The sequence below is a fragment of the Typopeltis vanoorti genome, chromosome 7 (assembly GCF_054136105.1).
Source record: "Typopeltis vanoorti isolate ZY-2024b chromosome 7, IOZ_Tvanoo_1.0, whole genome shotgun sequence".
Classification (NCBI taxonomy): domain Eukaryota; kingdom Metazoa; phylum Arthropoda; class Arachnida; order Uropygi; family Thelyphonidae; genus Typopeltis; species Typopeltis vanoorti.
In genome coordinates, this window is record NC_143555.1 from 74743223 (window position 1) to 74804613 (window position 61391).

The 61391-nt window shown below is 36.6% G+C and overlaps 1 protein-coding gene across 2 annotated transcripts; it reads left to right on the forward strand.

The window, feature by feature from the left end:
- Positions 1 to 23312: 23312 nt before the first annotated feature.
- Positions 23313 to 52214, forward strand: LOC150104786 (uncharacterized). Of its 2 annotated transcripts, none has more exons than XM_090395964.1 (2): positions 23313 to 23534; positions 47194 to 52214. In XM_090395964.1, the coding sequence occupies exon 2, from the start codon at positions 47204 to 47206 to the stop codon at positions 52010 to 52012; it is 4809 nt and encodes a 1602-aa protein (XP_090252090.1). In that variant the 5' UTR covers positions 23313 to 23534; positions 47194 to 47203; the 3' UTR covers positions 52013 to 52214. The 2 variants fall into 2 exon arrangements, with proteins under 2 accessions (XP_090252090.1, XP_090252091.1); XM_090395965.1 differs by having other exon boundaries at positions 23315 to 23448.
- The last annotated feature ends 9177 nt before the right edge of the window (positions 52215 to 61391 follow it).

The following is a 61391-nucleotide window of genomic DNA, read 5'->3' on the forward strand; positions in this document are numbered from 1 at the left end:
TAAAATTTTAATTTCAACATTCTAAAATGTTATTTTTCTTGCTTTTCTGTTAGCAAAATCGTCGATGTCATTGGTAAAGTATATATCATAATAATGTAGGTAATTCTTAGTCAATTTTATTAGAAAAACTTCTCTCACAACTAGCAACACTTACAGCAATTTTGAGGAAAATTTACGGTTGTAATACAATATTTGGAACTGGGTTCTCGAGATTGTATTTTAGAATTAACTGCAGAAGTTCAAAAAGGTTCAAAGTGCCGCCTAGGGCGGACCTCCCCCTCCGCACCCCCCTAGCTACGCCACTGCTTTACTAACTGGTTTATTACATAACCTGCTTCTTTGGTTATAAGCATTACGTGTGGTTGAGTGAGGCGAGTTAATCCCACCTACTTCGAAGCTTGGTTCAGCTTTTGTGAAGAGAGTGGGATTTAGGCTTCACTATTTATGTTGTTGCTACTGTTTATGTATGGGATGTAGGCATTGGATGCTGGTGATTTGTGATGTGTATATTATTATAATATGTTAATGGTATATTAACTTTGTTGGTATATTTTCCAGAGTTCGTGTTTTAATGTTCTGTAGTTATCTATATGTTTTAAATTTCTTGGTAGGTTTTTGAGTTGCAGGTATCTGATATGATCTCACAAAAGAACAGTATGCATCGTTGAAAGGTGTAGGGATGTAGAGAGTTGTTGTGGGTCGTGTTATGCGATATGTGTCTCTATTGTTTCGATAGGTGATGTTGAAGTAATTCCTTGTTAATGTCATTTAGTGTTTCAGGTTTTTAATGCTCAGAATTCTATGTATCGCCATGTGCTTGTCAGTTACTTTTAATGGCTCACCAAAAAGTTAAGCAGGTTTGAGCGCGGTTAGAAGGAATTCGTTCGATGGTGTTGGCACATTCTCCCTGGATGAGTGTTTGGACTCCCTGGAGGTGTCACATAATAATAATAATAATAATAATTTTTTGTATTTAAAAAAAAAATTTTTAACATTTTATTATTTCTCAGATAAATTATGTACATTATATGAAGACAAATATGCATAAGAAATACTTTGTCGTACATGAAGTTTTTTTAAAACAATAATAATAACAATAAATATTATTATAATATTCATAACGATGATTATTATAGATGTTTCTTTGCCATTTCACACTCTATATATGCACTATGAATGGATATAATCACTCTATATTGCATACTTTTGTTACAGTTATTACATACATTACATACATTTGATTACATATGATACATTACTTACATTTGTTTACATATGATACTTACATTACATACATTTGTTTACATATAATACATACATTACACATGTTTAATATGTAATATGTGTATTATATGTAAACAAATGTATACTTTGGTTTACATGTGATATGTACATTACATGCACTTGATTACATATGATACATCTTGGATGAGAACTAATGTCTCTCTGCTTTCATCCTCGAAGCTTATATGTAAGTTTATCTGAGGATGACACCAGTTGGTTATTATTTATTGTTTTTTTTTTGCTGTGTTGGGAAGCTACGAAATCTATGATTGAGAAATTCGCGCACACGCACGCACGCACGCACGCACACACACACGCACGCACACGCACACGCGCACACACACACACACACACACACACACACACACACACACACACACACACACACACACACACACACACACACACACACACACACACACACACACACACACACACACACACACACACACACACACACACACACACACACACACACACACACACACACACACACACACACACACAGTAACTTGGAATGTATTGATGCATCGCTGAACTGGAAGCCTGAACGAGTATATAAATAACCGGCGGAAGTCTGTGACGGCAAAAAATAGAATGTACGTAAACGTCAATAAAATGAAGGAGCGAGTGCTGTATGGGGATTCGCTATTAAGAGGCGTAATAATTGAGAGTTTAACGAAGTCGTACCAGCCGGGTGCGAACATAAAGGACGTCAGCGAATCTATTCGACTGCAAAAACAGAGGGTGAAAGAGATGATAATAGTGGCAGGAACGAATGATTTGAAAGAGGACAAAATGGAAATGATAGAGGATGTGAGGGAGTTGTTTGAGGTAGCAAAAGAGAAGAGTGAGAGAGTTAGGATGGTGAGTATCTTACCGCGGTATGACAGCGAAGTGTTTAGAAGGAGGGCCATAATTGCCAATGACTTTATGCGTGGGTTATGCATGGAGAGTGGTGTGGAATTTGTGGATGTGTGGAATGAGTTCGATGGGCGAAAGGACTCATATAAGATGGATGGGTTACATTTGAATGGAGTTGGTGTACGGAGACTTGAAAGAGTGTTGATGAATGATGTGGAAGTGGATGTACAGACTCAGGGAAACTAGATTTATTAAGAGGGGGGGAGTAGATATGCAGACTTTAGGGGGGGCAGTTAAGTGTATGAATGAGTATATTACGCCCGGGCGAGTACGACGAACAACAAATCAGAATGGGATAATTAGTATAAGGAATCAAAGTAGGGATGGGACAAATGGGCTTCTGCGATTCATGTACACTAATGCCAGGAGTATTAGGAACAAGAAGGAAGAGTTTTTGGCCATGGTTGGCACTTTCAGGCCACAGGTTGTCGGTATTAGTGAAACATGGCTGACAGAAGATGATAAAGCTAGTGGGATTGAATGCGATGGGTATAGCGTGTTCAGGAGTGACAGGGTGAATAAAAAGGGGGGAGGAGTGTTATTGATGATAGCTGATGAGCTTCAGCCAAGGAGTATAGAAGTTGAACTGCAGGATGGGGAAAAAAGCACATTTGAGGCTGTTTGGTGTGAGATACAATCTAGCAGAACAAAATATACAATTGGGTGCTACTATAGACCAGGTGATAGAGTGGATGGTGGGAATAGTATGCATAAGCAAATAGAAGAAATGAATGGAAGGAGGGTAATTATTATGGGTGATTTCAATTATGGTAACATTGACTGGAAAGAGGAGAGGGCACATGGGAGGAAGGAATTGGATTTTATGCAGTTATTAAGGGACAACTATCTACGGCAACATGTATTGGAAAATACCAGGGGGCAGAGAGTGCTGGACCTAGTAATTGCAACTGAGAATGTAGCTGTAACGAACATGACCATGTTGCCACCAATTGGTGAGAGTGACCATAAGGTCATGACTTGGGAGGTGGCTAAAGGAGTCGAATTTACAATTAAGACAGGGTATATGTGGAATTACCGGGCTGGTAAGTATGACAAGCTTAGGTGTGTGCTTGGCTCAATGCCATGGCATGTAAAACTGCAAGGGCTGGATGTTGATGGTGCATGGGAGGTGGTTAAGAACTGTTTGCAGGAGGCAATGGTTGACTGTATACCAAGAGTCCGAATAATAAATCAGGTAGGGGTTAAATGGATGAATAACACTATTAAGCTTGAGCTGCAAAAAAAGAAACAATTGTGGAGGGAATTTAAGGAGAAGGGTGACCATCAGGTGCATGAACAGTATAAAGCTCAGGCCAGGATGGTAACAAGGGTGGTAAGAAAAGCAAAAGTATATTACGAAAGGAAATTGGCCATGCAGGCTAAAGAGAATCCCAAACAGTTTTTTCAATATGTTGCAAGTAAAAGGAAAAATGCTCATGGTAGAATGATCTTAAAAAATGCTGAGGGTAGGGAGGTAACTGAATCAGTCGATGTTGTGGAATTACTGAGCGAGCACTTTGCAAGAGTATATCATCCAGATGGTGGCTTTTCGGAAATGGAGGAACCAACAGCTTATACTGGAATTGTGATGAATGAGGTAGAGGTAACTAGTCTATTACAGAACCTCAATGTCAATACATCTGTGGGATTGGATGGTATACCAGCTCGTGTCGTACGTGAAGCGGCCAAAGAATTGTCAGTGCCCTTGACCATTATGTTTAATTTGAGCCTCAGGACTGGGTCAGTCCCAAGGGGGTGGAAAGAGGGGAAAATAGTTCCACTGCACAAAGGTGGTTCCAAGGCTGCTGTTGAAAATTACCGGCCAATCAGCATAACAGGAATCATTATCAAGGTCTTAGAGAAAATAGTCAAGAGGAAAATACAAGATTGGATAGAAGAAAATGGGATACTGTATCGGGGACAGCATGGTTTTGTGAAGGGTAGGTCATGCCTCAGTAACTTGCTCACGTATTATAACACAGTGACGGCTGAACTGGATAAGGGTAATGGGTTTACAGTGATTCTGCTGGACCTTGCTAAGGCCTTTGACAGGATACCACATGGAATTCTAATCAGTAAATTGCAGCATATGGGAATGGACATAGGGTTGGTGAGATGGATAGGAGGGTGGTTGACGGAGAGATATCAGAAAGTGGTTTACTCAGGAGTAGAGTCCACTAGACGGCCTGTGACTAGTGGTGTACCACAAGGATCTGTTCTTGGACCACTGCTGTTTAATTTGTTCATAAATGATATAGGAAAGGATCTGAGAGGAACAGTTCATTTGTTTGCGGATGATGCGAAGTTGGGTAGGGCTATAGTGAATGCAGATGACGTCAAAATTTTGCAGGATGATTTGGATAGATTGGAGGTCTGGGCTAGGGAGAATGGATGTCAATTTAATGTGGCAAAATGTAAGGTTATGCATTTTGGGGTGAAAAGATGGGAGGCAGTTTACTGCATTGGTGGAACCGTGCTCCAGGAAATTGATGAGGCACGAGATTTAGGAGTGTTGGTGGATAAGGAATTGAAATTTAGGGGACACATTGCAAAAGTGGCCAAATCAGCTCATCAAATCACTTGGTTGCTGAAGAATACGTTGACAAGCAGAGACAAGCAGGTTATTGTTCCTCTGTATCGAGCCTTGATAAGACCTCATCTCGACTACTGTGCTCAGATTTGGTCACCTAGGTTTCTTCTTGATGGGGAGGAGGTGGAGAGGATCCAGAGGCGAGTGACCAAGATGATAGCAGGTCTGTGGAATGAACCGTATGAGAACAGGTTGAGGATTTGTGGGTTGCAAAAATTGGTTGATAGGCGGAGGAGGGGAGATATGATTGAGACATTCAAATTACTGAAGGGTTTCTATAAAATTAATTCAGAAGATATTTTTGAGAACAGGGCTGGTTGTGGGAGGACTAGGGGACATCCATGGAAACTGGGCAAAAGTGTGGTTAGTAAAGGTGTTAGAGCTGGGTTCTTTACTTTTAGAGTAGTGAATGAGTGGAATGCGCTCCCTGAGTCTGTGGTGGATGCTGTGACAGTGAATGAGTTTAAGGCGAGGTATGATAGATACTGTATGAATGTCGAATAGTTGTGATGAAAATGATTTGGGGCCTCCTTCGATGAGTCTAATGACTCCCTGGAGTTGCCCGTAATAATAATAATAATAATAATAATATTGTGTTTCATTAAGTTTATATGGTATTTTGGGTGCATGTTACTTGTTCATAGTATATCCTTCGAGCTCTTTTCAGGCTACTGTAGTTTGTAAGATTTCTGTATATAAAAGGTAATTTGTTTATCATATCTGGGATGTAGAAGTTTCGCGTGGCCTTTCCGTAGTGATTATTGTATTTATATGTGATATAATTAGCAGTCTGAGGTCTTGTTATACGGTATGTATTTCTGACTGACCTGTAGTTGGCATCGAAATAATGTTTTAGCAAAGCTGCATAGTGACATAAATGTTTTGCTGTCAGTATTTTGTGTTCTGACATTGCAATGTATATAGGATCGTTATTTTCTCTTTCTTCCCAAAAGGTCAGTTTTATCATTTTGTACTGTAGCGACGTTAATATGTTTAATTTGTAGGGTGCACAGAAAGCACACGTTGTTATAGCGTATCTTAGTATTTTAGGCATAGTGCTTTGTATATTAGTGTTTTTAGGCGTATGGGAACTATGCCTTTTAACCTGTAGAGTTTGCCACTTATTATTCGGAGTTTGTTGTGTAGATGGTTTATGTGGCTATTCCAGTTCATATCTGCATCGAAGTAAATTCCAAGGTATCGTATTATTTCAACCTGAGTGATTGTAGTGGTTTTGCTGTTATGTGTGTTTTTTATGTTGGAAAGTGGATGTTGGATATTATATATTTGTTATCAACTAGTCGAGTCAGTGGATTTCTGAATATCATAAATTTTGTCTTTTCTGAGTTTAGGTGTATGGAGTTTTTCGTGAGCCAGTCTATGATCAGATTTATGTCATGTTGCATATTTGTTTGGATTATGCTTGCGTTATTATGGATGGATATTATTGCTGTATCGTCTGCGTATTGGAATATCTTACCTTCGAGTGGTAGCAGATTAATATCGTGCGTGTAAATGTTGAATAGAGTATAGAGTTGGGGAGAGTATAGCTCCCTGTGGTACTCCACAGGTTACTGGTAGCTCTCTGCTTCGGTTTGACCCGATACGTGTGATATGCTTTCTATTTTGAAAGTACTTTGTAAACCACCCGTGAAGAGGCCCGTCTATTCCAACATGCCTCAGCTTTTCTAACAAGGTTTGATGTGTAAGTGTATCGAATGCTTTAGTTAGATCAATAAAGACTACCATGGCAATTTTGTTTTTGTCTAAGGCGATATTAATTACGTCTGTAAAGTCTTCCAAGAGAGGTGTTGTTCCCTTATTTTTCTGAAAACCATATTGTGTTTTGGGGATAATATGAAAGATCTCAGTGTATGCTCTGAGTTTCTTCAGTATGATCCGCTCCATAATTTGATTGATAATTGGTAATGTTCCTATGGGTCTGGAATTGCTGATTAAATTTCTTTTTCCATGTTTGTATATGGGTGTGATTATGGCGGTCTTTAGCATACTTGGTATCTGTCCTGTTTTAAATTTTTGATTTATTAATTTTAGTAGGATACGACTAACAAGTTGCATACTGCTTTATATCTTTAGGTCTTATACCATCAATTCCTGGGCCTTTGTTTGGTTTGATTTGATGTATTGCAGAGAGAAGTTTTGCTTCTTTTATGGCTGGGAACCATAATGTCTGTTTTGATTGTCGTCCAAGTGGAGGGTCTCATTTTGTAATTGGGGGAATATTTCTGTGCAGGTCTTGGATGGAGTCTGCAAAGTATTGGTTAAAGTCATTTGCTAGTTGTTGGATAGGTTTTGCGTCTTTCATGAAGCTGTGTTTTATGGTTTCGGAGGCAGTTTGATTGTCGTCCAAGTGGAGGGTCTCATTTTGTAATTGGGGGAATATTTCTGTGCAGGTCTTGGATGGAGTCTGCAAAGTATTGGTTAAAGTCATTTGCTAGTTGTTGGATAGGTTTTGCGTCTTTCATGAAGCTGTGTTTTATGGTTTCGGAGGCAGTGGTGTTGGGAACAGAATCTAGCATCTCATTAATCAGATGCCAGGTTTGTTTCATGTTGTTTTGTGCGGAGGTTAGTTTGTCTCTATAGTAGCTCCTTTTTGCATTTCTGATTTGTGTTGTAAAGCAATTCCTTGTTATCTTATATTCAGTTTTTAAAGCTGTGTTATTTGGAATCGCTTTAATTATTCCATAAAGCGTCCTTTCTGTGTATTTCTAGGATTAAGTTTTGTGTTATCCAAGGATTTTGTGTTGTTTTTGAACGAATTCTGACTTTCTTTGTAGCTTTCTTATATATTTCCTCCAGTGTGAGTTTAATGTTGTTGTATAAGATATCTGATGCCAGGTGTTCCCAGTCTGTTTTTCTTATTTCGTGTTTGACTATTTCTTCGTCTATTATTGTTTTCTGTCGCTTTTCTTCTGTGGGCATTGCGTGGATATTGTCTTGGTGTGCAGGTTTAGAGTGGTGAAGTAATGGTCTGCTACTTTGCAGTTTATGACTGATGCAGTGTAACTGTTTGGTGGTGAATGGACGTTTACATGATCTAGACAGGAGGCAGTGATAGTATTTCCGAATATTTCTTCTCTAGTATATGATGTTATTGTTGGTATTAGATTATACATGGTTAGCGTGTCTAGGTATTGTACAGTGTTGTTCTGGTTTTCGTTTGCAATATTTATGTTTATGTCACTAATTATCATTAGGTATTCGGTTGAGCATATTTCTTGGCTTGAAAGCCAGCAATTGAGTTCGTGCAAGAATTTTATCATGTTTAGGTTTGGTGGCCTGTAAATAGCATTTAGTATTATGGGATGCTGTCTATTGGTGGTATTTGTGATTTTGAGGCAATGGGTTTCAGCATGCTCAAACTGATAGGCCGTTTCTTTTGCCATTAATTTTGTTTGAAAAATATTAATGTTCCACCCCCCTCTTTTTGTTCGGCGGCATGTTCTATGTTGTTGGAAGCCTGGAATTTTGAAGGCAGTCGCTTCGTCATTAGTTATGGATACTTCTGCAAGAATCAATATATCAATAATATCAGTGTAATTCCTCAGATAAGCCTGTTAAAATAACCAATGTTTTCGGTTGCTTCTGATGTTAATATGCAAGATTGTGAGACCTCTCGAATGTACTGTGTGTTGTTTCCATGCATCAAGCGATTTGAAAGTACAATTACTGATGTATTCTGGTGTAATTACATCTATCTGATGGTTCACATTCATTTTTGTTGTGTTGAGATCTTCTTATTGAACTAAGCTGGAGTCTTTTGTTTCAATAATGCAACCTATCTATATCTTCGGAACTTTTTATTTGTATAGACTTTGAAGTCTGTGACTTTCTCAAGAATATTTTGCCGTCTTTGATCCATAAAAATTAATACTTTTTGATGTTTCTTCTTTTCATGCTTGGTTCAAAAGATTCTGATTGAAAGGTGTTAAATACTCAGATAGAAAGATTGGCGTATTGTCTTGCAATGCATTTAAATCCTTGACTACTGGTTTTTTCAGTCTGCTGGCTTTTATGAGATTGTCACTCGTAGCCTTGCTTATCAGACGAACCATGACTGGTGCGGGTCGTGACGAACCTGGTTTTTTGTTCTTCCTGGGAAATCGATTTATAGTCTGAATATCGTTATGTTCTAGGGGGATGTCAATTGCATGGTCTAACTTTAAGACTAAGTCTCTGAGATTTTCTGTGGATTCAGTTTCTGGAAGATCGTTTATGACAAGGTCTTCTTTATGTTGTTGTTGGTTTAAAACTTCTTATTGTAGTTTCGGGGTATTAAATTCTTGACGGAGTTCCGATGTGTCTTTTATCAATTTGTGCTGCCTCTTAGTTAACGTGTTAATGCTGGTTTTAATGTTTTTTACCGTTTGTAAGACTTCTTCGACTTTTGAATTATTAAATTTAACAAACTCTTCATATTCGCTAATTTTTTTGTTATTTCTTTATTCTGTTTATCAAATAGTTCTTGGACAAGATCTACCAAGCTGGCTTTTATATTTTCTAAACCTTTTTCTAGTAATAAATTTACGGAACTCAAATTATAAGACTCACCCGTATTTTTTTGACTGTTCACTTCATCGTCCGCTTCTGACTCCGGCGTAACCAGTTGCGTCGTGGATGGAGGCGTTTCTTTGTCCTCTCTGCAGTATAGGCATTTCTATTCCTCTCGTTTGGCATTGGATTTGCGTTGCCATGTTGCTTCTGAGAACCGGAACATGTAAAGTAAATATTCCTAAGGCATTTCCTGCAGGTTATATGACTTCCGTCGGACGATAATTCTTTCAGGCACTTGTTGCACTTCATGTCTCACCTTTCTTCCTGTGGACACCTGTAAAGATGGCGACGTCTTTTGTTCTATGCTCGTTAGTGACCACGGTGAACTCTGCTCAATTTTCAGCACTCTCAAAATTTGGGTTTCACTTGGCCGAATAATAATAATAATAATAATAATAATAATAATAATAATAATAATAATAATAATGATTGTTGCCTGTACGGTGTCCAGATCACTGTCGACACGATTTTCCTGTGTAATGCTTCTAATTTTGTTAGGTGGCTGTTTGATGTGTTTGCATAGACTGTTATTCCATATCTGAGTAGGGATTCGCAGATACCGTGATATGGGAGTTTTTTTCTTTATGTTGCATGGAATAATGTCTTTAACTTGGAAGAGTTTTGCTGAGGTGATCCAGAGTTTGGTGTGTAGGTATTCTATATGTTTTGTCCATTTAAAGTGGGAATCTATATAGAGACTGAGGTATTAAGAGAATGTGTTACAAGTTTGATTTCGGAACATTGGCAGGTATTTTTGTTATTAATGCAGGGGTATATGTGACACTGTATCGATAGCGATGCGGGCGTATGATTCTTGGGTTGTATATTATCAACATCCGTGTTTTGGTGCCGTTGATTAGTATTGCGTTTTGGTAGAAGTATGTTGTGATTTCATTTAAGTCCTGATGTGCATTTCAGATAGTCGTGTTGATGTGTGTGGATTGCTAGTGGTGCAGAGTCTTTTACGTACTGAAATATTTGACTTCTTATGGATATGTTATGAACATCGTTAATGTATATATTGAATAGAGTGGATGATAATATGGTACCTTGAAGTACACCGTGTTTTATTTGTATACCCCGACTCTGACATGTACCTATTTTTGTTACTTGTGTACTGTTTGAGAGGTGGTTCTTGAATTTCCATGTATGCAGTGTTCCTCTTATACCTATTGAGTATAGTTTGGTGAGTAGTATGTCATGGTCAAGTGTATCAAATGCTTTGGTTAGGTCCAGCAGCTTTATTACGAGAGCTTTGTTTATTGTGTCGGGATGTCTTCTAATAAAGTGATGGTGTTTTTTGTTTTCTGAAAGCCGTATTGGTTTTGTGAGATGATGTTGTACTTGTTCAAATAGTTCTGTAGTCTGGTGTGTGTTATTTTTTCTAGAATTTTTGAGATGACTGGTAGGATTGCTATTGGTCTGTAGTTCTAGTAGTAAGACTTATATTGTCAAATTGAAGCACCGTTTTACTTCCGAGAAAGTTCTACGCATTTATAACCGCACTAGCTTCGCCCTGTTAAGAGAACAAATTACCGCGACGCGCGTTCTCCTTGCCGACGAAAACAAAACCTTACGGGCGCTAGAGGAAGAGCTTTCTAACATACTCGGCCTTGATCTATGGTCTATACTTCATGACATCTCATGCACATCGGCAAGAAAGGAATTCGAAAAAATACGTAGTCGGCACGTGAAAAAATACGAAAACCTGACAAAGACTTCTACTTCTGTACCCCAGCCACCACTTAACACAGTAGTCAACCTCTCGTCGGCAGTTTTAAAGTCTGAAGCACTCACCGCACTTTCACGTGGTCACAATTTCGCCCTAGCTCCTAAAAGGATACCTGCTGAAGAAATCATGATCCAAATAGAGCGTGGAATTCGCAACCTGCCTAACCATATCGCCAACAACGTGAGACTGGATGTAGTCGGTGTTCTCACTAAAGCCAAACCTCCAAAATCCAACTTATCCAAAAACGAATATACAGCCCTACAAGAATTAAAAAACAACAAAAAAATAGTAATCACCAAAGCTGATAAGGGAAGCGCCACTGTGGTACTAAATCAAAAAGACTACAAAGGTAAGCTAAATTCTTTAATACGAGACCGTACTACTTACCTCCCCATTGAATATAATCCGACCAGCTCTCAGATTAGAACTATCCCCAGACTCCTTAAGAAAGTCACTTCTTGGCCTGTGGAAGTCACCAACAAACTTAAACCTTATAACTCTAGACCCCCCCGATTATATGGACTCCCAAAAATACATAAACAAAATGTGCCATTGCGTCCCATAGTGGATGGCATTGATTCCCCCACATATAAATTAGCCAAACATTTAGCCAAAACGCTCACACACTACACTGGCAACACACCATCACACATAAAAAACTCGGCCCACTTTAAAGCCAGTATAGAAAACCTCACACTCCAACACACTCACATAATGGTCAGTTTTGACGTCTCCTCCCTATTCACTAATGTCCCACTCAAAGAAACCCTTGAGCTCATCCAAGCCAAGTTTCCTCCCGATATCTCAGCCCTATTTCAGTTCACAATGAACTCAGGCTATTTCGTTTGGCAAGGAAAGTTCTACAAACAGATAGAGGGGACAGCCATGGGTTCACCACTTTCCCCACCCTTGGCCAATTTCTTTATGGAGACATTTGAAGAGAAAGCCTTAAACTCCGCCCCACAAAAACCCACTATTTGGCTTCGTTATGTGGATGATGTGTTTGCTATTTGGCTACATGGCTCAGACACACTCCACTCCTTCCTAACACACTTAAACAACCAACATCCCAGAGTCCAGTTCACCTTAGAAAAAGAGGAAAACAACACCCTCCCCTTCCTAGACACTTTAATCACCCGCCAGCTTGATGGATCTTTGGTTTTCTCTGTTTACAGAAAACCCACCCACACTGGCAGATACATTCACTAGCAATCCCACCCCCCCCCTCACAACAATATGGGGTGATAAAAACACTATATAACAGGGCAAAATTAATCTGCTCAGATGACAAGGCCCTGACTATGGAACTAAACCACATCCTCAACACTTTCTTAGCCAATGGCTATAACCCCCCAAAAATCCAAAAAATACTAAAACCTGTAAACTACAACTCCCCTCCCCCCCTCCACAATAAAGACTACACCAAGTCTATCACTATCCCCTACATCCAGGGCACCTCTGAAAAAATAACTAATATCCTCAAAAAATATGACCTTACTTCCTGTTACAGACCATATAAAAAGTTGGCATCCCTTATCCGCTCTACCAAAGACCAACCACTTCCCCTAGACTTACCTGGTGTATACCAGGTCCCTTGCAGCTGCAAATCGTCCTACTTTGGCCAAACAGGCAGAACAACAAATATCAGGATTTCAGAACACCAAGACTACATCCAGTTTCACCAGTACAGCCGCTCTGGGCTGGCAGACCATGCCTTAAATACCTACCATAAAATTCGTTGGAAGAAAACAAAAATAATCCATCGCAGCAAGTTTAAATACGAAAGATTATTCAAAGAATCTTCAGCAGCTCTAAAAAACGTTCCTAACCTCAACAAATTTGGGTGCATGAAACTGCCCCAAATTTGGGAGATTTTCATTATGAGAACTTCAGCCCAACTGCCAAGACTACCAAATTAGCCCGCAAGAGGGCACCATTAGGACGTTAGGAACAAAATTAGTTTCTTACTTTCTTCCTCATTTGCTTTGTTAGTTCCTTAGTGCACATATCATATCTTTATGTTCCTGAAGATGGCAATGTGACATTGCCGAAATATAGAAGTGATTCATTAAGGTTATCTTTAATTAATATATTTTATATGCGTTGTTAATTCCGTAAATTAATTACCTGGTCTGTAGTTCTGAGATCGTTTCTTTTACTATGTTTGTATATTGGCGTAATTAGTGCAGTTTTTAGTTGTTGTGGAATAATGCCTGTGTCGAATATTATGTTCACGAGTTTCAAAAGTAATAATAATAATAATAATAATAATAATAATAATAATAATAATAATAATAATAGAAATGTGAAAATGATGTTGATATTGAATAGGGTAGTCAATTCAGGAAGAAAAGTTGGGTGGGGGACTAAAGGGATGTTGCAGACTCTATATACTAATGCCAAAAAGTATCAAGAACAAGAGAGAGCAGGTTTTAGGGTCACTAATGTCAAAGCATTTGTTGGTTAATGCAACCTCAACAAATGCTTTGGCATTAGCAACCTGGCTAATAGCAGATGACGTAGTTCAGGGATTGAATGTAAAGGGTTCAGTATTTCTTAGGGAAGACAGAGAAGATATGATGAAGGAAGAAGTACTGCTGATGATAGCAGATGAATTGCAGCCAAGAAAAATGGGAGACCGCAGGGAGGGGTGGCTGTTCATTTGACGTATTTTGGCGTGAGATTAAGACCAATAAGACAAAATATACAGTTGGTTGTTGCTATAGGACAGGAAGTTTCACGATGATCTGGCATGCATCGTCAAGTTAGTACAATGAGTACATGTCGCATGATTATTATGGAGGACTTCACCTATGGAGATATGGGCTGAATGCAAGAAAGATCACACAGCAGGAAGGAAAAGTAATTTATGCACCTCCTAAGAGATAATTACTTGAAGCGGCATGTGATGGAAGGGAATTCGTGTGTGAAAGTATTATACTTGGTCATGGGATCAGAACAGCTATCCATAACCAAGGTTACCACATTGCCTCTGATTTGGGAAAGTAACCATGCCGTCTTGATTTGAGAGGTTGTACAACATGAGGAATATTCTCTCAAGAAGGGGTGTATCTGGAACTACAAGGCAGGTGATTTAACAACATTATGAAGAAGCTTACATCTGTGAAATGGCGTAAAACACTGCAGGGATGCGTGTTAGTAGTGCATTGGATATAGTTAAGGGTCATCGTGAGGAAGAAATATTAAATTGTATGCCTAATGCAAGGAGGGTTATTCAGGTAAGTGTTAGATGGATGAGTAATATTAAACACCAGCTGCAGAAGAAGAAAATGCTGTGGAGGGTATGAAAGTTTAGTGGTGACCAGTGTAAAAAATGTGACCAGCATAGTAAGGAAGGCATAATCAGATTATGACAAGAATCTAACCAAACAGGCTAAAGCAAATCCCAAAGAGTTTGTTCCATTATGCAGAAATACCCTTGCAAAGTGGTCACTTTGCAAGGGTATCATCCTAGTGAGGTTACTCCTTTAACCTATGTGACAGACACTAATGTGGGAACAGAAGTGGATGAATTAGAGTTTCTTAGAATAGTGAAGAAACTCAATGCAAATACAGCTGTTGCATTTGACGGGATATCAGCCTTTGAATAGGCTCTTTCATTTAAGTCTCAACTGTAGCAGAGTTCCAAGGGAGTGGAAAGAGGGCAAAATAATTCCCTTGCATAAGAGAAGTTCTAAGACTGCAGTAGCAAATTAGAGACCAATCACTATCTGTGGTGTGGTGGTAAAAGTACCAGAATAATTGGTAAAAAATATAATTCGATAATGGGTAGAAAATATATGATAAGTATGATGGTCAACATGGCTTTGTGAAGGGTTGGTCATGACTTAGTAATTTTCTAACTTTTCATAATAGAGTAACAGCTGAGTTGGGTAAAGGAAATTGATACACGATGATTTTGCTGGATTATGTTTGGTAATTTGACAGAATACCACATTTACCTTTGTTATGCAAATTAGGTGGTATGTGGATAAGAGCTCGGCTGATAGACAGATATCAAAAGGTGGCATATGGTGTGGCAGAATCGAGGCGAAAAAAAAACAACAACAACAACAACAACAGATGACTAGTGGTGTGTTGCAAGGTTCATGCTGGGACTATTGCTGTTTAATTTTTACATAAATGATATAGGAAATAACCTATATTGCAGTTCCCTTGTGCCTTTGAGAAGGCTCTTTGATTTAAGTCTCAGCGGTAGTAGAGTTCCAAGGGACTGGAAAGAGGGCAAAATAATTCTCTTGCTGCAAGGCTCATGAGAGGTTCATATTGCTGTTTAATTTTTACATGAATTATATAGGAAATAAAAATAACCCGAAAGAAAATATTCAGTTGATTGCTGATGATGAGAAATTAGGTGGTGTAGTAATTAATCAAATTGAAGTGGAAAATTTTCAGGAAGATTCAAATAGGCTGTCGGTATGGGCCAAAAATAATGGGTCAAGTTGAAGTCGGGAAATATAGTTATGCATCTTGGGATAAATAGATTACAAGCCATGTATCATATTGATGGCGCTGTACTTCATGAAATAGATGAAGCTAGAGATTTAGGGGTGTGGTAGACACAGAGTTAAGAATAGAAGACATATTTAGAGGAGACGAATCGGTGCTTAGTCCACTGTTATTCATTCTGGACATTAATATTGGGAAGGATTTGACAAGCGACATATAGATATTTGCTTATGATGCAAAGATAGGTAAGGTAATCAGGAATGCTGCTGATATGCAGTATTTGTGATTTGAATAGGCTGCAATAGAAAATGGATGAGAAAATGGATGAGAAAAAAGGAGAAAATCACTTCAATGTCAGTAAATGTAAAGTCATTCACTTCGGCGTGATTAGATGTACAATGTCGTATTATATTGGGATTAAGCAAGAAGGAACTGATGAGGCTAGGGATTTTGGGGTGTTAGTAGACAGGAAGTTGAAGTTCACGGGCAGTATAGCAAAGATTGCCAATACAACTCAAAAGATAATTGCAATGCTGAAACTAACGCTCACATGTAAAGATAAGGAGACTTGGACTATTTTGCGCAGGTCAGGTCTCCTGGTTTCCGTTGTGATTTTTATATAGTGGAGAGTGTGCAAAGGAGAGTGTTACAAATGATCTCAGGATTGTGAAACAATGATTATGTAGACAGTTTGAAGACTTGTAGACAGCAGACACTAACAAACAGGAAAAGAGGGGTGATATGATTGAGACATACAAACTTCTGAAGGGCTCATACAGGATTTCAGTTCATGGAATTTTTCCCATTATGGGGATGGGGCAAGTACAAGAAGAATCTTTGGAAGCTGAGAATGAATCATGCTAAGAGGGAGCGGGTGATGGCTAGATTTTTCTCTCTTAGGTGGTGCGTGATTGGAATGGATTGTCATTGGATGATGTGAGTGCAAGCAGTCTGAATGAATTCAAGAATAAGTATGACAGCTGATGCGTGTATTAAGTGGCTTCCCTCGATGAATACCTAACTCCCTGGAGGTCTCTCTTAATGATGATGATGATGATGATAATAATAATGATAAAAGCCTATGTAGCTCACTCTACCATGCTTGACCGCACAACGAAAGACTTGGGTTCGAATCTAGTCTCTAAACCAATTTCGCCAAAATCTTAATTCCTTATACCATCTTTCTTCTGCTTGTGGATCTCACTAGCCGCAGTGCTTTCATTAAACAACCATGATCAATCAATGACATTGTTAGTTCCTTAGCACTCTTCCATTAAAATGGAGTAAATCATCAGTTCCTAGTATTGCTGATATCTAGAGCATTTAGCATTCTAAATACATTCACTTACAATCCTTTAACCATGCCCATTACCAAGGAATAAAACCGCCTTTGCCAGAATGAAATATGGTACTAAATTATTTATTATATAAGTGTACTATTTTCTGTATTAATTCGGAGACCATCTTCTCCATCAATTTTGCGTCTGATACAGAATCGTTTTCCTCCTGTGGACCACATAAGGAAAACATTTCTTGGGACTGTATGTTACTTTCATATTCTAATCTATCCTTCTTTACTATATATATATTAATCATTAAATTCTAGCTTGATCTTCATATTCCTGCTTGATTTCCTTAGCCATCCGTTTTAATAAATAAAAATAAAATTTCTTTCGTTTATTTACACAGTTTGCTATAACTGCTGACAATATTTCTTAACCAGCTTTCATGCACGACTTTCCTCTTAATTTTCAAATTCCTCCAGCTGTGTTGTTGATACCGTATGGTTTAAACTGTTATAATCAGCTTGTAATTATACATTAGATCCTTTTTGTTTAAGATTTTTCAAGCCTATGTAATTTCCTTTCATTCCAAGTCAACTTTACATCATTATGAAGTACACCAACCAGAAGCAAGAAAGATATGTAAGGGAGAATAAAATTCTTTATGAATATCACTCAAACACTTTGTCCTAGTTCTCTTAGCCTGATGGTATTAGGACATTTATTATCAACCAGAATTATCAACCAGTTCAACTTAAGAAGTAATATGTTAAACATTTCCTGCTCTGCTCGTCACCCTATAGATAAAATGATCCACAGCAGCATCCTACTAAATATTTAGTCCAATTTACCTCCTCTTACACCAAGTGCTCTCAAAGCCATTTCCATTCGCATTCTGAGAGTGAGCTGTCATAATAACTATCGAAAACCATTTTTCTCCTTTCTGTCCTGTGAAAAAAAGTAATATATCCACTACTTCTGTTCCTGTAATCTTATGACAGCCATATTTCACTGTCAATCACCTTTGTATAGTAGGCCAATTAAGGTCACCAGTTTTCCCCAGTCACCAGTTTGCTAGGAATATCAACAAAAATGCTATGGATGAATATACGGTCACCTGAAGTACTGCCACAAGTTTCCATATATATATATATATATACATATATATATATATATATATATATATATATATATATATATATATATATATATATATATATATATATATATATATATATATATATATATATATATATATATATATATATATATATATATATATATATATATATATATATATATATATATATGATGATGATGATAATAATAATGATAAAAGCCTATGTAGCTCACTCTACCATGCTTGACCGCACAACGAAAGACTTGGGTTCGAATCTAGTCTCTAAACCAATTTCGCCAAAATCTTAATTCCTTATACCATCTTTCTTCTGCTTGTGGATCTCACTAGCCGCAGTGCTTTCATATATATATATATATATATATATATAGAGGAAATTTTTCTAAGCCTTTTTTCGACCGGTTCCCGAGTTAGTCGATCTCTGGCACGGGCAAGCAGGTTTTTCCTCCCGGAAACTCGGGTTTTTCGTCCTGTAAACTCAAGAAAATCGACCGTAGAACCCACATTATTTCAGACATTAAATATATTGTGTTAGGGTTAGGGACCACGAGATGGCGGCACATTTGAGCCGTCTCTCTTCACTGCGCACCGCTTAATTAGTGATAGCCTTGGGCCATCTGTCTCTGATTGGGTACCAGTGGAGATTGAACTTCCCACTCAGTCTCCAAAAATCAGCGGGTTCGAATCTCGCCGTGGGCATGGATGTCTGTGAAAATGCTATTAGTGGTGGTGGGCGGTAGATGGCGTTGGTGTAACTGCGGTCAGTTGTAGTTGGCGGGGACAGAGCTGTAGAGCAGGTGCCCTCCCTCAATGAGTCTTTGGACTCCCTAGAGGGTGTCATGTAATAATGATAATAATAATAATAATAATGATCACTCATTTAGCATTCATCAGGGCAATTTAGCGATGTATATCATCTTGCACGGCAATTGATCTGCCTGCCAACACCCCACCACAAAGTTCATTCTGTTTGCCTCCACTCCACACAGTTGGCTTTACTTAAAACTCACTGTTACATGGAAGTTTATTCTCGTTATTCCTTTCATGCGTTTCTACCCTAACCGGACTGAAGTCATTTGATATTATTAGTAGTACTTTCCTATATCTGGTGCTAGTCCAAAATATACTATACCCTTTATACTGGATTCCAGTTACAACATCTGATTGTGAATCAGATGTTGTAACAGGGTACTATAAAATGGACATTGGGAAAAGGTTGCTACCCAGACCGGTTTCGACATTTATTGAAGACCATGTCATGAACATACTTCATTCGCAAACTCTGTATGTTTATAGATAAAAGATTGAACAAGAATGCACACATGTTTTACTAATTCTGCATGCATTTTATTATGCATTTATACCAAGGCAAGTGATGTGAAGTCGTTAGCTTCTATATACGAGTTGCCTCAGTCCTGAAAATACTTCAGGCGCAAACTTTGTTTGTTTACACTAGGATAAAAGATTAAACAAATTATATAATTTCTTGGTATTTTTAATTTGCTGCATGCATTTTAGTTGCAACTTCCTCTAAATTACTGCCCATTCCCGTCTCGTTGTTAATAATAATAATAATGCACGTTTTTTTTTTTTTTTTTTTAATTATACTAATTGTCGAACGCTTCTTGGATAAGTTCGAGAATTTTAATGAGAGTGAGACAAGTTGTTACAAGTAAAACGTCTTTCGTAACGGATAACGCTTTCATGCGCTGTACCTGAAATTTAAATTATTATTATTAAATGTAAAAAATGTGTACTGCATTTGTAGGTTTTGTATGCTGTGGTAAATCAAGAGTAAAAATATCAACGCCTCTGTTGCGTGGTATCTGTGTAAAATCACTCTTAGCGGTTTGAAAACGAAATATATTGAAAAGAATTTACATTGGTATGTTTGTCTTGACTTTGCCTGAATTGAAAGATCTTGATATGAGTTATTCGTTTCGCGTTGAAGTCTTATTTTCAACATAATTTCTTACTTCATTGATTAGAATATGATGAGCAAGTAAAATAGGACACATTAATTGACCGCGAAATTATTTCTCATTAGCACTTTGTTTACTCACTTATGGGTAAACTACATAAATAAAAACGCAATTTCTTTGTCTAGTGTAATTAACGCAAAGGCATGTCGACGCACGACATATGAACATTGTCAGTTAGTCTGTTAATAATGCCCTATTGGTTTGAAAGCATTACTATTATTGTTGTTGTTATTGCTAATGGGGATCGTGGGAGGACCACGAACACCATGGGAGAAAGAAGCAAACTGTTATTAACACTGTAACTGTCATACCTCTCCTAAATTCACCGACAAAGAGCTGAAGTCCACCTCAGTCAACCCATCCCGCTCATTCACACTTGCATGGATAAAATCTAGACCTCACATCTTTGCCAAGTGAAACTTTACTCAGCTTCCGACGATGACTCCTTGTTCTATCACCAACTATCATATACCGAAAAATTTCCCCTACCTCCATTCCATGAAACTTTTTTAGTAACCTGAATGTTTTTGTCATGTCACCTTTATTTCTTCAGTATCTCTGATATAAATCATGGATACCTAATTTTTGCGGTGTAATCCAGAAAATCCTACCTTTTCTTGAATGGATAAAATAAAGTAGACGTAAATATTATAATAAATTATAACATAAAATAAAGATTAGAAGAAATGTAATTATATATTGACTAGTCTGTTTAAGCTTCAGCTCCACCTTTTCTTGAATGGATAAAATAAAGCAGACGTAAATATTATAATAAATTATAATATAAAATAAAGATTAGAAGAAATGTAATTATATATTGACTACTCTGTTTAAGCTTCAGCTCCAGCAGAGTCCTAAGAGAGTGGAAGGAAGGTATGATAGTTCCATTATGTAAAAGTGAATCTGAAGCAGAGATTGAAAGTTATAGATCTGTTAACCATTTCAGGAGTGGCGGTTAAGGTTTTGGGAAAGGTTGTGACAGCCAAAATTCAAGAATGGATGGATAATAATTTGATACTTCTTTGAGGACTCTTACCATAACAATTTACTTCTATTTATTTCTGGTTTCTATAGCAGTGATGCTAGAGTTGGATAAAAGAAATGCCTGTGGTGTGATGTTCTGTGGCTTTACTAAATCATTTGACCGAATACTGCATGGGAATCTGTGAAATATACTAAAGCAAGTAAGGATGAATGTTTGGTTGGTGAATGGATAAGTGGATGGTTATCAGTTAGTCATCAAAGAGTAGTGTATGGAAAGTTCTAGGATGCATAAGAGAAAGAGGAATGGCTCGAGGAAGGTATGGAGAAGTCACATCTAATAAGTGGTATCAGTTATACTTGTTATAGATCCAGAAATGAATTATTATTATATACAAATGCTAGAAGTATCAGAAACAAGTGGTGGCGGGGGGATGAAATTGTTTTATTAATTTTGTTCATCCCAAAATTGTTGGAATAAATGACACATGGTTGGATGAGGATGACATCGGGTATGATTTTTTTGCAAAGATAGAAAACAATAAAAAAGGATGATGGAGTGCTGTGGATGGTAGAAATGGAGTTATTCCCATGGGAGGCATACTATGATACATATATATATATATATATATATATATATATATATATATATTGTTGAAATTAAGATTTACTCGGGATGTATACATTTATGAAAATAAATTTAACTGACTAGAACCCGAGAAAGTATAACAAAAACCTTTAATACATCACAACTAGTTTCATCGGTGATCCGACTTCTTCAGGTGAGAAATAAAAACATAAGACATAAAATAACACGGTAAAAAATGAACTTTACAGCTTAATAAAAAGCAGAATAATAACAGTCATATTTGAATAGGTGACCGCGTGCTACCGTTGGCATGAGTAGAATGTGTGCGACAGCTAATTTTTGAGCGCCAGTACTGGATATAGTTTAGAGGAACTGCAAAACTTCCTAAACCATTTAAATAACCAACATCAAAACATTAAATTCACATCTGAACTAGAGGTTAACGGCGTTCTCCACTTCTTGGATCTAAAGATCAGTAGATTTCCTGACTGTCTTAAATTTTCAATTTTTCGAAAAACCACCCACACTGATAGATATTTACATGGTTCTTCTCATCACTTCCCACCTCAGAAACTGGGCATCATCTCCACCCTCGCCCATCGAGCAAGATGTCTCATTTCCACAGAAGAAGACCTTCAAACAGAGCTTAACTTCCTGAAAAACACCTTCTTAAATAATGGATATTCGTCTCGTAACATCACTAAACGCTTGAAACCACGCCAACATCCTCGACAAGAAGATGACTCCAACCCTATCACTCATATACAGTTGCCTTTTATCAGCACTCTTACCCCAAAACTAGCTAAGATTCTGAAAAAATTCAACATAAAGACCGACTATACTACGCTGCCAAAACTTCGTTCTTTTCTGAGTCGACCAAAACCAAAACACAACCATCTGCATTTTCCTGGTCTTTATAAAGTTTTGTGCAACTGTGGTCGACCTTATTTTGGCCAGACAGACAAATCTGTTTCACTTCGTCTTGAGGAACATAGACGTGACATCTCCTACAGTAGAGCACGAGCGAGCGCCCTTTCCAATCATGTCCTTTTCTCGGCAAACTCTAACCTTGAAGAACAGCCACATCAAGTTGATTGGGAACGCACTACTAATTTATATATTTGCAAGGATGAATTCGAAAGAAGAATCATCGAATCAAAAGACATAGTTCTGGACCCTTCACATTTAAACAATAATCTTAGCTACAATTTACCCGATTCCCATAGCGCAGTAATCCAGTACTGGTGCTCAAAAATTAGCTGTCGCACACATTCTACTCATGCCAACGGTAGCACGCGGTCACCTATTCAAATATGACTGTTATTACTCTGCCTTTTATTAAGCTGTAAAGTTCATTTTTTACCGTGTTATTTTATGTCTTATGTTTTTATTTCTCACCTGAAGAAGTCGGATCACCGATGAAACTAGTTGTGATGTATTAAAGGTTTTTGTTATACTTTCTCGGGTTCTAGTCAGTTAAATTTATTTTTATAAATATATATATATATCACTTGAACTAGATAAAAAAAGAAAAATCTTTATATGGGCTTTTTTCAATTGAAGGTGAGTTAGCTGATCTCATATGGAGGGAGCAGGTTTTTTTTTTTTTTTTTTTGTCAGAAACCTGGGTTTTCATCCCACATACAGATAAATCAGTCTTCAGAACACATGCTATTTATAGAGAAAAATTACTAGAGTGGTGGTGGGCAGTAGATGGCATTGGTAGTGGCAGTTTCGCTGTAGTTGGTTGATTAAGTGGTGGTGACGAAGAGTTGTAGAGTAGGTGCCCTCCTTCGATGAATCTTTAAGACTCCTTGGAGGTGTCACGAAATAATAGATAATAATAATATCATATATGCCATAGTTGTATAGTGATTGCCCTTTTTACAGTTACTTAGCCGTGCGATATCAATGTTTATTCTTCATTTCATTAATTTATATCTGTATTCTAATTTAGCAGAAGAAAAAATTATAAGCATTTATATGGTCAGTGTGTGACTTCTTGTGCATGAAGAAATTTCATAACAAATTCTTTGTTTGCTGTATGCTAATGTGGTTATTTGCTCTTTGTAAAAAGATTTCAGTAATGTGCAAATTAAATAACGCCCATGCTGTTTGTGTACTACAGAACTAAGAACTATCCTGTTTCTTAGCATAAATTTTAATTTCTTGTTAATTTTCTATGTGTGTAAATTGAGCAAATTCTTATTTATGATTAATTTTTTTAGGCTGTATATATTTTTAAAATATTCAAGGTGCACACACACACACACACACACACACACACACACACACATATATATATATATATATATATATATATATATATATATATATTCATTCGTAACTAACATAATTTCTGTGAATGTTAGTTTTTCATGCATTTCACTTTCCTGCCTACACATTATTTGTGTAGGCAGGAAAGTGAAGTTCATGAATTTTTCATTGTAATCAAAAAGTTAGACCTTTTTTTCTTTCACATTTTAGTTTTCTATTATTTTTGGTTATATATACAGTATCCATATGCAGCTTCTGCTCTCTTTTTTTTTTAATTTTGACCAGATGATATGCATCTTCATTTTGTGTTCCCCCCCCCCCACACACACATGCAAATTTTGGCTATATCTTGCTTTCAGAAAAAAGTCAGAAATTGGATAGGTCACAAGTTAAGATGTGTTATGGTATCAGAGTTCCACGATTATTAAGAAGTCTTCTGATTTTGAAGCTTCAGTAAACTTCTTAGAAATCTTTTAAAAACTTGTTCTAGATAAATTATAGCATCTGCTGAACAGATACTGTAATATCTATTCAGCATGATAGGTATCTGTTCCGCTATTTTAAGAGCCATTGTAGTGCCACTAGCTCTTAAAAATGCAAAGTTCTTTTAATTGCAATAACTGTTTTCATTGATTATTTGTAGAAATAGTCACCATCTGTCATTACATATCTTTAAGTGATTTTACATCATTCTCCTGTACATTCTTCAAATCTGACTTCTGACTAATATCTTCATTACAGGATAGAAAGTGCTCCATATAATGTCCCATTTATGATTATTATATTGGTCATCTTTTATTGAGTTAACTCATCATGAGAGACCTACACTAACCATTATTCACACAGTATCATACTTCTCCTTAAACTTATTCGCCCTTGGATAACTCACAACTACTTCTAGAAATCCATTCCACTCATTTACCGCTCTCCAAGCAAAGAATCTAGTCTGTACACCCTTATTAACTATGCTCTTACAAATTGCAGGAGTGGCCTGTTGTTCTCCCTACTCTTGTGTATTGAAAATTTTCTTTTGTGTGAATCTTACAAATCCCTTCAGTAACATAAGTTTCTATCATGTCCTGTCTCCTCCACTTGTCAATTAAACTCTGCAACCCACACACCTCCAGTCTGTCCTCATAGGGAGAATTTCACAGACCTGTCACTAGCTTGTCTCTGAATCCTCTCTCCATAACGTCTTTTCCCCCAAGAAATCTGGGTGATCAAATCTGTTTCACAGTGGTCAAGATGTAGCTGAATCCCTATCTGTCAGTGTGCTCTTCAACATCTAAGTAATCCTTGGTGCTATTTTTGTCAGCATTTGCAGTATGCCCTCTGAACTTCAAATTCTTGTTTTCATCGTACCCTGATCTCTATTTTCATCAATTTCCTGTAATCCAGTACCATCAGTTTGATACGAAGTATGTAATCTTTTCATCTTGAAATACATTACCTTACATTTTGAAGCATTAAAATTATTTTGACAACTGTTGACAACATATATTGACAACTGTTGTCCTTTGACCACACTGCCATTTATTTAAATAATCCTGCAGGATATCTGAAAAAAGAAAACCAGGATGTCTTCTAAAGAGATTCAGTGATGACTTCTAAGGCCAAAACAGGCCACTCTAGGCCTAAATCCTTGACAAGCATAATGATGATATCTACATTACCTTTATCTACTATTGCTCTCCCCAGTTTTGCATCACAAGCAAACTTGTTTAATATGAGTCTTACAAGTCCACTTCCAAAGGAGTTGAAAGAAGGCAGGATTGCATTGCTTCATAAAGGACATGACAGAACTCAAGCTTCAAATTGTAGTCCAGTCTGTATGTCAAGTGTTGGAGAGGTTAGTGAGAACCAGCATCCAGAAATGAGTTGATAGTAGTGGTATTATCTTTGATGGATGGCATGGATTTGCTAACAGAAGATCATGTTTTTGAAATGTACTTCGTACAATAAGGTGACAGCTACAGTGTACAAAGGAGATGAATACACAGTAGTCTATTTAGATTTTGCAAAGGCTTTTTGATAGATTGCCACCAGGACCGGCCTTCTCCATAAAGGGACCCTTTTGGGGCTCTAAAATATTTTTAAAAGGTAAAAATTAAAGGATTCGAAATAAACGTATTGTAAAGTCTCTTACCTGCAAATGATTTTGGCACGGGAAAACAAAAAAAAAAAAAACACATTCGAAATATAATACGTTTCCACAAATGTGTACCGACTGTGCCCACTCGATTGTGGGGCCTGGGTGCATTGCACCCACTGCACTCCCGAGATGGCCAGCCCTGATTACCACATAAGATGATAGTCAAACTAGAGCAGATAGGGATAGATTGGATTGGAGATTGGCTATCTGATAAGTATTAACATGTTATGTATGGGAGCATTATCCCAGAAGAGCAAAGTCACTAGGGGTGTTTGCCTCAGAAGTCTGTTTTAGGGCCATTCTGTTTAAACTGTACGTTATTGGGGAAGATTTGAATGGGTAGGTTTGCAAAAAACTTTCAAATGATGCAAAGTTGAGAAGAGCTATGTACAGTAGAGAACAGATGTTGTGGCTTTACAAAGGACTTCAATAGATTGAGTGAATGGGTGTGGGAGTTTGGATGTTAATTCGTGTTTCAAAGTATCATCATCAAATTCCTGCCATGTACCCTCAAGGGGGGCGTGCAGGATATGATAATACTACATAAAAAATTTACATAATTATTAACTTCCTATCTACAATTTTCCTCCAACTCAGTCTGTTACCTGTCAAGATTCCAACATTATCAGAACTTGTATTTTATTTTCTAAGGCAATTTATCTTGGTTTTCCTCTGGGTCATTTTCCTGCTAACCTGGCCGAAAAATCTTGTTTTTTGCTAATCTTTCCTCTCCCATTCTGTTTAAGTGACCATACTACCTGAGATTGGCTCTGCTAACGCATTCCTGTATACTGACAATGTCAAGTTGTTTCCTAATATCCTCGTTTTTAATATGATATTGCCATTCATGCCATCTGTTCATGCCCCCTAAACTTTCTCAGGACTCTCATATCTGCAGTTTCAAGTCTTTGGTCAAGTGTTTTACTTCTGACCCAGCTCTCAGATCCATAAGTTAAAATTGGTTTCAACACTGGCTTGTATACAACTAATTAGTCTTTTGACTAATTTTTCCCATATTCCATATAAATTTATTCAACTGACTTCCTACCATATCAACTTTGTTGCTTCTGTTGTCTATTTCCATATTTAATTTACCATCTTTTGAGATTCAGAGGGTATTTTTGAGAACAGGACTGGTGGTGGGAGGACTAGGGGGACATCCATGGAAGCTGGGCAAGAGTGTGGTTAGTAAGGTTGTTAGAGCTGAGTTTTTTACTTTTAGAGTGGTGAATAAGTGGAATAAGCTGCCAGTCTGTTGTGGGTGCTATGACGGTGAATGAGTTCAAGGCAAAGGTTGATAGATACTGTGTGAATGTTGAATACTTGTGATGGACATGATGTTTAGGGCCTCCCTCAATGAGTCTAAGGACTCCTTGGAGTCGCCTGTAATAATAATCTTTGCTAAAAATCATGCCTAAGTAGCCGAAATGTTTCACTTGTTCTATTGGTTCTCCATTCACAATTCAGCTGATATTTTCAGTGTTTTTGCCTGTTTTCATTGTTTTTGTCTTGTTATTGCTGACCTTCATACCATATCTATTACAACAATCATTCAATTTAGTCAGGAAATCTCGCAGACTTGTAGCACATTTATTTAAAGTATAACATCACCTGTATAAAACAAAGCGCCGACATTAACATCTCCAATTAGGAAATTAGGTTTAATACTACTTTCCTTCATAATGTGATTCATATAGATAAAGAATAACAAAGGGGATAATGTCCATCCTTGTCTAATTTAACATTAAACCATATTCCTGTACTTCCTTCGATTCTAACTGCTGACTTACAACTCAAATAAAGACTAGGTATTGCTTGATATAATTCTCCATTGACACCATACAACTGTAGTGTTTTGAATAGCTTCTCTCTTGGCACCTTGTCTATGCCTTTTCCAGATCGACAAAACTTAAATACAGATCTTTGTTATATTCCCATGATTTCTCAGCTGTTTGTTGTAGAGTGAAGATCTAATCCTGACAGCGTCTATTTGGCCTAAATCCAGCTTGTTTTTCACCAAACTTTTCTTCCACAATCCTTCTCAAGCATTTTTCAAGTATACTTGCATAAATCTTACCAGGAACACTCAATAGGGAAACCTCTGTAATTCTCCTGTTCAGTTTTATTTCCCTTTTTATATATATTACTATGAGAGCTCTACTCCAATCATTCAGAATTCATCCCTCTGTCCAGGCCCTCTGAACTATGCAGTGCAACCACTGCAAGACTTTTATACCTCTATACTTGAGCATTTCTGGTTGAATATCATCTACTCTTGCTGCCTTTCCACATTTCATTTAGCAATTTTTTTGAAGTAATTACTCTATACTTTAAGGATATCTTTTTCTCCAGTTTCCATGTCACCTTTATCATCTCTAATTCCTTTTACAGGCACTCTTTCCTCCATTTTTGAGCTTCTTCAACAACATCCAGAATATCTTGCCACTTTGATATTTATGTTTATGTTCTTACCAAAGTCTTCTCATGACTTTTGTTTAGCTTTCTTACATTTGTTTCTGTATTCTCTAAGAGCACAAGCTGACTTATTTCACAGGAACTTTTGATATACTTTCTTCTTTTCCTTCACTGCCTCTTTAACTTCCTGTGTCTACCATATTTTTCTAATCTTGCAGACAACCTCACCACATTCCTCTCTGGTTGAATCAGTCAGTGATTTCTTCAAATCTTGCCACTGAATCTCCAAGGTTTGTTCCTGTTCTCAAACTCTTTCATTTTTTCTTGAATAATGTTTGTGTATTTTTGTCTGTAGTTCATATCTGAGAGCTCAACTTTTATTAAGTTGATAACCTTTATCAAGGTTACACAGTGGTCAGCATTCATTGTTTAGAATTTATAGAGACAAAAACGCTGATGTTGGAGTAATTACTTTATATATAGTTAAGCAAATATTCAATGCTTCAACCTCTGAAGTCATCAGGAAAACATACATATGCATTATCATCATACTTTTCAAGGATATGGGCTTAGAGTAGCCTGTTCCGACCTTAGAAGTCATTGTTGAATCACTTTAGAGGAAGTCCTGGTTTTCATTTTTCTAATGGTTTGTAATTTAAGGCTTGTTTTGGTAATCTTTCTGTTTTCATTCCCTCGACGTGTTCCATCCATTTATGTTTATATTTTTTTTCTGTTACTGCTTCCTGTTTTAATTCTTTCATAATTTCATTTCTTTTATGATCGATACATATGCACAGGACACAAGCTACATCACACTGCACAAAAGTATGCTAAATCTAAATGATTTGTTAATTGTTTACAAAGCCTGACCTCTGGTAAAAAATAAAAAAATATATAAAAATAATTAATTAACAAATTTTAATCATTATTACCAATGTTTTATATTTTTGATCTTTATGGTCAATTAGATGACCATAAAGTAATGCTCAAACGTAGAAATAAGGCATCAGAGGACATCTTACATGTGAGGCAGATCAAGCACTCCAAAGGAAGAGTAATAAGGAGGAATGTGGATCTAAGATACAGATAGAGAATATGCTTTGAAGTGCTTCTGAATGAGGAAAACATGAGGCTCACAGAGAAGATGGGCAGGCTTATCAGTGGATGGTGTAGAACATCAATAGAGTGGAAGTTGAGGAGGCTTTAAAGAGGATGAAGAATAGAAAATCGGTGGGCCCTAACAGGATCCCAGTGGAGGCATGGAAGGCACTAGGGGAAGAGGGCATTGACTTGCTGTGGGATCAGTTCATAAAAGTTTGCCAACAGGAAGAAATGCCTGAGGAGTGGAGGGAAAGTACTCTTGTCCCTGTTTGTAAGGGTAAAGGGGATGCACAAGAGTGTAAGAATTACAGAGGAATAAAGTTGATGTTCCACACAATGAAAATTCTAGAAAGGTTTCTTGATGGAAGACAGAGGAAGGAGATGGAAATTGCAATGGAGCTGTTTGGCTTCATGCCTGGTTGATTGACGAAGGATGCTATCTTTGGGTTACAGCAGATTATGGGAAAAGTGTCAAGAGAAACAATGGGAACTACATCTGGTGTTTGTTGATCTGGAGAAAGTGTATGATAGTGCCAAGGCTAGAAGTCTGGAGATGTCTGAGAGAGAAGAAGCTACCGGAGAAATTATTATTATTATCATCCCAATACCTCATGGAGTCAAAGACTCATCTGGGAGGTCTCTCTCTCTCTCTCTCTCTCTCTCTCACACACACACACAGCTCATCATACCCAGGCAAGGCATTCCAATCATTCACAACTCTGCTTGAAAAGAACTTGCCTCTCACACCCTCTTTATACAGTTTCCAGGGATGACCTCTGGTTCTCCCCTGATCTCCCACTATTCTCCAGCATTGATCTTATAACAACCCCTTACCAACTTGTAGGTCTCTATCATATCTCCCCTCTTCCTCATGTCCACCAGACTCTGCAAATTACATCTTCTCAATCTTTCCTCACGCTTGACATTCCAGAGGTCAGTCTCCTTTGGACCCTTTCCAACATCTCTTCATCCTTCTGAAAACCTGGTGACCAAATCTGGGCACAATAGTCCATGTGTGGTCTAATCAAAGCCTTATACAATGGAACAAGAATCTCCCTACTTCTACACGTCAGTGTCCTCTGCATCATTCCCAGAAGCCTTTGTGTTGTCTTCACAATTTTGGCGATGTGTCCCCTAAATTTTAGATCCTTATCCACTATCACCCCCAGATCTCTTATTTCCTCTACCTCCAACAATATATTCTCACCAAACATAAATTCTGCATCCCATCTTTGTTTTCCAAATTTTAAAACTTTACATTTTGCAATGAACTCACATCCCCCACCATTTCTTTGCCCAATCACTCAATCTATTCAAGTCTTCCTGTAAGGCCACAACACTACACTTCATGGTTCGTCCCAACTTTGCATCATCTTCAAACAACTGAATATCTCCATCCAAATCTTCACCTATATCATTAATATACAAGTTAAACAAGAATCTCCTTACTTATGGTCTCCCTAAATATGAAGAAATATGAAGACAAGAGTTCAGACTTGCTTATGAGAGACAGAAGGCTTTCAAGTGACAGTTGGTTTTGATCAGGGGGTCAGCATTAAGTCTGTTTCTGTTTAATATTGTGATGGAGGTGGTAATGGAAGAGGTGAGAGAAGACATGCCTCGGGCAATGTTGTATACAGATGACATTGTGCAGAATCAAGAGAAGTGGCAGGTAAACTGGAAAGATGGAGGAGAGTACTGGAAGAGAGAGAGAGAGAGGTATGAGGCTGAGCAGAAGTGAGAGAGAGTACATGTGTTGCAATGCGAATGGCAGCCAAGGGATAGATCTGGAGATGCAAGGAAATGTCATCAAGAAGATTAGTGACTAGAGGTATGTAGGTTCAACAGTGAAAGAAGATGGAGAGGCTGAGAAGGAAGTGAGATGCAGGATACAAGCTGGATGCAAGACTAGAGAGAGAGAGAGTATGTGTGTGATGGCTGGAGTGCTATGTGATAGATGCCAGTTAATCTAAAGGGAAAAATTTACAGGACAGTGGTGAGACCAGCTATGATGTATATTCTATGGAAACTGTTGCCCTGAGGAAAAATAACATGGATGGAGGTAGCAGAGATGAGAATTCTTAGGTGGATGTGTAGCGTGATCAGCAAGGATCATCTGAGAAATTACTATGTTAGGGGAACAGTGAAAGTCATGAACTTAGGACCAAAGATTCAGGAAGAAGGTTGAGATGGTTTGGTCATGTGTTGAGTATGAGTCATATGGGAAAGAAGACCAATAATTTTATATTTATTAATTATTAAGTAATAAATGTTAATTAATTATATGCATTTTTTACAATTTTTTTCACCAGAGGGCAGGCTAGTGCAAACGATTAACAAAGCATTTAGATTTAGCTTACTTTTGTATAGTGCCATGTAACTTGTGTCCTGTGCAATGAATGTTTTCCTGATGATGATCTCGATATAGAGGCCAAAATGTCAAGCATTGTTTGCTTAATTGTAAGTAAAGTAATTACACCAACATGAGTGTTTTGGTCTCTATAAATTCTACACAATGAATTAAAGGATACATTGCCACAAGTGTGAGGACAACACAATGAATTCTGGGAATGATGCAGATGACACTGACTTGTAGAAATAAGGAGAGTTTGGGTCCATTGTATATATAACACCTTGTTAGGCCACATATGGACTACTGTGCACAGATTTGGTCGCCTGATTTTCAAAAGGGTGAAAAGATATTGGAAAGTGTGTAGAAGCAATTGACTGAGGTGGTTTCTGGTCTCTGGAATGTTGGCAGATGTGAGGGCAAACAAGATGCCATCCCTGGAAGCTGTATAAGGAAGACTTTAGCAAAGGAGTAAGAAGCAGTTTTTTTTTTTTTTTACATGGAGAGTGATGAATGATTAAAATGCATTGCTTGAGTGTGTGGTGTCTGCAGAGAATTTGTAGACATTTAATAACTTTTTTATTTGTTAATTATTTTTATTATTTATTTATTTATTTTTGTTATAATGAAATACAGAACTTTGAGGTTTAGGCTTTTTCTGCAATGTTCCTAACAGTTGTTAATGTTTCTGGCTGTAGCACCCCTCATTTTTGCACAAATGTTCTCTTTTAGCTGTTAGATTGTCTGGAGCTTGTGCACCTTTTCCTTTAGGTAAACAAGCTCCAGGAGAGCATTCATGCAGAAATTAGACACTGCATCCAGAAACATTAACAGCTGTCAAGGAACATGCTGTAGAAAGGGCCTGTCTTTGTGAAGCCAAAAATGGAAGGCATTTATGTGATGTGGTTTTCATAATGTGGAATTACCAGGCTGGTAAGTATGACAAGCTTAGGAGATTGCTTGGATCAGTGCCATGGCATGTTAAACTGCAAGTGCTGGATGTTGATAGTGCATAGGAAGTGGTAAAGGAGCGTTTGAGGGAGGTAATGGCTGACTGCATACCTAGAGTCTGGAGAGTAAATCAAGTGGGAGTTAAATGGATGAATAACACCATTAAGCTTGAGCTGCAAAAAAAAGAAACAATTGTGGATGAAATTTAAGGAGAAAGGTGACCTGCAGACACACCAACAGTACAAAGCACAGACTAGAAGGGTAACTAGTGTGGTAAGAAAAGCAAAAGCAGATTATGAAAGGAAATTAGCAATGTAAGCTAAAGTGAATCCCAAGCAGTTCTTTCGATATGCTACAAGTAAAAGAAAAAATGTATACGGCAAAATGATTTTAAGGAATGACGATGGCAGGGAGGCAACTGAATCAACTGAAATAGTAGAATTACTAAGCGAACACCTTGCAAGAGTATATCATCCAGGCTGTGATATTGCAGGAATGAGAGAACAAATGGCTGATACAGGAATTGATGTGAATGAAATGGAGGTGAATAGTATAATTACAGAACCTTAATGTAAATACATCTGTGGGATTGGCGGGTATACTAGCTTAAGTCTTACGTGAAGCGGCAAAGAAATTGTCAGTTCCCTTGACCATATTGTATAATTTAAGTCTCAGCTCTTGGTTAGTCCCGAGGGGGTGGAAAGAGGAGAAAATGGTTCCATTGCATAATGGAAGTTCCATGACTGCTGTTGCAAATTACCGACTAATCAGCATATCAGGAATCGTCAAGGTTTTGGAGATATTAGTCAAGAGCAAAATACAGGAATGGATAGATGAAAATGGGATAGTGTATGGAGGACAGAATGGTTTTGTGTAGGATAGATCATGCCTCAGTAACTTGCTCACGTTTTATAATACAGTGACGGCTGAACTAGATAAGACTAGATAAATGCATATAGAGCATTTCACAAAGGAAACCATATTGGTTTGCAACTTCTTAATCATCTAAACCACTTCCACATCTCTTGGAAACCAAAGCAACTAAATCTAAGCATGGCAGTACAGATGCAGACTAAGTCTTATAAAGAACGATTACTACTTTGTCTCTTATAACCGATGGCTGAGCAAAATCCAGCTCTCTGACATTTTCAAACAGGCCTGCAAATAAAAATGTTGATTCACAGAGCTGAGTTAACATTTTCAAAAATGCTAACTTAGATTTTGAAGAGTTATGTGGAGAAATATAAGTTGCCCATTAATGTTTTTAAATTTAATTAACATTAATTAAATGCTATTACTATTATGTGGATTACCAAAATTAGTTGTTAGATGGAAGAGAGGAATGTGATAGAAACATAAGCTTCTGAATGGGTTTATAGAATGATTGTAGTGGAAATTTTAATATATGGTAGTTAGGATAAGAACAAGAGGACATCATTGGAAGTTGAATAAAAGTGTAGATACTGGGAATGTGAGTTTAGATTTTTTATTGAAGGTGGGGAATGAGTGGAATGGGTTGCCTGAGGTTGTTGTTGTTGTCGTTGTTGTCATACTTGACAACAATCAATTTCAAGCAAAAATCAACAACAATCTCAAGCAACCTCAGAAACTATCTACAACTGTTTGAATAAAAGTTAAGTTTGGCTTCCTACGGTGATGCATTGAGAGGAAGGTATAATAGGTATATTTGAGTAATGGTTAATATGGACTTCAAGCAGTGGAATCCATTGAGATACCCAGTTAACAATATTATTATTATTGTTATTATCTCAAGACCCCATGGAGTCATAGACTCATCGAGGAGGGCCTTCTGTCATACCATGCCTTAAACGTACCGAAATTCTCTGCAGAGACCACACTCTCAGGCAAGACATTCCAATCGCTCACAACTCTGCATGCAAAAAACCTGCTTCTCACTCCCTTGCTCACACCCTCCTTATTCAGCTTCCAGGAATGACCTCTAGTTCTCCCCTGATCTCTCACCATTTTCTGTAAAACTTCTCCAACACTGATCCTATAACAACCCCTTACTAACATGTAGGTCTTTATCATATCAACCCCCCCCCCCCTCTTCCTCCTATCCACTAGACTCTGTAAATTGAATCTTCTCAACCTTTCCTTATATTCAACATTCCAGAGATCAGAATCTACTTTAGTCATTCACCTCTGGACCCTCTCCAACATTTCTTCATCCTTTTGAAAACCAGACCAAAATTTGTGCATAGTAGTCCATGTGTGGCCTAATCAAAGCACTATACAATGGAACAAGATGCCCTTACTTTTACAAGTCAGTGTCCTCTGCATCATTCCTAGAATTCTTTTTATTGTCCTCACAATTTTGGCAATGTGTCCCCTAAATTTCAGATCCTTATCGACTATCATCCCAAGATCTCTTATTTCCTCCACGTCCAACAATATACCCCCACCAAGCGTCAATTCTACATCCCATCTTTGTTTCCCAAATTTTAAAACCATCCTTATTCCCATGCTTCTTATATTCTATTTAAGTGATCATACCACCTGAGGTTAGCTCTGTTAACGCATTCCTGGATGCTGACAATGTCAAGTTCTTTCCTAATATTCTCGTTTTTAATATGATGTTGCCATTGATGCCATCTGTTCACGCCTCTGATCTTTCTCAGGACTCTCATATCTGCGGTCTCTAGTCTTTGGTCAAGTGTTTTACTTCTGACCCAGCTCTCAGATCCATAAGTTAAAAATGGTTTTGAACACTGTCTTGTATACAGCTAATTTAGTGTTCTGACTAATTTCTCTCTTATTCCATATGAATTTATTCAGTTGACTTCCTACCATTCTAGCGTTGTTGATTCTGTTGTCTATTTCCATATTTAATTTACCATCTTCACTAAAAATCATGCCTAAGTAGCTGAAATGTTTTACTTGTTCCACAGGTTCTCCATTGACAACACAGTTGACATTTTCAACGATTCTGCCTATTTTCATTGTCTTTGTCTTTTTATTGCTGACCTTCATATCATAACTATTACAACAGTTATTCAATTTAGTCAGGGAATCTTGCAGACTTGTAGCGGATTTATTTAGAAGTATAACATCATCTGCATAAAGCAAAGAGCAGACATTAACATCTCCAATTTTGATATCAGGTTTAATACCACTTTCCTTCATAATGTGATCCATATAAATAATCAATAACAGAAGGGACAATATACATCCTTGTCACATACCAGATTTAACATTAAACCATCTTCCTGTACTTCCTTCAATTCTAACTACTGACTTACAACTCAAATAAAGACTAAGTATTGCTTGATATAATGCCCCATTGACATCATATAACTGTAGCGTTTTGGAGAGCTTCTCTCTTGGCACCTTGTCATAAGCCTTTTCCAGATCAACAAAACTTAAGTATAGATCTTTGTTATATTCCCATGCTTTCTCAACTATTTGTTGTAATGTGAAGATCTGATCCTGACAGCCTCTATTTGGCCTGAATCCAGCTTGTTCTTCACCAAGCTTATCTTCCACAATTCTTCTCAACCAAAATTCAAAATGATGGTTTTAATTGGTTAATGTGTAATATCATCTTCCTTTGAGGGAGAATTTAGGCCCATTGGCCTTATTCCAGTCTCTTTCCATCTTTTCCTTGGTTGTCCTTGATTTTTGTATCCTCCAGCTGGGTGTTATCAAAGTATTTTTTCAGGTAATCTTGAACTGTCCATTCTTTTAATATGTTTACTCCACTTCTTTCGGTATTCATATACTTTGCCCATTACTGAGTCTCTTTTTAGTTCTTTACATATTTCTGTGCTTCTTATTTTGTCCCAGAGAGTATAGCCTGCTGTCCTTCACAGGAATTTCATTTCTCTGGTTTCTTGGTCCATTATTCATTTCCATACAGTAGGGAAGATCTTGCCTAAACTTTATAAACTCTTATTCTTGTATGCTTTTGAACTTGATTAGATTTTAAAATCTTATTAATCATTCCTATTATCTTTAGAAAATTTGAAATTTTGATGTGCCAGCTTGTTTTGTATATGATACGGCCATCTAAGGTATTTGAATGTGTTAATTGTTCTAAAATTTTCACTTATGATTTTACTTCTGACTGGAAATGGTCCTTTAAAAGTCATGATTTTTGTTTTGTCTGTTGATATTTGTATTCCAATTTTTTTACACTTATGTTTAAGGCATATATTGAGTTTGGAGTTCATCTCCATTTCTTGCTATGATTATTTGGTCATCTACAAACAAAAGGGTATCAAGAAGATCCAGAGGCGAGTGACCAAGATGATAGCAGGTCTATGGAATGAACCTTATGAAAACAGGTTTGAAGATTTGTGGGTTGCAGAAATTGGTTGATAGGTGGAAAAGGGGAGATATGATTGAGGCATTCAAATTGCTGAAGGGTTTCTATAGGATTAATTCAGATGATATTTTTGAGATTAGTACTGGTGGTGGGAGAACTAGGGGACATCTATGGAAGCTGGGCAAGAGTGTGGTTAGCAAGGGTGTTAGAGCTGGGTTCTTTACTTTTACAGTGGTAAATGAGTGGAATAAGCTGCCAGAGATGTGGGTGCTATGACAGTGAATGAGTTCAAGGCAGGGTATGATAGATACTGTGTGAATGTTGAATAGTTGTGATGGACATGATGTTTAGGGCTTCCCTCGATGAGTCTAAGGATTCCTTGGAGTCGCCCGTAATAATAATAAAAGTACAGTTCCACAATCCAGTTTAAATGCTAGTTTTATATTTTCATTCCATGTGATGGACATGATGTTTAGGGCTTCCCTCGATGAGTCTAAGGATTCCTTGGAGTCGCCCGTAATAATAATAAAAGTACAGTTCCACAATCCAGTTTAAATGCTAGTTTTATATTTTCATTCCATTTCTTTACTATTTCATCTATATAGATATTAAATAACAGTGCTGACATTAGGCATCCTTTACAGACCCCCTATGTATATTGATTTCCATTCTGTAACTTTTTCATTGATTTTTACAGCTGTTTGCTGTTCTGATACATATTAGTTATTGCAGCAAGCAATTGATTCAGAATGTTTAGATCCTTGAGCATGGTCCACAGTTTATTCCTTAAGACTCTGTCGAAGGCTTTCTGGTAGTCTACAAATGCTATGTATGTGTTTCTTTGTTGTATTTGTAATGTTTCTCCATTAAGATTTTTAATGTAAAAGCTGGATTAGTGCAGGATTGTCCTTTGCGAATGCCATTTTGTTCTTTGCAAAAATTCTTCTACATATGATTTAAGCTTTGAAATTAATATTCATGTATTTAGAAGACTTATTTCTGTGTTGTTTTCACAATTTCACTTATCACCTTTTTTATATATTGGGATGATAATTGCCTTATTCCAACTTTCTGGGATTTTTTCCTGCCAGATATTGTTAAATAATTTTAAAAGTCATTTGAAGAATAGGATCCCAGCATATTTTATAAGTTCTATATTTATTCCATCTTCTTCAGGGTATTTTCCTAATTTGCTTTGCTGTATTTCTTCCACTGTATAGTTAGTAGTTAGTGTTATGTCAGTTTTAAATTTGTTACTATCTTGCCATTAGTTATGGAAGAAGTCCAGCCATGTTTTCTCTTTGATTATTTCAAGTTTCACTTTTTCCTTTTATATATTCCATTGAATTTTGTATGTATTTGGTCTCCTCACTGTAAGATTTCTTTCCAATTTTGTCATGAAGTTATCCCATGTTTTTCTATTCATTTTTTGACATGCTTTTTTTTTTTGCTATTGCTCTTTTGTATTTATAATTAATTTATGCTTCTAGTGATTTCGCATTTTATATGCTTGTTTGTTATCTTTGATTCCAAGGTATTCTGTTGCTGCATTTATTAATACATTTTTTAAATTATTCCATTCTATCTCAATATTATAATTTTTCTTTTATTTGCTTTAGTTTTCCATTTATTCTTTGTGAATAAAAGTAGTTGTTACTTTTATCATGTAAGAGTTGAACTTTAAAAGATACCTGGAGATTTCTCTTAGCACTGATTTGGTTAATTTTAAGCCATTTTGGGGGTATTCTTAATTTTCTTTGTAAGAGAAAATGATCAGATTCTATTTCTACACTTCTAAATACTCAGCTATCTAGTATCATATTAGCTGTTTTCCTATTAGCTATTATATACTCTCTTATACTTTTTTAGGTTTCTTGTTTCCCAAGTGAATTTATGGGAGTCTTTATGCTTGAAAAAAAAAAAGTGTTAGTAATTTAATGCAGCGAAATGTAAAGTCTTGAAGTTTGGGATACATCGATGGTAGACTGCATACTTGATTGGAGGAGCTGTACTGCAGGAAGTAGGGGAAACGAGATCTGAGGAGTGGGGATGATTGATAGAAACCTGAAATTCAAGGAACATATTGCAGAGGTGGTGAAGGTAACCCAGAGGATTGCTGCAATACTGAGAAGGATGCTGACCTGCAGAGATAAGAATTATCGTGCCATTGTATAAGACCCTGATCAAACCACACTTAGATTATTGTTCTCAGATTTGGTCCCCAGGATTTGAAGCGGATAAATTAACTGTGGAAAGGCTACAGAGGCACATAACAGCTGAGGGAATGTGGACTGCATAGTTTGGTAGGCAGAAGAAGGAGAGGTGATATGATTGAGAGACTTATAAACCATTGAGAGGGAGTCACAGGGTTGACGCTGGGGAGTTCTTTCGCTTGGTGAAACAGCGGGAAAGAGCGATGACAAGGGGCTATTTCTGGAAGTTGCGAAAGGAAGCTGTGAGCAAGAGGGTGAGGAGTGGTTTCTTTGCATGGGGAGGGGGGGGTTGAACTATGGAATGTATTGCCTGATAGGGTGGTGAGAGCAAGAATGGTCAATGAGTTCAAGGAGTGGCTTGATAGCCTTTGTTTCCTAGAAAGGACCTCCCACTATGAGTCTTTTGACTCCATGGAGACCTGAATAATAGTAATAATAATAATTTTTAAGTTATTATATGCAGAAAAATCCCTAAGTCTGTATCCATATTTATTGCATGTTGTTTCACCATTTGTACCTATATTTGTACCTAGTCTTCTACTTGGTTGCTCAGGTTCCAGTGGTCACCACGTGGAGGTGAGAGTTGGTTTGGGGGAGGAGAGGCTATGTGATCCTACTTGAGAGGATCATATATTGCACACCATCCCCTTTGAATCCTTAATGTGGCATTTTTTGTTGTTTTTTTACATGGTTTTTTTGTGAGGCAAATTTTGAAATTTGCCTCACAATGGTTTTTAGTTTTAGAGATAGTAGCACATGGATTCTAGGCTTCCCTGCAGTGCTGCATTGGTCGCCTGGGTGACATTACTTCCAGGAACATTGCTAACGTTCTCCTCACGAGATCATGCAATTTTTGTTTCAGCTGTCGACAAGCAGACTTCCTTTATACATTCTATTCCGAATTGCATTTCTCGTCATATTTTGCTTCCATTTTCATGCCAGGGTAATTTTCTGAAGAGTTCATCCAAATATTCTTTTTTAGTAACTGTAAAAATAAGATAAAATTCCCCATGTCTGGTTACTAGCCTGGTAATAGGTAGTTCATAGCTGCTTAAGCCTCTGTACTTGCCTTCCTCCAAATTTAAACACATGTAAGAAATAGGGTATAACATTGGAATTTTCTGCAACTTAAGATGTTATGGTTATACCAGTGATACTCAGTCAATAGAACCCTTACTTTGGGAAAGCAGGTCATACCACAAGAAGGTGAGGTTGTAGTTGATTGAGAAAGGCCATGTTTTGTGATTGTTTATTTTGTTTACATTAAATATATATTTAATAACCTTGATTCTTCTTTTGTCATTCTTATCATATTGATTGAAGTTAATTCACTATCAAGGATATGAATCTTATATATCCAAACCAACCATTATGAAAAATATGATTATTGTTAGTCTATATTTACTATTGGCATTTGAATTACACTGTGAATAAAAAGAGAATTTTAACAACTTTTTAGTGGCTATTAAAATCTTCCTAAAATTTGTGAACCAATCAGCCAACAGTGGCTTTATGTTCTTTTTATGTTGACCCCACACACACGAAAGGTCACATGACCTATATCACTACTGTGCCATGATTAAGGAGAAAATGTAACTTGCTAATATGTTTCGTAAAGAGTGGGAGGTGGGAAAAAAGCACGCAGTTGATTGTTCCAAAGAATAGAGGTGGATGAAATGAAGGAAGCTGATGAGAAGTTAGTTCAGTGTGTTTGAAGCTGGACAGCATATGGGTGTTAGTCAGTGGCTTCTCTAGTTCTATGGTTAGAAGAAAGTGGAGGAATGGTAGCAACCAATTCAGAGGAGCAATGCCCATGAAAGTACCTATACAAAAGCACAGCACTGAAACAGAGCTCCTGCAATAAAGTGACTGAAGGGAGTCTGTGAGGAACGGATTATCTATTAAGCAGATTGCCCTCTTCTGAATATCAAGAATTTTTAAAGGTCTTGGGCGCTCCATTCCAAATGTCGGAACAGAAATCCAAAGTTGGATGGATCTGAGACTTATAAAGTATTAGGATTGCAGAGAAAGAGAAAGAGAAGTAATGTTTTGAATGGAAAAGAACTCCAAGCTTTTAAAAGTCTAAGGAGGCTATGTTGTGAGTAATATGTTTGTGCCAGGATAAACAGGATCTGACGGTCAACTCAAGAAGAGAAAGTTGATCTGGAAAGGAAACTGTAACATTATCAAAAATGAGAGGGGGGGGGGGGATGAGGTAGGATTTTTCTAGCAGGTACTAAGGGGCAGGCACGAATTTTTTGGCATTGAAATTTGCAAAGTTATCTTTACCTCGTTTCGGAATGTTGAGGAGGTCAGTGTTCAAGTTACTGGTTATTGAAGATATTGAAGCATCTAACATTAGGGTGCTGCAGGGTTTATCGAATGAGGAAGAGGAATGAAGAGTATTGTCATCAGTGAAGCTGTGAATAGGATTAGAAGTCAGAGAAAGGAAATCATTAATTTAAAGGAGGAAGAGTGTGGGTGAAAGCACAGAACCCTCAGTTACTCCAGCATCGATTGGGAAATCCAGTGAGAGGATGCACATAATGAATGACCAGTGAGGAAGCTGGCCGTCCAATCACAGTGTGTGCAAGGGAGGCCATAAGATGGCAGCTTGTTCAGAAGGCCTTGGAGCTAAACACAATCACATTCCTTAGAAATATCGAGAGCAGTTAATACTTGAGTTTCTCCAAATCTTTCCATGGCCTGAGTCCAAAGGTGGGTGAGTTTAGAATGAGAATGACAGAATTCATATTGGTGATCACTAATTAATTGATGAGTGTCCAGGTAATGAAGAAGCTGGTTGTTGATAACCTTCTCCATCACTTTTGAAAGTACTGAGATAAGAGCAATAGTACAACAGATAGCTGACCTTTCTCTCCCTCTTTGGGTACAGGCTGGCTGTGGGCTTGCTTCCATGCTGTTGGTAAGATGCCAGTAGAATAAGAAAGTTTATTATTAACATCTGACTTCCATGAAGTCAGAGACTCACATGGAGGTACACATTATTGCACACAACACTCATCCAACTGTGCCTTAAACTGATTCAATGTGTCTGCATTTACAACACGCTCAGGCAATTCATTCCACTCAGCAGCCATTCTCCATACAAAGAACCTTCTCCTCACTCTTCTGCTCACACCCTTCTTATACAGTTTCCAGTGATGGCCTCTTGTTCTACCCCTTCTCCCATTCTATGAAAAATCACTTCCATGTCGACTCAATAACAACCCCTGGCTAGCTTATATGTCTCAATCATATTCTCCACCCTCTTCCCCCTATTCATGAGGCTGTACAGCTTACATTCATTCAATCTGTCCTTGTACTGCACGTTCTAAAGATCACTGATCTTGTGAATCTTCTCTGGACCCTTTCCAACATATCCTCGTCACCAAATCTGTACACAATAATCCATATGAGGCTTGATCAAGGCCATATACAATGGCATCATAACCTCTATTTCCTCATGTCAGGTTTCTCCACATCATTGCCATTATCCATGTGATATCTCCACAACTTGTGCAATGTGGCCCCCTGAATTTTAGGTCCTTGTCCACCATCACTCCTAGATCTCTCATCTCCTCTACTTCCTTTAAAGTTTCCTACCAAGTGTATACTTTGCATCCCATTGTTGCTTACCAAATCTCAAATCCTTACACTTTGCAACATTGAACTGATACATCCACTTACCTGCCCATTTATGTAATCTATTAAAGTCCTCCTGTAAGTCCATAACATCTGCTTGACTCTGCATTGCTCTCCCCAATTTTGCATCATCTGCAAACAGCTGCATATCACTAGTTAAACCCATCCCAGTATCATTAACATACAAATTGAACAACAATGGTCCCAAAACTGACCCTTGTGGTATACTACTAGTGACTCTCCTCTTTCGGGATACTGCACCCCCATATACAACTCTCTGATACCTATCTGACAGCCAGTCACTGATCCAACTAAGTCTGTTATTCAATCCCATTTGTTTCAGTTTAACAGCTTGTCATGTGGTAGTCTATCAAAAGCTTTTGCAAAATCCAAGTACACTACTGTATATGCATTTCCCCTTCCCAAAGTCACCTTGTTATAGTACATACGTTAGTAAAAACGTGATCTCCCTTTAACAAACACATGCTGATAACCACAGAAAAGACTGCTGTTATCAACCATTTCTATATCCTGCTTCTCACCAATCTCTCCAGTACCCTCATAACTCCAGGTATACAGATTGGCCTATAATTTAATGCTACAGCCATATAGCTACAGACTTACCTTTGTGCAGTAGAACAATTTTACCTTCCACTTTCTTGGAATCTGTGCTGTTGTAAGACTCTTATTAAATAGGCATGCCAATGCTACTGCCAGTTCCCTGGAACATTCCCTTAAGATGTGTGGTGATATGTCATCAAATCCTATCAAGTTTATTTATATAGACGATACAGGATGGGTGTCAATTCTGGAGCACAAGTCTTGAGCGCAGCCATAGGAATACCATCTAGACCAGGAGCTTTATTAGTATCAAGATTAATGAGGGGTTTTCTGATGTCATTTTGGTAAAAGTTCAGAGGAGGCATGAAGTGTGCAGTTTGTGTATGAGTTGTGATTTGCTTTGGTCATCCAGGCAGTAGTTGGAGGAAAAAACTGATGCCAAGCGGTCTACCATTTCCTTGAGTGAGGTCACCATAGTGCCATCAGGATGTAAGAGAGGTAGCAACATAGAAGGGAAGAAGTTACACTGAAAGCAAGGGATCCCAAGGCTTGATTGCCAGTTGAGCAGGAGGCAAGTTTACTGCATTTCATACTTATAAAGTCTGCTTTGGAATCTTTGATAACTTTTTTACACAGGTTTCTGAATGAGAAGCTGGAGTTGTTTATTTAAGCCATTGAACATAAGCTGCATTTTTGGTAGGATGGTAAAGGAACATTTTTTTTTTTGAGAACCAGGGCTTCGATACAGGTTGGAGCTTTGTAGTGGAGTGGGAAATAAAGACACTCATTCCAGTGAAGATTATTTCTGTTACTAGTTCAGTGCAGGTGTGTGGATCATGAGAGTGACAGTAGTAAAATTCCAGAGGTCATCCTCATACCCTATGACACTATAAATGTGCTAACTGGGTAATGCTGTGGCTATAGGACTGTAGCTTTAAATTATAGGCCAATCTGTGTATCTGGAGTTGTGAAGATACTGGAGAGATTGACCACCACAATCTTATTCAAGCCTCCTCTACAGATTACTGGACAGAGGACAAGCTGTAGAGAAGTAGGCTTGAGTAATATTCTGGTGGTCAGAGTTGCCAATAGGAGAGCAGACATCCATGATATATTTAGAGGGAGAATTGTTAAGAAAAAATCAAGAATGTTGGTAGAATGATGGGGATTGTCTGGTATTCTAGTTGGTAGATTGACTATTTGTGTTAGGTCATGAATGATGGCAAATGATTTGACTTCCCTCCCAGCTTGATCTGTGAAGTTGGAGTGGGGGAGAGGGGAGCCAGTTTATGTGTTATGGAGACATTAAAGTTCCCAAGGATGACATTCTCACAATTTGGCTAATTAGTTTTGAAGAAATCAATTTTTAGTGATAAGTAATCAAAAACCTGCGTAGCTCAGTGGATGTGGCGTTTGCACACTACGATGCTTGACCACACGGAGGAAGACTTGATTTCGAATCTAGTCGGCGACTAGAGGAAATTTTTGTGAGCCCTTTTACGACTTCCCGAGTTAGTCAATTTCTGGCACGTGCAAGCGGATTTTTTCTCCCGTAAACTCAAGAAAATCGACCGTAGAACCCACACTATTTCGGACATTAAATATATTGTATTAGGGTTAGGGACCATGAGATGGAGGCACTTGTTGAGCCGCCTCTTCACTGCATGCCACTTAATTAGTGATAGTCTTGGGTCAGCTATCTCTGATTGGGTACCAGTGGAGATTGAATTGCCCACTCAGTCTCCAAAAGTTAGATAGGGGGCTAAAATGGCCTTGCCTACTCCCTAGATGATGGGAATAAAAAGGTGTCAGCAATTTTTTTTTTTTAGGTAATCAAAAAGGACAGTAGAATTGGAAGAGTAGTAGAGGCAGCAAATGAAGGTTGTGGTGAAGTAAGAAAATCTTGACACAGAGCAGATCAGAAAGGGATTACAAGTTGATAGAAAGGGATATCAGATTTCACAAAAACACATGTTGTCCTAAATTAAGGGAATAAAAATCCCTTATTATTTTACAGCCAGTATGCGAAACTCTAAGATCGAAAACTGCGATCTACGAGTTTCATGCCGAAGAACGATCGGCGAATCCAAGTGTAAGTGACCACTTGGCAGTACAGCATTCGGCGTGAAACTCGTAGATCGTAGTTTTCGATCTTAGAGTTTTGCATACTGGCTGTAAAATAATAAGGGATTTTTATCCCCTTAATTTAATTAACTTTGCCAGAAAATATAGCTGTTTGACTTTTCATCTTAACATGTTCTTTTTTGCAGAATGCATTGTGTAGGATGTAGTTGGAATAGTTGAGACAGACTGCGTGTGCAAGATGCCAACTGAGGTTCTGTTGGAAAAATGAGATCTGGTTTTGGTGTTTAATTTGTTACAGACAAGAAATGCCTCGAATGTTCATGAAATGAATATGGAAGTGTTTTTTATTGGAAAATTATTTTTAATGGTATTATTTTGGATGGGTTGGGACACAGTCTTATTATTTGTTCCAATTTTTTTTGTTATATTTTTCATATTTTTAGATTTTTTTGTTTTTTTTATGGGAGATTCTTTTTTTTGTATCTGTTATTAAAACTCTAGTATTTTTATGATTGACTTTCATGTATAGGGTGGTTGATTCAGAACACAAAGACAAGGGGCATGCAGTTGGGATGAAGGATTTGTGAGGAATTTTGCTGTGATAATGGTTGATGTCATTATTCTTAGCATGGAAAAAAGGGAAACTAAAGTCTAGATATTTACTTAAGAATAAAGAGCTAATAAGCTTCATTTCGGCAATGAAAACATTACTTAAATTAAGGGGATATTAAATCCCGCATAGTTTTAAAACCGAATAAGAAACTCAAAGATCAGAAGCAGAGAGTTTCTTGCCGAATATAGTAAACTATAAAGTATCGGCGACACTAGCGTTAGCCAATGCAAGTGATCCTAGTACGTAGTACAATACCAGGCAGCTCGTTGCAAAGGTGGTAAAGTTCTGATCGCTATTCTTAGGTATTTTCCATAATGTAAAAACACATTTCCTAGGAAATGTATGCTGTTATTACATTATGGAGGGAGGTCACTACCCAGACCGGTTTCAGCCTTTTTTGATGAAGCCTCAAAAAATCACTACCCAGACCGGTTTCAGCCTTTTTTGATGAAGCCTCAAAAAAGGCTGAAACCGGTCTGGGTAGTGACTTCCCTCCATAATGTAAACAGCATACATTTCCTAGGAAATGTGTTTTTACATTATGGAAAATACCTAAGAATAGCAATCAGAACTTTACCACCTTTGCAACGAGCTGCCCAGTATTGTACTACGTACTAGGATCACTTGCATTGGCTAACGCTAATGTCGCCGATACTTTATAGTTTACTATATTCGGCAAGAAACTCTGATTCTGATCTTTGAGTTTCTTATTCGGTTTTAAAACTATGCAGGATTTAATATCCCCTTAATTTAAGTAAGGTCTAGATATTTATTGTTACTCAGCCTATATATAATTATTTGATTCAATAGTTAGACTATTTTGGTCTTTATTTATAACCGGAATGTTCATATCATCTAATGTTCAACAGACTGCATGAGTGAGATACAAAGAAAAATTTAATGAATGTTACAAATTGGTATTGAAATATATGTTGAGATTCCATTTCATATTAGTTATATCTTTGAATTTTTATTTATATTTTTTTATTTTCAGCTTAATTAACATGTCAGGAGAGAGTTCATGGAAATGGTATTTACAAAGATCAGGAACTTTTTCTGTTTCTTGGTGTATTAATCTTCACCCAGAGGAGGTGGTGATCGGAAAACATTGCTTACCTCAGCATGTGGAAGCGATTAATGTTTCACCTAGGCATGCATCTTTTCATGTGACTACAGATGGAGAATGGTTAGTAAAAGATTTATATACTAAATATGGAGTATTTGTGAATAGCAAAAAAATTCTTCCTGGATGTTTGCAGTTTCTTAAAGCAGGTGACAGGATTGGTTTAGGAGTGCCATTTGCATTAAAGGAAAATGAATTTGAATTTCAGATTTATAAAGTGAGATTAGAATTAGACTCACAGTGTAACATTGATCACAATCCAAAATCTGTATTAATTCAGAATAACAATGTTCAGTCTATGTTTGGAAAACTACCAACACTTAAAGAGGCTGGAATGGTAATTTCAGATATTTCTTTGAAACAGGTAGCAAAATGTGAAGAATATAATATTCAAAAGAACAATGGAAAACAAGAGGTTAACAAAAACTGTAACAATCTTTTGAGTGCCTCATTTGGTTCCATTTGCCAGATGAGCATACATTCAACAAAATTATATTCCACATCTCTGTTGCATATGAAAAGGAAGGCAGTTCCATTTAGTGATTCTAAAAATGTTCATTTGTATGTTCAGAAATATGGCTTAAAATCTTGTTGTGTTCTAGTGAGAAAACTTCCTAATTTTTTCTCGGGACAAGAAACTATTAGGAAAATTGTGATTAAAGAGAAACATAAATCTCAAAAGCATAAAACCATGAATATCACATTAGAACATGATTCACAGTACAAAGCTAATCAGAATTCAAGAAGTTCATCACTTCAGAATAATGCAAAGCCCTTTCAACTTAAAGAACAGGCAAAATTTAAAAATGCCAAAATTGAAAATATGGACAGCTCTTTGAAGAAAAGAGAAAAGGAAAGTAGTGTTATGCAGATCAAAGTAAAGGAAAAGTTGAAAAAATACAATCATCAATTGAAGAAATTGCAACCAGAAGTTACTTCTGATAACTGTACTGTCATAAATTTGAGAACTTGGCACTCTTCATCTCTGTTTAATATGAGACAAAATCCACTTTCACTAAATAATTCTAAAGCTTTTTGGCATTATTTCTGCAGATATGATTTAAAACCTTGTAGCGTGCGACTAATAAGATTACCTAATTTTTTCCTAGATGATTTAACTTGTAAAGAGACTATGCATAAATGGATTAAAAGTTCTGAATTAGATTCTGGTGACAATATAAACAAGTGTGAGTTATCTAAACGAACATTTTCAGTTATAGCTTCAGATAATAGTGATGTCAGCACAAATATAGATTGTGCACAAAGAAAAAAACTTAAAATGAGCAATAGTAATACTTTTAGTTTGAAACATTCAAATACCTCTGTGGAGTTTCACTGCAGTAGTGCAGATAGAGAAGTTTTAAGTCCACTAACTTTATTTCCTGCAAAAAATTCTTCAGAACCTCAAACACATGATCTTATTCAAAAAGTTAATAATGAGAAAGCGAAAAAGGAATCTTCTGATAGGCTGAATAAAGCATATCAAGATAACATATATGCTGAAGAAAACAATGAACTTATCACAAATAATGAATGTAACAGATCAAAAAAATCATTTATAAATACAAGTATTGAGGGTTCTACTTTAACAAAAAATAACAGAATCATTAAGTTTAAAGGAAATAATGATTTTAACATAAAGATTCCAAATGGAAGAACTGGAAGTGAAAATCTTCAGAGGAAGAATATGGTTACTAGTGAGTTGTTGACTGTACAAAGTACCAGTGATACAACACACTTTAAAGAAGATGATTTTGATAAAAAGGCATTTGGTACAACATTTGATGAAAGTCCATTGGAGATAACTGCAAATGCAACAGTCATTAACAAATCATTGTTAGCTGCTGAACATAAATTTTTTGAACCCCCGAAGAGTTATTCATGTCAAACAGATAGACAAAATGTCTTAAGCAGAACTGACTGTTTAGGTGATGTTTCAAGAAATTGTGATTTTCGAGTTCCTTTTTCAGGTGCTTGTTATTCAACGGTTGAATCTGGTTGCAGTTTAGCTAATACAGTTGGATCATCACCATCCATGAAATATCAGCAAGAATATCTTCCTGATCTTATTGATTCATGGGATATGAAATTGGAAACACAAGAAACCTCATTGGAACAAAGTAATATGCTTTCATCAAAAGCGTCTCAAACAAATATTCAGTCTACTTCATTTTTAATACCATCTCTTCATTCAAAGTCATGTGTACCATGTTCCTTTTCAGAAAAAGGTTCACAAAGTTTTCTTGATTATGATCAAAGTCAAGTGGATTGCACCGCTAAGCATAGAGATTCATTTAATCAAAGGCATTTTAATGATAATGAGTTTGTTACATTTCCTAAGAGTTTCATTCCAGTCACTTTTCCACAAAGTAGAAAAAATTCCTTTAACCATATAAATATATCAGATGAATTCATAGAAAACAATTTGCGGACATACATAAGAAGAAACAATTTATCACCTCCAATACTGAAACCAACAGTTTATGTTACTCAGGATAGCATTCTGCTTATTATATTAAGATGGTCTGTTTGGTGGATTAAAGAGCAGCTTCTTCGTAATACTCTTCCACCTTTATTTGAGGATTCAGTTAAGAAAGCAAAATTATCTTATGATTCATTTGATGAATATTTTAAAACATATAGAACATTGTTATTTTATGACATATGGCAAGGCATTATCAGTGCATCAAAATATAATGCGAAAAAATATTTACTCGCTGTCAGTAAATATATAACTGATAGTGATATGATGGTTTTAGTTTGCCAGACATTTGTTTCTGCTGATTCTATTTCTAAATTTCAGTTTCCTTCAGAAGGTGATTTAGTAATAATGGATCTTCATCATCAGAATTGTGCTAGTCGAGTATTTGGGTATGTAACAGAACATTGGTTTGACTCGCCCATCGGAATTACTCCTTCTGCATCACTATTAAATAATCATCCTGCATCTAAGAGAAATGACAACTCTTTGCTCTTCTTAAAAATAAAGACTAGAAACCGGAGACTTAAGCTCAATCTTGACAGAATGATGAAATTAACTTCACTGTTTTATTTAAAATCTGTTCTCAAGCAGTTTAATGCATTAATCAACCTTCATAAGTCACCATTAATCAGAGATATTCTAAGACCTCGAGATGTTTCTTGTGATATTTCAGTGCCTCTGCTACAAAAGTTTGCTGCACTTGGACGATACAGTGAAGCTCAGAAGAAAGCAATTCTTGGTGCAGCTGATGCTACACTTCGAAAACATCCAATTCCTCAAATTGCTATGATTCAGGGATTTCCTGGAAGTGGAAAGACACATGTTGTAATTGGAATACTTCAACAGTTATTGCAAATGGAACATAAAGATGCACCTCTGAAGATATTAGTAGTAGCACCTTCAAATGGAGCGATTGATGAAATACGTGGTAGAATAGATATAATAAATGACTTTTATAGAAAATATTATCAAAAAAAAATAGAATATATGCACTTAGAATTGTTTGAAATGCATGCAGAAGTAAGAGAACAGGTGCTGATTAAGAAACATAATGACCACATAAAGGAAAGCTGTATTTCTAATCTAATAAAAGTGAAAACTAACATTAGTTCTTTGCATTATGATATATTAAAATTGAAAAACTTTGGTGAATGTCTTGATCAGATCACTAAATATGAATTTCAAGGTAATAAGCTGTATCTAGAATTAAAAGCACATCCAACTAATGATTATAATAAGGATGGATTTAAGAATAATACAAAACTGAATGAGAAAATAAGGGAGTGTCTTTTAAAAGAGTGTAATGTTGTTTTGTCAACTATTAATAATTCTCATCTTTTAGATGTTTATTTACGGAAGACATTAGGCTACTTTACATGCTGCATAATTGATGATGCCACACATTGCACAGAACCTGAAATGTCATTTCCCCTTCTATATGGTATGTCTAAGGTAATATTAATGGGTGATCATATGCCTGTTGGTAATGCATACTCTGACATAGCAGTCAAAAATAGCTTCCAGGGATCTTTATTTAAAAGATTCCGTTTATATTTTATGGAGACTTATGGCAGCATTCCAGAATTTTCTCTTGCTGAACAGTATCGTATGCATTCAGAGATAGCTTACTTCCCTTCAAAGCATTTTTATGAAGGGAAACTGGTAACACATGATAGCGTGAACGTACATTATCCAGTTTGTAAGCTGAAACCTTATATAATCTTCAATATCGAGGAAGGCTATGAAATAGGTTCTGGATCTTTAAAAGAAAATATTGTTGAAGCAGATTTCATTATTAAATTAATTAGGGAAATCATTTGCTTAAATAAACAGAAATTGAGCATTGGGGTTATAACACCATATTATGCACAGTGTTTGCAATTGAAGCATCTAGCAACATTTCTGCAGCCAGATGAAATAGAGATTGCTACAGTCGATGCCTTTCAAGGACGCCAAAAAGATGTGATCATATTGTCATGCGTACGTGCCAACACATCAAATGACAGGACTCACTTTGTGGCAAATAAATATTGCTTGAATATAGCACTTACTAGAGCATGCCAATCCCTTATTATATGCGGGCATTTGGACTCTCTTAAAGGAGATAATAATTGGAAAGCCATAATTGATGATGGAAGGAGGAGAAATGTGATTATTAAAATTCCTTCATGTATAAAGCTTTCAGAATTGTTGAAAAATGGAAGTTGATATCAAATTTTAAATAGAGTGCTGAATGTTTAAGGACATGACAGATGGTTGTGGATTGTGTACACATGTAAAAATGGAATTGCATACTTTGGTGTTTAGAAATTTAAGCATCACAGTGTACTGTCTTATTGTAATTATCCTGAGAACTCTTATTGTAACTTTCAGAGATAGTCATTTGTAAATAAATTATATTTTGAAATACTTCAGTACAACAGATAATGCAATCACTGAGATAAGTAGTTTTGTTCTTATTAGTCAGAACTAAAATGGAAGTAGATCTTTTTTTTTTTTTTTTAATATTACCTGGTAGGACAAGAAATCATACTCCTTTAAAAAATTATTTATTATTCTTGAAAAAAAAAATTAACCAATATTGCCATAGAATCCCAAGATTCATTGTGGGAGATATACACTAACCATTATTCACACCATTCCTGTCCATCCCTGAAATAATTTTTAATTTTTTACTCTTGCTGTTGTGTATACCAAAAACATTTCTTCTGTTTCCTATTCTATAAAATGCCCATTAGTAACTCACTTTTCTGTCATATCCATTATCCAATTTTTGTATCCCGTAAATGTAGTCTTTTTCATAGGGAGCATTCTACAAACCTGACACCAATTTGGTCAACTGCATCACTTTTTGCCTACAATGTCTAGGTGTCCTGATCTATGCAGAGAAAGTCCAGGTCATATCATGATCTGGACATTTCAAAGTCTTATGAAAAGGGATAATAACTTTCTTCTTTATCCTTATTTTACATGTTTTTGGATATCTGATTGATCGTTCTGCTATTTTACCCATTTTTATAATGTGCTCTGAACTTTAATTTTCTGTCCACCATTTCCCAAAGTCCCTTGCTTCTTTAGTTTCTTATAGCAATACCATTGCTATAATAAATAGCTTTTCAGCCCCAGAGTGCATAACTTTATTGTGCCATAATGTCAGTCTATTCAGATCATCCCAGATCATCCTACATCAATGTTATTTATTGTTATCCTCAGAATATAGAATCAGCACCAGCAATCACTGGATATTCATTTTAAATCATCAATTCCTAATATACACAGTTAGTATTGCATCAGAAGTGTATGTTACTACTAATACAAATAATTTTCTTCTAGATTAGTTTAATTGTCAGGACTCCAATATTGTCAGATCTTAATTTTGGTCTTCTAAGGCAGCGCTTCCCAAACTGTGGGCCGTGGCCCTCTTGGGGACCATAGGTTTTGTTGAGGGGGGCCGTGAAATAATGAAAACAAATTTAAAATGTTTTAAGATTAGTAGATTTTTTTTATTTTAAAAGAAACGTATTTAACTTTTATTATTTATTTTTTGTTATTTTTTATATTTTAATGGAAAAATTCACACATTGGTGTTGGTTCACAAACTTTGCTTCCTGCGTATTTCGGCGCTTAATGAATATTAGTAAATATTGCTTATTCATGTTTCATTTCAAAGCAGTGGTTAATTGTATTTACTTCGAATGCTCTCCAGGGAAGCTCCAAATCTTCCTGTCCCTTTCATCATTCGTAATCAGGAACTGCTGATATTGACTTTATATACATATCAAAACTCGTTTTATATTATCACTGTTATCCTTATTCATATGTTTCATTTCAAAGCAGTGGTTAATTGTATTTACTTCGAATGCTCTCCAGGGAAGCTCCAAATCTTCCTGTCCCTTTTATCATTCGTAATCAGGAACTGCTGATATTGACTTTATATACATATCAAAACTCGTTTTATATTATCACTGTCATCCGAGCTAGTTTTCTGTTACCAATAAAAGTTTTGCATATACTTCACACATGAAAAAAAGCTTAAACAAGTTCATGTGGGGGAGATAGTAACTTGCTTGCAGTGGTAAACAACACCCTCCCTAATAGCCACTATACTTCAGAGGCAATAAAAACAAGTACTTTTATTATGCCAGTGAAGAAGGCATGAGGAGTCTGTGTAATATATTTCTCAACAAATAGTGCAATTAGAGACAACTGGGATAAAAACACACTAATTAATGAATCATATGTCCTCTCATACAGAAACTATGCTGTATAGACTGAAACAAAACCATATGTTGCATGGGCAAACACAGTATCTAACTAAAAACTATTGTTATTAATTAGATGTGTGTGAGTTCGATTTCCCAAGACAGCAATAAAATTCAACCGACCGTGTTAAAATTCGTAAAACTGTTAAAACTAAGTAATATATATATATATATATATATATATATATATATATATATATATATATATAATGAATGTTATGGCAGTTTCACATATGGAATTCGGTTGAAGAGAGTTAGCATTTCAACTCAATTGTCAGCTATGCTTTTATCTTTCGGTTGCACGATCTTTTGTTAATACCGCACCAATCATATGCACGTTTTAATAACCTGCCTTTGCTGTCTGTTTCGCGTTAGGCTTGATTACCATAAAGGGAGAAAAGTCACGAAAGAAAAAAATGTTCCTGGTCCGGGGATCCCTTATTCAGGTAATATTCACTAATTTCATGTTATCAGTCTGTGGTGTGCCAGTATCGGTAAGTGGTGATATTATTTATCTATTCTACGTTAAAAAATTAAATTTAATCCTGAGATGGATAAGTGGCTGATAAAAAATATAAAAAAAATCCCCACGAACAATCAGAAGAAGCAGAAACAGACTCAAAAAAAGAGTATTTCATATTTTACCAGAACAGCCCGCATCGTCTTCAGAACCAAACAGTAAGAGCCAAAAAATGTAATACATGCATTTGATTTTTGCATTATTCACTGTGTATGTTTTGTATTGAATATAAATACAATAAATATTATTATAATATATCTCTCTATTATGATTTTTTTTCGAGGGGGGCCGTGAAATATTTTAATTTTTTGAAAGGGGACTTTACACAAGTTTGGGAAGCACTGCCTGAGAACAGTGCTTCCCAAACTTCTGGATGTCAGGGCCCCCTTTGCAAAAATTAAAATATTTCATGGCCCCCCCTCGAAAAAAAATGCAAATGCAAATATTACATTTTTAGCATCATACAGATACATTTGACATGATCTTAAAACATTTGACTTAGTCTTAAAACATTTTAAATTTGTTTTCATTATTTCACCCCTCCTCAACAAAACTAATGGCCCTCAGTTTGGGGGGGGGCGACGTGCTGTTCTAAGGCACTTCACACTGCACTCGTCCACCCAAATCTTGCTTTTCCTCTGGATCTTTTTCATGTCATCCTTGCATCAAGCACTTGCTAGTCTGTTATTTGTCAGGACTCCAGTATTGTCAGATATATTTCAGCCGTCTAAGGCACTTCTCAGTACGTTGGCCCCAAAATCTTGTTTTTCCTCTGGATCTTTGTTTTTTTTTTTCATGTCATTTTTCCATCAAGCAAATGCTTGATGCAAGGATGACATGAAATTGTTGTTATTTGATGACATCCCCCCCCCAGTTCTGTTTGTGACAATGCCATCTGAGATTAGTTTGGCTTACATATTTCAGAATGCCAACAATGTCAACTTCCTTTATAATGTCTTTACTTGTAATCATGATTCTGTCATTGATGTTCATCTCCTGGGGGCTATCCCCAGGAGATGACATCAAAGTGATATCCCAGAAGAGGAAAGTCACCACTCGTGACTTTCCTCTTCTGGGATATCACTCACCTCCCACACAACCTGCTGATACCTATCCTCCAAATACAACCTTGAGCTATTTAAAAAAAAAAAAAGAAAAAAAGTGGCAGATTCCTCCTTTCTTCTTACTCTCTTACCTCCATACTACACTGATATGCCATAGGTCTTATCTCCAGTTTAGTCCCATCTGTTCTAATTTAACTACTAGTTTGTCATATGCCAATCTATCGAAAGGCTTTGCAAAATCTCAATATACTACTGTATATGCATCTCCCTTTTCCAATGAATTTCTCACCTTGTTATAACAAGTAAGCAGATTGCTAAAACATGATCTTCCTTTAGTAAAACTTATGCTGTCCATTAAAGAGAACTCTGCTTCTGTCAAACTGGTTCTGAATCCTTGTCCTCATTAGCTTCTCCGTTACCATGACCACAACTCCAGACAAGATGATTGGCCTATAATTTGAAGGCTTAGTCTTATCTCACCCCCTTCATGAAACTGAACAGTTTTGCTATCTTTCCACTCCTTTGGAACTTGGGCTAATTTAAGACTCATAATAAAAATGTAAGTTAAAGCTGTAGTTAACTACCTGGAACATTCCCCCAAGACACACAATAATATACAATCAAGTACCATGACCTTGTTGACATTAAGTTTACTCAGTTCTTGTATACCTCCTGCTCACTCACTATCATTGATTCCTTCCCCATTCCCACTACTTTCAAGTTCTTCATTATGTTACAGTCACAATGCTTTAACGAATTGCTCATTAAAAACCTCTACTATACCCTCCTCAGTGTTTATCATTCTCCCATTATTACTGATCAATATCGTTTTCCCATTAATACTGACCAGTATCATCCTCCCGTAATCATGCTTCTTTCTACTGGCCACATATTGAAAAAACTCCCTAGGATTTCTTTTAGCACCATTTGTCAACTGCTACTCATACCGCACTTTTGCTACTCTTACAAAGTGAATCACCTTTCTTGCTTGTTTTTTGTTGTAACTGATTATTCCTACTCATCTTGTGCCACTGCCCTCCACACTGCTTTTCTTTTCTTTTTTTTTTTTCTCCCAGATTTTATGCTTTACCTCTTCAGTCATCCATTTTGCAGCTACCTTATTTAATCTTCTAACATTTGGAATACACTCAGTCATTGCCTCTGCCAGATACTTCCTGAGTAGAGACCAAGTAACATTGATATCCTTCCCATCCAATTCCTCATGATATTGCTGCAAGCCTCCTCCTGAGTTTGCAATAATCATCTGCCTTATAGTTCCACATATAACCCTTTCTCACAAAAGTTCTGATATCGCTGGCCACCACCCAAGTGATCACTTCATGGTCACTTTCACCAACTGGAGGAAGATGACACTTATTTCACCAGCTGGATGAAGATGACAACAATATCTTCTGATAAGATAAATCCAAGTACCTCGATGTGTGGCCTCTGTTATATACTACTTAAGAAGTTTTCTTTAAAGACTTGAGAAATTCATTCTTTTTGGTTCCTGATGTTCATTTCATTCTGTATAATTGAAATTGCCCATAATGATCACTCTTTTTTATTAGCCAGACTAATTTGCCTAAACATTGCCTTCTCCACTACCTTCCACATTACCAGGTCTATTGCAACACCCTACTAAACATTTCCCGCTGTCAACCTCCACACCATACTGCTTCAAAACCATTATCATTATTTGTCCCTCGCATGTCCGCTCTAGATGGGCACAATTTCTCTGCCATCATTAACTCCTCCTCCCTTCCTTTTTGCTTTGTCTGCCTTCACGAAACACTACGTATCCCTCCATCTCTATTCCTGTTAGAATGTCATCCTCATTCAATCATGTCTCACTTACACCAACAGTTTTTGGACAAATGAACTCTGTCAGTGCTACAATTTCATTCCCCTTGTTTCAAATACTTCTGGCATTTGTAAACACACGCACAAAGCTATTAATTAAAGATGCCAAGAAATTATATTTTCAATGGATTTATCATCTATAAATGATAATTATATTATCATTTATAGATGAACATTTATATGTGCAGTTTTCTAAACTCAGTGTCACAGGTTCGTGCCCTGGTGCAGATACCTATGGCCTCCATAGCACAATTAGCAGAACTACGGTATGTTGTGCCCTTCAATTGGAAAAGACCTAACGATTCTTGTCATGACAAGATGAATCTTTATTTGGGTTTTTTCAATTGAAGATGAGTTAGTCGATCTCATAGAGAGGTAGCAGGGTTTTTGCCCCCCAGAAACTCGGGTTTGTCATCCTGCATACACACCCAGAGCAGCATTGAGAAAACATGCGATTTACAAACAAAAATAGTAGTGGTGGTGGTGGACACTACATACTACATGGTGTTGGTGTAGGTCAGGGGTGTTCAACCCGTTGATCACGGAGCAATTTTTGGTCGATCTCTTGTGTATTCCTCCTTACTTACAAATTTAATTAAAACTGAAAACATAATATTTTATTTATCATTATTTTGTATTATTTTTAATTTGCTTTAAGTGCATTGCTATCGTTTATTTATTTTTCGTTAAAATTGTCAAATCAGTAATTTTCTTATAAGTCCGGGTAAATGAATTAATGTGGATCAGTGGAAGTAAAACAGCAAGCCGAGTGAATACGATTATAAGCAAAGTGTAAAAACTTGATTGTAAGTTAAATGTTAAATATTCCAAAGCACATTCAGTCGATTTTTTACTTAGGTTAAGTCCCATGTGAATATTGTAAAAAAATAAACTTTGTTTTTTTCGGTATAGTTTGTATTAGATGTTTTTGTAAATAACTCTTTTGAAGTTAACTGTATATACTGCTTTAATAAGAATATATTAGAGTGTTAAAAACAAAGGCAATGTTTTTGTCGCCGAAGCTGTACATGGTGGCATTAGAAAGATTGTTATTGAAACTTGTATGAGAAAGGCTTGAGGCTCTAAGTGTAAACATCTCTGAAGTCAGTCAGAAAGAGTTGAAACAACTTTCCGATGGCCAGCAACGTACAATCAAAAGAAAGCGGAGAAGAACAAAAGGAGTGCCGAACTTGAAACTTAAGATGAAAGACTCATGTCGATTCTTTGGGGGGTTGCGAAACTTCATGCAAGGTCTCAGAGGAGGCCTATAAAAAGGGACTGAAGCAAGCAGAAGAGGTCCCTGTTCCAGAATTGCTGTCAGAGAGGAGGCTGCCCGGTCCAGAGTTGCCGATAGAGAGACTGCCCGGATCTACGTTGCTTGAGAGAGCATTTTCCCGCTTCTCAGTTCGAGATGTTGCTAGAGAGAGAGATTACTTCTAGACCGCAGACAAGGTTTCAAATTGCCGAAAGGAAGAGTTCCAATTGCCAGAGAAAAGTTTCCAGGCCAGACTAATGTCAGACATTCACTAGTGTATTGCGTTTTCATTACAATTTGATGAATCAAAAGTCTTCATTGAGATTTCTCAGTTAATGGTAATTATTCGCATGGTATTTCAAGATTATTTAAGTAAAGAAAAACTTTTGAAAATTATATCGTTATTGGGAAAGACTAGGGGAGAAGACATTTTTTTGGCATTTGCTGAATTTGTGAAACAACACAAACTTCCGCTTTTTAAACTTGTCTCTATTACTACAGTTGGTGCTCCTGCAGTGATAGGTAATAAATCAGGCTTCATTTCATTATGTAAAAACGATCAAATATCCAGATATTTTAACGTACCACTGTATTATTCACCAAGAAGTACTGTGTAGTAAAAGATTAAACATAAAAGATGTTTTGGATATTACATTTAAAATTGTAAATTCTATTCTAGGAAAAGACCTGCAATGGTGGTTATTTAAATTACAGGCAGATGATGATAGGGAACTTCTGTTGTACAATAATGTTCACTGGCTCAGCAGAAATCAATTTTTAGAAAGATTTCTTGTATTAATTAACGATATAAAAAATTTTCTTGATGCAAAAGGAGATATTTATCCACAATTGAGTGATAAAAGATGGTTGTTACACTTACCATTCATAAGGCATGAGACCTAAATAAAGGTCTCATGCCTTATGAATGGAAGTGGAAACTAGATCCAGAAGAGATTCCAACGTTGAAGTAAATGTGGAAGTCATATATTTTCCTGTATACAAGTAGTCAAAAGGTGTCACATCTTATTAAAATACTAGCTCGTTCTGTTCACTTTTATTATTATTATTAAGAGAGACCTTCAGGGATTTAGTAACTCATCGAGTGATACCATACCATTTGCACCAGCTGTCATACCAGTTCTTGAATTCATTCACGCTACTTGCATGCGCAGCATTCAATGGCATTCCATTCCAATCATGCACTACTCCAGGGTTTCCCAAACTGTGTTCTGTGGAAGGCGAATAAGTGTTCAACGAGAAGTTCTCCTGGAATTTGTCATTTTAGTTTTCTAAGCATTTTTCATGAATAAATATTTTATAGTGGAAATATTCTGAGGAGAATAATATTCGTGAATATGTCAAAAATCTCAGACCCAGAACTCCTAATTACATCTGTGTAGCAAAAGTTGGTGACCAAGGCGTGTATTTTTAAACGTGGAAGTATTCATGAATTATCGTTAATTTTCAACATTTGGGAAAGGGAATGCCTCTCTTTATGACCGGGCATAAAAATTGCCTGCAAGCAGATTATAACAATGGGCAGTGTATCATCTGTTCTCAAAACTGAAGTAAATGACATCTGTGTAGGAAATGTCAGTGACCAAGCGGCATATTTTTAAACATGGAAATATTCATGAATTATCGTTAATTTTTGCACATCAAAATCTTTCAACAATCGGGAAAGAGAATGCTGCTGTTTATGACCAATCATAAAAATTGCCTGCAAGCCGATTACAACAATGGCGACGTATCCTCTGTTCTCAAAACTGAACGAAATAACATCTGTGTTGGAAATGTTAGTGACCAATCAGCAAGGAAGTATAAAGAAAATATTTCCACTAAAATTGAAGATCAAGGTAGTCTGTATCCGATTCTCAAATCTATAATACTGAATACTTTCTTTGCAAGTTCATATTGTAGGGTGAAAGTTTTGAAATCATAGTGCCGTGATTTTTTAAGAGTAATAGGCCTGTAGATTTCAATTTTAATATGAATAAGAGACAAGGCACTTTGTTTAATTTTGGTATTAAGAAATCTCTTATTTGAAGGTGTTTGTGACTCAACAGATAGCGAGTCATCCACCACCAGCCTGCAAAGCGATCTCCAGGATGTACAGAAGGAGGTGAAAACTACCAGCACACAGGAGAAAAAGTCTGTATTCACTCATAAGTACTTATAGTAATATTATAAATTTTTGGTGATCAGAATAGGATATGTCAATGAAAATCAGCACAAATCAATTTAATGATGTTTATGTTTAATTGATATTTAATTATTTATTAAATAATTAATGATCAGTTATTAATTAATAATAAAAATAAGCTAAATTAACAATTAATTAATACATTACATAATAAACAAGGTGTTTTGTGAAAATTTCAGGATTTGTGAGGCGTTCCGTCATAGGAAAAGTTTGTGAAACACTGCACTACTCTATGATAAATCTAAAAATCAATTAATAAATGAACAATAATAATTAATGATCAATTATTAATTAATAATGAAAAATCAGCTAAATTGACAATTAATTAATATATTACAAATAACTAAGTTGTTCCATGAAAATTTCAGGATTTGTGAAGTGTTCCGTCATAGGAAAAGTTTGGGAAATGCTGCACTACTC

Bases quoted from the DNA above. Each gene is read 5' to 3' on its own strand.
- LOC150104786 (XM_090395964.1), top strand. From the start codon at position 47,204: ATGTCAGGAGAGAGTTCATGGAAATGGTATTTACAAAGATCAGGAACT.